This window comes from Colossoma macropomum, unplaced genomic scaffold, assembly GCF_904425465.1.
Source record: "Colossoma macropomum unplaced genomic scaffold, Colossoma_macropomum, whole genome shotgun sequence".
Classification (NCBI taxonomy): Eukaryota; Metazoa; Chordata; class Actinopteri; order Characiformes; family Serrasalmidae; genus Colossoma; species Colossoma macropomum.
In genome coordinates this window covers 4003120-4060153 of record NW_023494798.1, presented here as the reverse complement: position 1 = coordinate 4060153, position 57034 = coordinate 4003120, and the positions used below count along the sequence as shown (strand labels likewise).

Here is a 57034-nt window from a genome sequence, read left to right as displayed (position 1 = left end):
GGACCCCTTGAATGTCTTAAAATCTAAATTCTTAGTGGTCCCTGATAATAAACTTTTATGCTGTCCGTTAGTGGAAAAGAGATGCTCAAATACAAATTTAGGGAAAAGTCATTGTTTAGCTGCTCCATCCACAGTCAATGAACTTCTGTCTGGTAGTCTTAAATAACTAGAGATGAAGCACTGGTCTGCCTTAGGGTGGCGCTGTAGCAAATTGGTTCACCTAGTTGGTCCTTCACTGTCTAGCAACTATAGCTATGCCTGGGATACCTCTGAAAATCTTTACAAAGTGCTGCAGCATACATGTAAATCTGAAAATCTGTTTGGCGGAACGAGTGAATTGTTACTCATTTGTCAAACAAAAGAGGAGATGTGTTAGATCTCAGTTAATGTGTGAAAGAAAAAGCATTTCCAAAAGAAAAATTGTTAAACCAAACATTTTGTTGCCACTAAAACTAGCATCAGTGCTACTGCCACTATGGGGAGTGAGTTAGCGGCGAGCCAACACTGGATTGTCTGGCCTACATGGTATCCCCAAATGCCAGGGGGTATTTGGCACTCTGAAAACAAACCCGCTAACTAACCCCACTGACCAGTACTAAATGACACAATAAACACGTAATCACATCTTTCACTGATGAACAACAACATTTAACGCCTCTTCAAAGAGGGGTAAGAGGTACACACAGCGCAACTCTGCATACCATGCCTATAAAACCCCTTCTGTGAACCTGAGCAAGTGGCAGCTGCCGCAATAAAAACTTGTATAGACCTCTCTAAAACCTCTCTCAACAGTGGTTTTAATGATGGTCACTGGAACCAGCATTCTCCTAGAAAAATACAGCACCCCAAGCCAGACACTGTCCAGGGTGCTGATATCACAATATCTTTGCTTTACACATTCAGAATGGATGGAGGGTAATGTTTGCAGTTTGCTGGCTGTAGACTGTATGGATCTCACTGAAAAGATGGGTGAGGGCTTTACCCAATTTCAGTATAAGAGTGCTTCAGTGCACAATATCAGGCCCATGAAGTAATAATTTGCCAAGTTTAGTGTGGAAGACTGGCTGACTAGCACAACCTTGTAGCTTTGACCTCAACCCCATCAAGCACTTTAGGAATGAATTGGAATGCTGACTGTGAGCCAACGTCAGATACCAACCTCACTAATGCTCTTGTGGCTAAATAGAAGCAAATCAAAGCAGCCATGATTCAAAGATGAATGCAATTACTGCAGCAAACATCAAAGTTTAACATCACATAGTAATGCCAATGTTTTTGGAAGGAGATGTTCAACCAACGTATACAGATAATATGCTTGAGTGTCCACATACTAATGCCATCTAATGTAATTATGCCCATCATTCTTATATAACAAAAACATGCTACTGCCTGTTTTCCACAAACACAGCAGCCAGGGGTCAGTAAAGCTCTACATATCTAAGATAAGCCATAAAAAAACATATAAGCCTCATTTATATGTTCTTGTGAATAAATGTGATATATAGAAATACCTTTTAAGAGAAGAAAAATTACACAAAGAATAACGTGTTTTGGCTCCCTAGAAAACTGTTTTATAAATAGATTTGTGAATGTTAATGTAATATCAATATTTAGTACTAATTTAAGGGTTCTTCCTAGAACCTTTACACTATCTACAGGTTGTTTCCCCCAAGATATTGAACAATTCTTCTTACAAGTAATGCAGGAAACGACTCATAAGAACCGAAACAGAATTGGCTATAAATCTGCTGTTATTCATTGTGAAAATATGGGACAACTACCATAGATAGACCTGTAGTTATTAAATGGGCCAGTTTTCAGTGGGCAGAAGCTCTGTTTCTATTGATTGTTTTGATTATGTAGTATTTTAGTGTACTTGAACATTGATCTTAATAAACCTGTTAACAGAGGTGATGTTAGGGTAATAGTAAATAATCACATATTAAGAAATGTATTCTCAAAACGATCATAAGGATTTCATTTTGATATTGAAGTAATATCTAAAAGTGCTGAAAGGCAGATTTATTGACAATTCAGTGTGATTTGACATTATATATTATTACTTAGTTTCTGTTAAGTGATACATGCAAAAAGCTTATTTAAAGATGTTTACACATTACAACATAAAAATTTGTTTTATTAAAACATAGATTAAAGCAGTTTAATTAAAAAGATGTATTAGTGAAGTTATGTACATATAAAAAGCACATTTTATATAAGGTGCTAAGCCATAATGTGACATGTACAATTTGTGTAACGGTCTCAAAGAGACTTGGAGGGTACTTTACCCATAAGGTGTTTCTTGGTATTCTTCTCTGGCCTAAACATGATTATGAAACACTTGGGAACAAAAATACAAGTAATCAAACCAAAACTTGAGGCCAGAATAGCAAATATCTCTACAGCTACAGTGAACTTTCCAGGAGAGCTGACATAAGCTGGGATAAAGGTGATCCACACTGCACAGAATATGAGCATGCTGAATGTGATGAACTTGGCCTCATTAAATTTATCAGGCAGCTTCCGTGCTAGAAAAGCCAAAATAAAACACAAAAGAGCCAGAAATCCTATATAACCCAGCACAGCCCAGAAACCTATAGCTGAACCTAATTCACATTCTAAGATAATCTTTTCCTTGTAGTATTTTAGATTTTTGAAGGGAAAAGGAGGAGATATTGTCAACCAAAGCACACAAATAAGGACCTGTATGAGAGTGAAAGCAAGAACACTGAGTCTCTGCTGTGGAGGCCCAAACCATTTCATGACATCACTGCCTGGAAGTGTAGCTCTGAAGGCCATTAACACCACTATTGTTTTCCCAAGAACACAGGAGATGCAGAGGACGAAGGTGATCCCAAACGTTGTGTGGCGCAGCATACAGGACCACTCAGAGGGCTGACCAATGAAAGTGAGTGAACAGAGGAAACACAGAGCCAATGAGAAGAGCAGCAGGAAGCTCAGCTCAGAGTTGTTGGCTCGGACGATTGGAGAAGCTCTATGTTTGTAGAAGACAGCAGCCACACATACAGATATGAAAGCCCCAGTGATGGAGAACACTGTCAGGATGATGCTCAGAGTGTCGTCCCAGGACAGGAACTCCACAGGCTTGGGGAGGCATCTGTTTTGCTGGGCATTGGGCCAGAATTCAGGAGGACAGTGCGCACAGTTCAAAGAGTCTATGAGATTAGAAAAGTATATTCAGAACCATATGTTAAAAAAGAACCAGAAGGGAATAAAAAAAATAAAAAACAAACCATGACTGTCCCCTGCAAAAGTGCCCACAGTAAACTGATACACAACCTGTCTTGTTACTGATCTCTCCTTCTGTACATGGTATACAGTCATAGCAGCAGACTGGCTTTCCTTTCTGCACAGCCTTCCTGGTTCCTGGAGGACAGCTCTCACTGCACACAGACCTTGGCACCTGAAAGACAAAAGACAAAAGCAAATCATTCATAGTATGTGAAAAAAACATAAGGAAATGCATATATTAATGTTTTTCTTGCTCTAGTCAAACAATTCTGGAGGTGTTATACTGTACCTCGGTCTGTCCCCCCAGCCAGCTGATAGCCCTGCTCATACTGAATTCTTGACCTCTTGGTTTGGATGAGTCATAATGACCAACTGTGACAAAATCTATTGAGTCATCTAGGTTAACCTGCCAGTTTATGAGCTCATAGACGGCTATAGGATCACCGTTGGGGTCAAACATGACCTGAAAACCATTCTTTGTAGTGAAGTTCACTCTCTTGAGCTGGTCGAGTATCTGCAGTGGAACAATTTTCAAAACTGAACGGAACTATACATTTAGTAATGTTGAAATAAATTATTAAAACACTATTATTGAAAAAGAATTAAATATAGTGACTAATGATTCATATACATGATATAGACGTGTTAATACAACTTATCCAAAAATATCGTGCTTATTTTAAATAGAGGCTAGTGGTCTGTTTTTAAATGTATTAGTTTTATACCTGCCATGGTGTGAATTTAGCGCTCTTGTCACACTGCGTGTCATTACAGATAACACCGTGGATGGCATTCGCTATGGCATACGTAGCTTTGTACACCAGGTTAGTCATGCGCAGCTGGGAGGTGTCAACATATGGGTTCTGCAGCGCACGGATATCCTCGCTGCCGTCACATTCCCGCGCGCCCTCTGAGGAGCCTTTCAGGCTACAGATAAACGAGCTCTCCCAAAACTCCGTTAGCAGAGGCGATTTCAGTGCTTGTTCTGGAGAGAGATCCAGAAGAAACTCACGAAGACCTGGAATCACTGAGCGGGGGAACCCAAATCCTATCGCCCCAGCGCACATGTTATATTTTCGAAACTCTGGATCTATGATCCACGCTTCACTGCCGATCCACTGAAGGGGAGGCGGCGGCTGTCTTGCAAGTTCTTCTAAGAGAACTCTCATTTCGCCTGAGGCAAGAAACGCTACTATTACCCGGGCTGTTGATCTGCGGATGACGTTTGCCACTCTCTCCAGTTTACTGCGCGGATCTGTTCTGTAAAACACCTCGGAGTACTCCACACAGATGCCCTCCTCCTGCGCAGCCTTTAGAAACGACGCCATTCCATAATTTCCATAGTCTGTGTCGCTCCGCACTGCCCCAATCCATGTCCAGCCAAAATGCTTGACTATTTTTGCTAGTGCGGCCGCTTGGTGGTGGTCACTAGGCACGGTCCTGAGGAAGGCAGGATACTGCCGCTTATCGCTCAGACATGCGCAGGTTGCGTAGTAACTCACCTGTTATTCAGTATAAAAAAGGGGAAAACGTCATTTGAGAAGCGTGGCTTAATTCTGCCGCTTGTGTATGGGATTTGATACGGTTATTTAACTACTGAACGCATAAAACATAGAACATAACTTAGTATATTAAACTCTCTTTGGCAACATTTTAAAATCATTGATATATTACCAGCAGTAAGAAGCAGGATTTTTAATACTACACCATTCGGGATAGATTACAATCACCTGTGGAATTCCAAAAAGACCCAGCATTCTGGTCATGCTCATTGAGGGGGAGGAATTAGACTCTCCCACCACAGCAGGAACAGCGGCGGCTGCAGATTTTGAACAGGAATCAGTGTCGTTGAAAAATGGTTCCATGCCGTTTACAAACTGAAATGCAACTTTAACAGCCATCAGCACTGCAGCGCACGAGTCGTGGATCTGGTAGCCTAACGTGATTCCCGGCAGGAGATCTGTTCTGTTGTTGATCTCGTGGATGGTGAACTCCATGGCACGGGCGAAGTGCAGTTGGATGAAATCGATACTGTTTAGAAACATAAGATACACAAGACAAAATGAGAGTTTCTGTTTTTTAAGTTAGTATTTGCAACTGTCACTAACACAGTAAGTAGCGCATGACTGCAAAAAGTGACAATTGGTCATAAAGATCACTTTGTAATGGTCCCTACACTCACAGACAGACCTGCCAGAGCACTGTGGCTGTAGTGGCGGTTTGGTGTAGATGTTCTGCTCTGATCTCAGGTTGTAATGAATGGCGAAAATCCCCCCAGTCACAAAATCTCCATTCATATAAAGACCAGGCATCTGAGGCTCAGCCCACAGTCTACATCTGACTGGATTAGCTTTACATGCTGCTTGTCCAATTATCCACAGCAATAATACAAACATCATTAAAGTTGAAGCGAGCTGCATGGTATGCTCAGTAGTGCCCAGCCCTCTGAAGGCCAGGTATTCCTTTAAATAGCCACCTTGTTTTGATGCCCTGTGGGTGTGAGCGCAGACTCAGGAGGTGTTTTGAATGGTGTAATTGAGGCTGAGCTAACGTACCTACAGGCCTCATCATTTCCAGGAAATATGCCCTTAGGGTCATTAACGCAAAACAGGGGCATAATTAACCAGACTAGACTAAACAGACTTTGAATTTTTGTGCTTTTCTCTTTGTTTTATTCAGCTTTATTAAGTCTGGCACCACTGTTTAACCATGTGCTATTATCACAATATTTCAAAGTACACATTATATATGGCTAATGGACATTACACACAACAAACAAAGAAATACCTTTTTAAGATAACACCTAAACAGAAAAATATGAAATTATGAAGTAAGCAATTATGAGCCACTGATAATCATGAGGTAAAGTTTGTGCAAAACAACATGGCTCAGAACTTGTGCATTTTTTTTGCACAATATCCACTTACATGAAGAGCTGTATTAAGTCCAGCACCACTGTTTGATCATATCTTATGACCACACAATTTTACCCTTACTCTAATTTCAAACAAGGGTTAGGGTTAGTATTAGTACCAGGTTTAGGCTGAAGACCAAAGTGAAAGTAAATTTTAGGTTTTTAGTAGAGAGTAAGGAGAGGGTTATGAGTTAAGGTTATGGGTAAATTAATTGAATCATTTACAGCAAGCTGTTCCAATAACCTGTTACCCAGCTACCCCCCCCCCATTCAAATAGCCTATGCTTCTTTCAAGACACGTGACACATACAGCCATATCTTTTCTAACTGCTCCTGATGCAACATTCCTGGACAGTTCATTAATCACTACCTGTTAATTCTGTTATGTCAGACGCTTTTCAAGATGCTGGAGAGGGGACCAGTTCCGTTATAATGAAAAGGGATTCACAATGAGATGTTCTATCCAGGAGGCACTCTGACTAGATCTGGATCCAGGGGGTAGCCCTCCTGGTAACATGTACATTCCCATGGAGGTGAGAAAACAAGTTATGTCCTGGGGGCATGCCTCCCCTTTTCAGGGCACCTAGGGGTGACAAGGACCCTGGAATTTTTGCGCAGATGTTTTTGGTGGCCTAGTATGGAGAAGGACCTCTGTGCCTTCATTGCTTCATGTGAGGTATGAGCTCGCAACAAGGCACCCAGGTCATGGCCCCAAGGTCTCCTCCATCCTTTGCCTATCCCTGCACATCCATGTCTCATGGGGTCCCATGTCTCTCTGGACTTTATCACTGGCTTGCCCTGATCCAAGGGCAACACAGTCATCCTAGTCTTTGTTGACCACTTCTCCAAGGTGTGCAAGTTCATAGCACTGGCCAAGCTTCCGTCCACCATAGAGACAGCAGAACTCTTGTTACAATACATGGTCAGGGTACATGGGATGCCTAGAGATCTGGTGTCAGACCGGGGACCCCAGTTCACTAGTCGCTTCTGTAAGGTCTTCTGCCAGCTTATGACCAAACTGAGAGGGTCAATCAGGACCTTACCCGGACTCTGTGGACCATCTGCCTTTGGCAGAATATGCCTATAACACACTCTGGAATTTGTCTCTGGGAATGTCACCTTTTGAATGCCAGTTTGGGTTCCCTCCACCCATGTTTACTGAACAAGAGCTTGAGGTTGGGGTCCATCCCGCTGAACAATTTATAAAGTGTTGCCGGAGGGCATGGCACAAGGCCTGTGCATCGCTACTGACCACAACTGAGGCCAGGAAACATGTAGCTGACTGCAAGAGAACTAGCATCCCACGAGTCTGGCTGTCCACAAAGGACCTCCTTCTCCGGGTGAAATCCAAAAACATTGGCACCACGGCTGCCGTTTAAGGTAAAAGGCGTATTAACCTGGTCACCTACCAGTTGCGTCTCCCGCTTTCTGTTCGGATCCACCCCGATTTCAACGTCTCTCATCTCCGGCCATTCCTCTGTAGTATGGAAGCTCGTCCAGCCCAGCCCCCTGCACCTTGTCTTATTGATGGTTCCCTGCCATGCATGGGTCACTGCCTACTGGACTGCCGCCAGGTGCAGGGTGGCACCCAGTACCCGGTGGACTGGCAAGACTACGGAACCAAGGAGCAATCGTGGGTTCCTGCATGCCACATTTTGGACCAGAAACTCTTCTGGGAGTTCTGGCGAGCACGTGCTGTAGGCCTGGGGACTTCTGGGGCCATCACTAGGAGAAGAGATCCTGTAAAGGTTCAGCCTGTGCTGCCAGCTGCCAGCAGAAGGTAATGGTGGTGAGGCACTGCTAGTCCGGGAGATTCAAAATCCTAGAATACCAAGGGGTAATCAGTGCCAACCAGGCGTATCTGTTGGTACCAGCATCTAAGCCCGTGGCAGACAGCTCACCCTTGTCACACCTTTGCTGAAAGGTGACCGGTATGGTACTTAGCCCAGGTGGGTATAAAAACAAAAAGAAAGAAAAAAAGATGAGAAGGGTAAAAGAGAAAACAAACAAAGAGCAGATAACAAAGCACTGCTCTAAGCTACATGAATAAATAAGTCTATTTTTATATCGTTTTCATTTATCTGTTTTAAAACGCGTCCTCACTGCTCTTGGGTCCACTCCCTGACCATCCTGAGACAGTTTTTACATGATAATTTTAGGTTGTGTTTCCTTCTGAATTTATTCACTAGGTTTATTCTGCTATGGAATCCTATTCTGGAGGGTGGGGCTTGTATTCTACCCAGGGTATGTGTGTGAAGTAAGCAGAGTTAGTGAGCTAAGAGTAGAGAAGTGAGCTAAGCAGAGAGCTATTTTTTCCTCCTTGAACTTTGTGCCTAGTTTAGTTTAAATAAAGCTGCATCCGAGTTGTGTAAGCTCACTCTGAGAACCACACCACAGTATTAGTAACAGGTTTAGGCTTAGGACCAGAGTGAGGGAGAGGTATTTGAAGTTAAGGTGAGGGCTTGAGTAGACTGTAAATAAAATGTAAGATAAGCGTCTAAGAAGAATTTACAGTGGGACATCCAAATGAGTGTTATCTTAGGTATCCTCCCCTCCCCACCATCACCACAATCAAAAACCATCACACAAGCTTCTACTGAGAAATGTGAAGCCACATCTTATTTAACTGGGAATAAAAACTAAATCGAGGAAAGCATTCACAGATCACTAATTGTACATGTCTGGATCTCACTGGACAGATAGGTAAAGTCTTTCCCTGTTTACATATGACAATGCTCAAATGCACAAAATCAGGTCCATAAAGACTTTGATTGATCTGCATATAATATTTAATATTCCATGTAATTTGGAAAAAGATGAACAGGATTCCATTTGTTGTAGAAGAATTACCTAAAAGTGTGGAAAGACCACTGTTTAGATAATTCAGTTTAATTGGCTTAATACATGAATGTTTATTATCAATTAAGACATACATGTGAAAAGCTTACTTATACATATATACACATTACAACAATACAACATAAAAAGCAGTTAAGTTAAAAAGATGATAAGCAAAGCTGCAATGTACATATAAACCAATATACCAATATATAATCAGAAATCAGTACATTATATATATTAGATGCTTTGCCATAGTGCTATGTATAGAATTTGTCTCAGAGAGACTTGGAGGGTACTTTACCCATAAGGTGTTTCTTGGTATTCTGCTCTGGCCTAAACATGATTATGAAACACTTGGGAGCAAAAATACAAGTAATGAGACCAAAGCTTGAAGCCAAAATAGCAAATATCTCTACAGCTACAGTGAACTTTCCAGGAGAGCTGACATAAGCTGGGATAAAGGTAACCCAAACTGCACAGAATATGAGCATGCTGAATGTGATGAACTTGGCTTCATTAAAGTTATCAGGCAGCTTCCGTGCTAGAAAAGCCAAAATAAAACACAAAAGAGCCAGAAATCCTATATAACCAAGCACAGTCCAGAAACCTATAGCTGAACCTAATTCACATTCTAAGATAATCTTTTCCTTGTAGTGTTTTAGATTTTTGAAGGGAAAAGGCGGTGATATTGTCAACCAAAGCACACAGATAAGGACCTGTATGAGAGTGAAGGTGAGAACACTGAGTCTCTGCTGTGGAGGCCCAAACCATTTCATGACATCACTGCCTGGAAGTGTAGCTCTGAAGGCCATTAACACCACTATTGTTTTCCCCAGAACACAGGAGATGCAGAGGACGAAGGTGATCCCAAACGCTGTGTGGCGCAGCATACAGGACCAATCAGAGGGCTGACCAATGAAAGTAAGTGAGCAGAGGAAACACAGAGTCAATGAGAAGAGCAGCAGGAAGCTCAGCTCTGAGTTGTTGGCTCTGACAATAGGAGAACTTCTGTGTTTGTAGAAGACAGCAGCCACACATACAGATATGAAAGCCCCAGCGATGGAGAACACTGTCAGGGTAATGCTCAAAGTGTCGTCCCAGGACAGGAACTCCACAGGCTTGGGGAGGCATCTGTTTTGCTGGGCATTGGGCCAGAATTCAGGAGGACATTGTGCACAGTTCAAAGAGTCTATGAGATTAGAAAAGTATATTCAGAACCTTACATTAGAAAGAACCAGAAGGGAATGAAAAAAATAAAAAACAAACCATGACTGTCCCCTGCAAAAATGCCCACAGTAAACTGATACTGAACCCGTCTTGTTACTGATCTCTCCCTCTGCGCATGGTATACAGTCATAGCAGCAGACTGGCTTTCCTTTCTGCACAGCCTTCCTGGTCCCTGGAGGACAGCTCTCACTGCACACAGATCTTGGCACCTGAAAAACAAAAGACAGAAACAAATCATTCAGAATCTGTAAAAAATACAAAAAGAAATGCATATATTAATGTATTTCTTGCTCTAGTCAAACAGTTCTGGATGTGTTATAGTGTACCTCAGTCTGTCCTCCCAGCCAGCTGATAGCTCTGCTCATACTGAATTCTTGACCTCTTGGTTTGGAGGAGTCATAACGGCCGACTGTGACAAAATCTATAGAGCCATCTTTTTTAACCTGCCAGTTTATGAGCTCGTAGACGGCTACAGGATCACCGTTGGAGTCAAACGTGACCTGATAACCATTCTTTGTAGTAAAATTCACTCTTTTGAGCTGGTCGAGTATCTGGAGTGGAATAATTTTCAAAACTGTGAATGGAACTAGAGATTTAGTAATGTGCAAATGAATTATTAAAACACTGTTAATGAACACCAAGTAAATATAGTGAATACTTCATTCATATACATCATTTAAGTGTGTTAATACAACTACTACAAAAATATCGTGCTTATTTCAATAACAGGGAAAGTTAGTGGTCTGTTTTTAAATATATCAGTTTTATACCTGCCATGGTGTGGATTTAGCGCTCTTGTCGCACTGCGTGTCCTTACAGATAACACCGTGGATGGCATGCGCTATGGCATACGTAGCTTTGTACACCATGTTAGTGATGCGCAGCTGCGACGTGTCTGTATATGGGTTGTGCAGCGCGCGGATGTCTTCACTGCCGTCACATTCCCGCGCGCCCCCTGAGAAGTCTGTCTGACCTTTTAGGCTACAGCTAAAGGAGCGCTCCCAAAACTCCGTTAGCAGAGGCGTTTTTGATGCCTGTGCTGGAGAGAGATCCAGAAGAAACTCACGAAGACCTGGAATCACTGAGCGGGGGACCCCAAATCCTATCGCCCCCGCGCACATGTTAAAGCGCAGAAATTCTGGATCTATGATCCACGTTTCGCTGCCGATCCACTGAAGTGGAGGCGGCGGCTGTCTTGCAAGTTCTTCTAAGAGAACTCTCATTTCGCCTGAGGCAAGAAACGCTACTATTACCCGGGCTGTTGATCTGCGGATGACGTTTGCCACTCTCTCCAGTTTACTGCGCGGTTGTGTTCTGTAGTAGGACTCGGAGTACTCCACACAGATGCCCTCCTCTTGAGCAGCCTTTAGAAACGACGCCATTCCATAATTTCCATAGTCTGAGTCACTGCGCACTGCCCCAATCCAGGTCCAGCCAAAATGCTTGACCATTTTTGCTAGTGCGGCCGCTTGGTGGTGGTCACTAGGTACGGTCCTGAAGAAGGCAGGATACTGCCGCTTATCGCTCAGACATGCGCAGGTTGCGTAGTTGCTTATCTGTTTTTCGGTTTAAAAAAGGGGAGAAAACATTATTTCAAAAACCTCTAGAAATTCTAGCGCTCATTTATGGGTGATATTGTTGTTCCACTACTAAACGTATAAAGCTTAACTTAGTATATTAGACTGTTATTGACCTCATTTTAAAATCATTGCTCTATCACACCATTTTTCGGTGCAGCCTACATTCACCTGTGGAATTCCAAAAAGACCCAGTATTCTGGCCATGCTTATTGAGGGGGTGGAAGCAGATTCTCCCACGAGAGCAGGAACAGCGGCGGCTGCAGATTTTGAACAGGAATCAGTATCATTGATAAATGGTTCCATGCCGTTTGTAAACTGAAATGCAACTTTAATAGCCATCGGCACTGCAGCGCACGAGTCATATATCTGGTATCCTAACGTGATTCCCGGCAGGAGATCTGTTCTGTTGTTGATCTCTTGGATGGTGAACTCCATGGCACGAGCGTAGCGCAGTTCTCTGAAATCCATGCTGTTTAGAAACATAGGAAACAGAAAATACAGAAAAAATAGACAGAATGAAAGTTTCTGTTGTTTCCGTTAGTATTTGCATCTGTCACTAACACAGTAAGTAGCGCATGACTACAAAACGTTACAATTTGATTATAAAGATCACTTTGTAACTCTCTTCCACTGTTGACTACACGCTCACAGACAGACCTGCCAGAGCACTGTGGCTGTAGTGGCGGTCTGGTGTAGCTGTTCTGCTCTGATCTCGTGTAGTAATGAATAGAGAAAATCCCCCCAATCAAAAAATCTCCTTTCACATACAGACCAGGCATCTGAGGCTCAGCCCACAGTCTGCAGCTGATCTGGTCAGCTTCACATGGTCTGAGCCCATGTATCCACAGCATTGATATAAACATCACTGAAATCAAAGTGAGCTGCATGGTATGCTTAGTAGTGCCCAGCCCTCTGAGGCCCAGGTAGACTGCCTTTAAATAGCCACCTTGTTTTGATGCCCTGTGGGTGTGAGCTCAGACTCAGGAGGTGTGGTTATTTCTTGAACAGTAACTATAGTGATGGACATAAAGTTTGTATTTATTTGTTTTTGCTGTATTGAATGATGTAATTTTGGCTGAGCTAAAGAAACTGCAGGCCTTATAATTTCCAGAAAATATGCACTTAGGGCGTTTTTGTGCAAAACAGCTCAGACTTTGAATTTTTGCACATGTCTCTTGGTATTTTCTAACAGCTATATGACCATTTATTATGACCATAATTTTTCAAATTAAAGATTGTCCTTGGCCAGTGTAAAATACAAACAAAAACAACAAAATGCATTTAAAGATCAAACCTAAATATATAAATATGAAATAGAAAAGTAAACAATTAAGATCCATTGAGAATTATGAGGTTGAGTTTTATTAAGTCCGGCACCACTGTTTATTTACTTCTTGTGACCACACAATTTTACCTTTACTCTAATTTCAAACTAGGGTTAGTATTAACACCAGGTTTAGGCTAAAGACTAGAGTGAGAATTAGTTTTAGGTGTTTAGGTCATATTAAGGTTAGTGTATGGTAAATTAAGATGAATATAATAGATATTTAATAGAATATAAGTTAAATGCAAGATGATGATCTATGAACCACCAACAGCAAGCAGTTCAAATAACCCTGTTGCCCAGCTACCCCCTCAATTCAAATATCCTATGCTTCTTTCAAGACATGTGGCACATGAAGCCACGTCTTTTCTAACTGCTCCTGATGCAACACTATTAGACAGTTCATTAATCACTGACTGCTAATTCTGTTACGTCTGATGCTCTTCAAGGTGCTGGAGAGAGGACCAGTTCCATTATAATGAAGAGGGATTCACAATGGGATGTTCAACAAGCACTTAGGGAGGTAATGTATGAGTGTACCCAGCTTTTCTCCCCAGTTTGGTCAAGGCTGATTCCCATCCACTAGTTATGGAGTCACTTTATTGGGAAAGCACCCAAAAGATTTAGGTTGTGTTTTCTTCTGCATTAATTTACTGGGTTTATTCTGCTGTGGACACTCATATTCTGAAGGATGGGGCTTGTATTCCGCACAGGCTGTGTGTGTTAAGTTAAACAAAGTGAGCTAAGAGAAGAGAAGTGAGCTAAGCAGAGAGCTATTGTTTCCCTCCTTGTACTTTGTGCCTAGTTTAGTTTAGTTTAAATAAAGCTGCATTATGGGAACAAACTCCGAGTTATGCTCAAATGCATAAATTTAGGTCCATAAAGACTTTGACCTGCATATAGCTCTGATTTCAAGCCCATTAAACACCTCAGGAATAAATTGGAACACAAAGCCAGGCCTAATCATGCAACCTGTGCCCAACCTCACTAACACTCTTGTGACTGATAAGAACCAAATGCCCGCAATTTTCTAAAAACTATGGGAAAGTCTTCTTAGAATAGTAGATGTCTGTCACTGTAGAAAAGAGGGGGTCAATTTAACAATAGTGCCCAAGGATTCAAAATAAGATGCTCAAAATGCACATATAAAGTTTGGGTGTACCAAGTTTTTCACACCTTGTAAAAGACACGTCTATTCTAACTGTCACTAACACTGTGTCATTGGACAGATCAACATAGTTGAGAAGAACGCAAAATGCCAGTTCTGTTACCTTAATTATCAGATACTGCATAGAGTAGCATTGTGCTGAATGATGGGGAGAGAGATGGCCATTCTACTCACCAAGTCCTAATTCTATAGAAGCCCTTTTTTACTTAATTGTTCCCCTTACTCATTATTTTATTATTGCTTGTATTTCCAAAAAAAGGTCAACAGGATTCCATTTTGCTGTAGACGAATTACCTGAAAGTGTTGAAAGATCACTGTATAGATTAAATTTAATTTAGCTATGTATATTAGTATTTATTATCAGTTAACAAACACATGTGAAAAACTTATTTATACATATTTACACTTTACAACACAAAATACAGTTTAAAAAGATGTGTTAGTGAAGCTGCAATGTAAATATGAGACTGATCATTGTGCTACATATACAATTTGTGTGAGAAACTCTTTAGAGTCTCAAAGAGCCTTGGAGGGTACTTTACCCATAAGGTGTTTCTTGGTATTCTGTTCTGGCCTGAACATGATTATGAAACACTTGGGAACAAAAATACAAATAATCAAACCAAAGCTTGAGGCCAGAATAGCAAATATCTCTACAGCTACAGTGAACTTTCCAGGAGAGCTGACATAAGCTGGGATAAAGGTGATCCAAACTGCACAGAATATGAGCATGCTGAATGTGATGAACTTGGCTTCATTAAAATTATCAGGCAGCTTCCGTGCTAGAAAAGCCAAAATAAAACACAAAAGAGCCAGAAATCCTATATAACCCAGCACAGCCCAGAAACCTATAGCTGAACCTAATTCACATTCTAAGATAATCTTTTCCTTGTAGTGTTTTAGATTTTTAAAGGGGAAAGGAGGTGATATTGTCAACCAAAGTACACAAATAATGACCTGTATGAGAGTGAAAGCAAGAACACTGAGTCTCTGCTGTGGAGGCCCAAACCATTTCATGACATCACTGCCTGGAAGTGTAGCTCTGAAGGCCATTAACACCACTATTGTTTTCCCAAGAACACAGGAGATGCAGAGGACGAAGGTGATCCCAAACGCTGTGTGGCGCAGCATACAGGACCACTCAGAGGGCTGACCAATGAAAGTGAGTGAACAGAGGAAACACAGAGTCAGTGAGAAGAGCAGCAGGAAGGTCAGCTCTGAGTTGTTGGCTCGGACGATGGAGAACTTCTGTGTTTGTAGAAGACAGCAGCCACACATACAGCTATGAAGGCCCCAGAGATGGAGAATGCTGTCAGGATGATGCTCAGAGTGTCGTCCCAGGACAGAAACTCCACAGGCTTAGGAAGGCATCTGTCTCGCTGGGTGTTGGGCCAGAATTCAGGATGACATTGTGCACAGTTCAAAGAGTCTATGAGATTAGAAAAGCACATTTGGAACCTTATTAGATTTTAAGTAATATTAAATTACAAGGTAAGAAATAATAATAATAAAAAAAAACAGAATCACAAAGGAAAGAAAAAGGACAAAACATGACTTTCCCCAGTAAAGATGCCAGTAAACTGATACACAACCTGTATTGTTACTGATCTCTCCTTCTGCACATGGTATACAGTCATAGCAGCAGACTGGCTTTCCTTTCTGCACAGCCTTCCTGGTTCCTGGGGGACAGCTCTCACTGCACACAGATCTTGGCACCTGAAAGACATAGGTCATACTACCATGCACAGATTAATGTATTTCTTGCTCTAGTCAAACAGCTCTGGATGTGTTATAGTGTACCTCGGCTTTTCCTCCTAGCCAGCTGATAGCTCTGCTCATACTGAACTCTTGACCTCTTGGTTTCGATGAGTCATAATGGCCCACTGTAATGAAATCTATAGAGCCATCTTTCTTAAACTGCCAGTTTATGAGCTCGTAGACAGCTACAGGATCACCGTTGGAGTCAAACGTGACCCGAAAACCATTCTTTGTAGCAAAGTTAACTTTTTTGACTTGGTCCAGCATCTGTAGTTGAATCATTTAAAAAAATTGTTAAAGGAACTGTGAATTAATTTTCATATACTTTCCGGCTGAAGAAAATACTATTAGAAATCATTATGAATAAACATTTTGCTTTGTAATGGGAATTGACTTAATGGTTTCCAGTAGACACCACTAGTTTTCTGTAGAACACCTATATATCCCATTCGTCAGATGCATTTAGAATCAGCCATTGGTCACCAGTTAAACCATTCAGATCCTTTTCATTGTGATATGAACCTATTTATACAGCCAAAACACGTTACAAACCCTAAATTATACTATACAAAAATACTGCGCTTATTTCAATTACAAGGCAATTTATGGACACGTTTTTGAATAATGCAGTTTCATACCTGCCATGGTGCAAATTTAGCGCTCTTGTCGCACTGCGTGTCCTTACAGATAACACCGTGGATGGCATGCGCTATGGCATACGTAGCTTTGTACACCATGTTAGTGATGCGCAGCTGCGACGTGTCTGTATATGGGTTCTGCAGCGCGCGGATATCCTCACTGCCGTCACATTCTCTCGCGCCTTCTGAGGAGCCTTTCAGGCTACAGCTGAACGAGCGCTCCCAAAACTCCGTTAGCAGAGGCGATTTCAGTGCTTGTGCTGGAGAGAGATCCAGAAGAAACTCACGAAGACCTGGAATCACTGAGCGGGGGACCCCAAATCCTATCGCCCCAGCGCACATGTTAAAGCGCAGAAACTCTGGATCTATGATCCACGTTTCGCTGCCGATCCACTGAAGGGGAGGCGGCGGCTGTCTGGCAAGTTCCTCCAACAGAAACCTCATATCTCCTGAGTGCAGAAACGCTACTATTACCCGGGCTGTTGATCTGCGGATGACGTTTGCCACTCTCTCCAGTTTACTGCGCGGTTGTGTTCTGTAGTAGGACTCGGAGTACTCCACACAGATGCCCTCCTCTTGCGCAGCCTTTAGAAAAGACGCCATTCCATAATTTCCATAGTCTGAGTCACTGCGCACTGCCCCAATCCAGGTCCAGCCAAAATGCTTGACCATTTTTGCTAGTGCGGCCGCTTGGTGGAGGTCACTAGGCACAGTCCTGAGAAAAGCAGGATACTGCCGCTTATCGCTCAGACATGCGCAGGTTGAGTAGTAACTCACCTGTTAATCAGTACAGAAAAGGGGAAAACGTCATTTGAGAAACGTGGTTAAATTATATCACTTTTGCATGCTATTTGATACGGCTCTTGATCTACTTCACGCATAAAACCTTGGACATAACTTTTTATATTAAATTGTAAAATCACTTTTTTTTCGTCACAAACAGCAACAAGACAGATTTTGAATCCTTCACCGTTGTAGATTACAATCACCTGTGGAATTCCAAAAAGACCCAGCATTCTGGCTATGCTAATTGAAGGGGTGGAAGGAGAATCTCCCACGAGAGCAGGAACAGCGGCGGCTGCAGAATTTTGACAGAGGCTATTGTAATTGAAAAATGGTTCCATGCCGTTTGCCAACAGTGATGCAGCTTTAACAGCCATCGGCACTGCAGAGCACGAGTCGTATATCTGGTATCCTAACGTGATTCCCGGCAGGAGATCTGTTCTGTTGTTGATCTCGTGGATGGTGAACTCCATGGCACGGGCGAAGCGCAGCTGCCTGAAATCCATACTGTTTAGAAACATAAGATACACAATAATAAGACAAAATTAGATTTTCTGTTTTGCTTAATATTTGCATCTGTCACTAACACAATAAGTAGCACAAGACTGCAACAAGTGACAATTCAATTATAAATATCACTGTGTAATGTTCCCTACACTCACAGACAGACCTCCCAGAGCACTGTGGCTGTAGTGGCTGTCTGGTGTAGGTGTTCTGCTCTGATATCATATAATAATGAATGGAGAAAATCCCCCCGATCACAAAATCTCCTTTCATGTAAAGACCAGGCATCTGAGGCTCGGACCACAGTCTGCAGCTGACCGGATCAGCTTTACTTGCTGCTGGTCTGAGTCCATTTATCGATAGCATTGACACAAACATCAGTAAAGTCGAAGTGAGCTGCATGGTATGCTCTGTAGTGTTCTGCCCTCTGAAGGCCAGGGTGGCTTTATTTAAATAGTCATCTTGTTTTGATGCCCTGTGGATGTGAGCTTAGAATCAGGAGGCGTGGTTATGTCTTGAATAGTAAATGTAATGATGGATGTAGCATTTTTTTTTTTTTACTTTTTTGTCTCAGGTGTTTTGAACAATGTAATTGAGGCTGAGCCCCATCATTTCCAGGAAATATGCACTTAGGGCTGTATGTGCAAAACAGGGGTGTGTTTTACTCAACTGCGATTCAGATGTTGAATTTTTTGTGCATTCCTCTTGTTTATATTCAAGAGCTGTAAGTTCAGCACCACTGTTTGACCATTTATTATTAGCAAAATATTTCAAACTGAAGAAAGTCTTCTAACAAAAAGAATGAAGTGTCAATTGAGATGACTAAATATATAAACATGAAATTATGATCTAAGCAGCCATGAGCCATTGAAAATTATGAGGTCGAGTTTGTGCAAATCAATTTTACACCAACATTACACCAGTCCCAAGTTTAGGCTAAGCACCTGAGTGAGGTAAAGTTTTATTTTTTGAGTTGATATGAAGGATAGGCTTTGGGTAAACTAAATGATAACTAATACAATGATCTAAGAAGCATCTTTAAAGCATTTGCAAGTGCTGTCCAAGTGAAGTGTTGCCCTGGTTACCTCCCTCTTATCAAACGTACATCTTCCAATATACAGGAACCCTTTCTTTTCTTATTGTTCCTTATGCAAAAATATTGGAAAGCTCAGTCAAAACTATCTGCCAATTTTCTTATGTCAGGTGCTCTTCAAGGTGCTGGAGAGGGGAACAATTCCATAATAATGTCCTGGGATTAAAAAAGAGATGTTCAACAAACACGAATGTATGTAATGTTTGTCTGTACACAGCTTTCCTCCCCAGTCTGGTAAAAGCTGATTCCCATCTACTAGCTATGGGGTAACCTTATTTGAAAAGCCCCCAATAGAGTTTCTATTGATGGTTAATTCATTATTTAGCTATTTGTTGTAATGCAATTGATTCTCAGCAGGCTTAGAATTAGTACTTGTGGATTTAGGTTTGGACAAAAGTGATAGTTAGGTTTTTGGGCATATGTTTACGGTTACAGTTAGGTCAAGGTTGGTAAATTTAACTGATAAATATTAGAATATAAATCAAATGCAGGATAAGCATCTAAGAAAATGTATGATAGGCTATCCAAATAGGTGTTAGCTTTTAGGTATATAGTTATCCCCCCGCAACTACCACTAACCATTAAGCATGCTTCTATTGAGACACGTGAAGCCAAGGCTTGCTCAAGTCAATGAACTTAGACAATTAAATACTAACTAAATGAAGGAAAGTATTCACAGCGCACTAACTGTACACTTCTGCATCTCACTGACCAGAAAGTTAAGGCCCTTCCATCTTTACATATGAAAATGCTGAAGTATATAAAATTCAGTCCAGAAAGAATTAGTCTGACCTAAATATAGCTCTCACTACAACCCCAGCAAACAAATTAGGAATAAACTGGAACATTAAGGCAGTCCAAAACACCAAGTATGTGCCCAACCTCACTAATACCCATGTGAATAAACAAATGCAAAAACCTGCAACATTCCCAAATGTAATAGACAGCCTTCACAGAAGAGTAAATGACAGTTTTAGCAGAAAGAAGATGGTCAGCTTCATACTATTGCCCAAGAATTTACAATGAACAATTCAAACTTCACAGGTAAATGTGATGTTCAGGTGTATCAGGTTTTTCTTTCTTGTGAAAGATGCAACCATTTATACTAACTGACATCTATACATCTAAACTGCACCACCAATGGGTAACTCAACGCACTCAAGTAGAATGCAAACTTCCAATTTTGTCAGCTAACAGATGCTACATAGGATAGCATCACACTGACCGGTGTTGAGAGAGATGTCCATCCTACCTACCAAGTCCAAACTACATAGATGCCTCTTATTACTTGTTTAATGTGGAATGCAATAAGCAATATATTCTAAAACGATCATCAAGTTTCCATTTATCTTGAAGTGCTGAAAGACCATTTTAAAGACATATTATATACATTATTATTTATTAGCAATGAAGTGGTAACTGTGAAAAGCTTACTTATAAATATTTACACATCACAACGTAAGATATAGATTAATAAAAAAGACAGCGGCTCTATAGATATAAACATAATCATAAATCATGACATTTTAAATAAGGTGCTAAACTGTAGTTCCACTTTTACAATTTATGATAGATTCTCAAAGAGCTTTGGAGGGTACTTTACCCATAAGGTGTTTCTTAGTATTCTGCTCTGGTCTAAACATGATTATAAAACACTTGGGAGCAAAAATACAAATAATTAAACCAAAGCTTGAAGCCAGAATTGCAAATATCTCTACAGCTACAGTGAACTTTCCAGGAGAGCTGACATAAGCTGGGATAAAGGTGATCCAAACTGCACAGAATATGAGCATGCTGAATGTGATGAACTTGGCTTCATTAAAGTTATCAGGCAGCTTCCGAGCTAAAAAAGCCAAAATAAAACACACAAGTGCGAGAAATCCTATATAACCCAGCACAGCCCAGAAACCTATAGCTGAACCTAATTCACATTCTAAGATAATCTTTTCCTTGTAGTATTTTAGATTTTTGAAGGGGAGAGGAGGAGATATTGTCAACCAAAGAACACAAATAATGACCTGTATGAGAGTGAAGGCGAGAACACTGAGTCTCTGCTGTGGAGGCCCAAACCATTTCATGACATTACTGCCTGGAAGTGTAGCTCTGAAGGCCATTAACACCACTATTGTTTTCCCCAGAACACAGGAGATGCAGAGGACGAAGGTGATCCCAAACGCTGTGTGACGCAGCATACAGGACCACTCAGAGGGCTGACCAATGAAAGTGAGTGAGCAGAGGAAACACAGAGTCAGTGAGAAGAGCAGCAGGAAGCTCAGCTCTGAGTTGTTGGCTCGGACGATGGGAGAAGTTCTGTGTTTATAGAAAATAGCAGTCACGCATACAGCTATGAAGGCCCCAGTGATGGAGAATGCTGTCAAGATGATGCTCAGAGTGTCGTCCCAGGATAGGAACTCCAAAGGCTTGGGAAGGCAGCTGTCTCGCTGGGCATTGGGCCAGAAGTCATGAGGACATTGTGCACAGTTCAAAGAGTCTATGCAATTAGATGGCATATTCAGAACAGTATTAGATTTTAACTAATATTAGCATATTAGACAGAATAACAAGTAAATAAAAAAACAAAACATGACTGTCCTCAACAAAAGTACCTACTGTATAGCAATACAAAACCTGTCTTGTTGCTGATCTCTCCTTCTGCACATGGTATACAGTCATAGCAGCAGACTGGCTTTCCTTTCTGCACAGCCTTCCTGGTTCCTGGAGGACAGCTCTCACTGCACACAGATCTTGGCGCCTGAAAAGACATTAGACAAATGCAGGCTCTTCATAGTATGTAAAAAAGGTCCAAGTGTCTCAATGCACTGCTCAGATTAGTATTTTAAGTGTTGCAGTGTACCTTGGTCTGACCCCCCAGCCAGCTGATAGCTCTGTTCATACTGAATTCTTGACCTCTTGGTTTGGAGGAATCATAATGGCCAACTGTGACAAAATTTATTGAGCCATCTTTGTTAACCTGCCAGTTTATGAGCTCATAGACGGCTACAGGATCACCGTTGGAGTCAAACGTGACCTGATACCCATTCTTTGTAGTGAAGTTCACTCTCTTGAGTTGATTTAATATCTGTAGTGGTATGAAATGTAAAACTGTGAACAGAACTGTGATATAATGTTTAAATAAATCACTAAAACACTATTAATGAACAGCAAATCAATATGGAGACTAAAACTTATACTTCCCTGCTGAAAAACATCATAAGAAACAATCACGATTATGACCATTAGGAAACTGTCAAATGCATTTATAATCAGCCATCGGTCACCTCTTAAAACATTACAATCATTTACATTGTGATATTAGCCCATTAAAAAAGCCAAAACACTACGAAACCCACCACCTAATGGTTTTGCTTTCTAATGAGAATTGTCTTAATGGTATACAATAGAAACCACGAGTTTCCTGTAGAACACATTTAGATCCCATTCGGAAAAACTTTCAAATTCAATTGGAATCAGCCAGTGGTCACCGCACTTCCTTTGCATTGTGATACCAACCCAATATAAAGCCGAAGCAAACCACAAACCCATTAGCAACGAAAAGAAACACAATGTTTTTTTCAGCAGCGTTAATACAGGCGTTTTATCAAAATGTATACAAATACACTGCGCTTATTTCAATTACAAGGCAATGTTTGTGGTCTGTTTTTATCAGTATCAGTTTTATACCTGCCATGGTGCGAATTTAGCGCTCTTGTCACACTGCGTGTCAGTACAGATAACACCGTGGATGGCATGCGCTATGGCATACGTAGCTTTGTACACCATGTTAGTCACGCGCAGCTGCGACGTGTCTGTATATGGGTTCTGCAGCGCGCGGATATCCTCGCTGCCGTCACATTCCCGCGCGCTCGCTGAGAAGCCGGTCTTCCCTTTTAGGCTACAGCTGAACGAGCGCTCCCAAAACTCCGTTAGCAGAGGCGATTTCAGTGCTTGTTCTGGAGAGAGATCCAGAAGAAACTCACGAAGACCTGGAATCACTGAGCGTGGGACCCCAAATCCTATCGCCCCAACGCACATGTTAAAGCGCAGAAGTTCTGGATCTATGATCCAGAATGAACCGATCCACTGAAGGGGAGGCGGCGGCTGTCTCGTCAGTTCTTCCAACAGAAACTTCATGTCGCCTGTGTGAACAAACGCTACTATTACCCGGGCTGTTGATCTGCGGATGACATTTGCCACTCTCTCCAGTTTACTGCGCGGATCTGTTCTGTAGTAGGACTCGGAGTACTCCACACAGATGCCCTCCTCCTGCGCAGCCTTTAGAAACGACGCCATTCCAAAATTTCCATAGTCTGTGTCACTGCGCACTGCCCCAATCCATGTCCAGCCAAAATGCTTGACCATTTTTGCTAGTGCGGCCGCTTGGTGGTGGTCACTAGGCACGGTCCTGAGGAAGGCAGGATACTGATGCTTATCGCTCAGACATGCGCAGGTTGCGTAGTAACTCACCTGTTATTCAGTACAGAAAAGGGGAAAACGTCATTTGAGAAGCGTGGTTGAACTCTTATATGTGGCATTTGATACGGTTCTTTAACTACTTAACGCATATAACATATAACATAACTTAGTACATTAAACTCTCTTCGCAACATTTTAAAATCATCGCTATATAACGAACAATAATAAGCTAGATTTTTGATGCTCCACCGATGTAACTGAGATTCACCTGTGGAATTCCAAAAAGACCCAGTATTCTGGCCATGCTAATAGATGGGGAGGAGTTAGACTCTCCCACCACAGCAGGAACAGCGGCAGCTGCAGATTTTGAACAGGAATCAGTATCATTGTAAAATGGTTCTATGCCGTTTGCAAACTGAAATGCAACTTTAACAGCCATCGGCACTGCAGCACACGCGTCGTGTATCTGGTATCCTAACGTGATTCCCGGCAGGAGATCCGTTCTGTTGTTGATTTCGTGGATGGTGAACTCCATGGCACGGGCGAAGCGCAGTTGCCTGAAATCCATGCTGTTTAGAAACACAAGATACACAAGACAAAATGAGATTTTCTGTTGTTTAGTTATTATTTGTCACTAACACAATAAGTAGCGCGTGACTGCAAAAAATTACAATATAATTATTACGATCACTTAATGTAATGTTCCCTACACTCACAGACAGACCTCCCAGAGCACTGTGGTTGTAGTGGCTGTCTGGTGTAGGTGTTCTGCTCTGATCTCAGGTTGTAATGAATGGAGAAAAGCCCCCCAATCACAAAATCTCCATTCATATAAAAACCAAGCATCTGCGGCTCGGACCACAGTCTGCAGCTGACCGGATCAGCTTTACATGCTGTTGGTCCGTTTATCCACAGCACTGATACAAATATCAGTAAAGTCGAAGTGAGCTGCATGATGTGCTCTGCAGCCTACCTCTCTGAAGGCCAGGCAGACTGCATTTAAATAGTCACCTTGTTGTGATGCCCTGTGGGTGTGAGCTTAGAATCAGGGGGCGTGGTTATGTGTTGAATAGTAAATGTAATGATGGATATAGCTTTTTTCTCTCTGGTGTTTTGAATAGTGTAATTGAGGCTGAGCTGAGGTAACTGCAGGCCCCATCATTTCTAGGAAATATGCATTTAGGCCATTTGCACAAAATAGGGGCGTCTTTTGCTAAGCCACAATTCAGACTTTGAATTTTGTGTATTTCTCTTGTTAATATCATTAACATCATATATAAGAGCCGTATTAAGTTCAGAGCCACCACCACTCACCATCACACATGCTTCAGTTGAGACACCTGAAGCCAAGGCTTGCATTAATGTTTATATCTCAATGTTCTTAGACAGTTAAACAGTAATTAAATTAAGGAAAGTATTCACATCGCACACTTCTGCATCTCACTGAACAGAGAGTTAAGGCATTTCCATCTTTACATATGACAATGCTCAAGTACACCGATCAGGCATAACATTATGACCACTTCCGTGTTTCTATGCTCATTGTCCACTTCTATCAGCTCCACTATGTATGTGCATTTTGTAGTTCTACAGTTACAGACTGTAGTCCATCTGTTTTTGTGCACACTTTGTTAGCCCCCTTTTATCCTGTTCTTCAGTGGTCAGGACCCCCATGGACCCTCACAGAGCAGGTACCATTTGGCTGGTGGATCATTCTCAGCACTGCATTAACACTGATGTGGTGGTGGTGTGTTAGTGTGTGTTGCGCTGGTCTGAGTGGATCAGACACAACAGTGCTGCTGGAGTTTTTAACCAACCAAAAATATCCAGCCAACTGCATCCTGTGGATAGTGTCCTGTGACCACTGATGAAGGACTAGAGGATGACCAACACAAAATATGCAGCAGCAGTTGAGCTATCGTCTTTGATTTTACATCTACAAGGTGGACCGACAAGGTATGAGTGTCTAATAGAATGGAGAGTGAGTGGACAGTGTTTAAAAACTCCAGCTGATCCACTCTGTGTCTGATCCACTCGTACCAGCACAACACACACTACCACAACCCCAACCACCACATCAGTGTTACTGCAGTGCTGAGAACAATCCACCACCCAAATAGTACCTGCTCTGTGAGGGTCCATGGGGGTCCTGATCACTGAAGAACAGGGTTAAAGGGGGCTAATAAAGTATGCAGAGAAACAGATGGACTACAGTCTGTAACTGTAGAACTACAAAGTGCACCTGTATAGTAAGTGGAGCTGATAAAATGGACAATAAGCGTAGAAACAAGCAGGTCATCATGTTATGCCTGATCGGTGTGTATAGTATTTGGTCCAGAAAGAATTAGTCTGACATAAATATAGCTCTCACTACAACCCCATCAAACAAATTAGGAATAAACTAGAACACTAAGCCAGCTCTAATCATGTAGCATGTGCCCAACCTTACTAAATACTCTTTTGGCTAAACAGAAGCAAAAACCTGCAATGTACCCAAATTTAGTGGAAGCCATCCCAGTAGAGTAGATGACTATCACAGCAGAAAAGAGATTAATTTCACATTATGTTCCAAGAATTTACAATGAACTGCTCAAAATGCACATGTAACTGTGATGTTCAGGTGTATCAAGTTTTTCTTTCCCTGTAAAACAAGTGTCTGCCTATTCTAACTGTCGCTAATGCACCATCATTGGAAAGTTGAACACTCTCAAGGATAATGCAAACTTCCAATTGCATTACATCAGCTAAAAGATGCTGCATAGGACAGAATCACTCTAAGTGATAATGAGAGAGATGGCCATCCTACCCTTCAAGTATTAATTAGATAGAAACCTCTCATTACTTGTTTAATGTTGCATGTTATAAGCAATACGTTCTAAAACAATCAGCATGATTCCATTTTGCTATAGAATTATTATCTAAAAGTTTTGCTGTATAGATAATTCAGTTCAATTTGGTATTATACGTTATTATTTATTATCAATTAAGCAGTAAATGTGAGCAGATTATTTATAAATATTTACATTTAACAAAAAGAAATACAGTTTAATTAAAAATATGTAAATAGCTGTGTAGACATATACATAAAAATAAATCAGGATATTTTAAATAAAGCGCTAAACCACAGATGTACGTTTTTTTACTTATGTGAAATAGAGTTTCAAAGTGATTTGGAGGGAACTTTACCCATTATGTGTTTCTTGGTATTCTGTTCTGGCCTAAACATGATTATAAAACACTTGGGAGCAAAAATACATGTGATCAAACCAAAACTTGAAGCCAGAATTGCAAATATCTCTACAGCTACAGTGAACTTTCCAGGAGAGCTGACATAAGCTGGGATAAAGGTGATCCAGACAGCACAGAATATGAGCATGCTGAATGTGATGAACTTGGCTTCATTAAAGTTATCAGGCAGCTTCCGTGCTAGAAAAGCCAAAGTAAAACACAAAAGAGCCAGAAATCCTATATAACCCAGCACAGCCCAGAAACCTATAGCTGAACCTAATTCACATTCTAAGATAATCTTTTCCTTGTAATATTTTAGATTTTTAAATGGAAAAGGCGGTGAAATTGTTAACCAAAGTACACAAATAAGGACCTGTATGAGAGTGAAAGCAAGAACACTGAGTCTCTGCTGTAAAGGCCCAAACCATTTCATGGCATTACTGCCTGGAAGTGTAGCTCTGAAGGCCATTAACACCACCATTGTTTTCCCCAGAACACAGGAGATGCAGAGGACGAAGGTGATCCCAAATGCTGTGTGACGCAGCATACAGGACCACTCAGAGGGCTGACCAATGAAAGTAAGTGAGCAGAGGAAACACAGAGTCAGTGAGAAGAGCAACAGGAAGCTCAGCTCTGAGTTGTTGGCTCGAACGATTGGAGAAGTTCTGTGTTTGTAGAAAATAGCAGCCACACATACAGCTATGAAGGCCCCAGCGATGGAGAATGCTGTCAGGATGATGCTCAGAGTGTCGTCCCAGGAAGAAACTCCACAGGCTTGGGGAAGCAGCTGTCTCTGTGGATGTTCGGCCAGAACTCAGGAGGGCACTGCGCACAGTTCAAAGAGTCTACGCAATTAAAAAAAAGTAGATTTAGAACCATATTAAATTTTACCTAATATTAGCATATTAGACAGAATAACAAGAGAGTAAAAAGACTGTCCCCAAGAAAACTGCCTTATTTATCGTGATATACAACCTGTCTTGTTGCTGATCTCTCCCTCTGCGCATGGTATACAGTCATAGCAGCAGACTGGCTTTCCTTTCTGCACAGCCTTCCTGGTCCCTGGAGGACAGCTCTCACTGCACACAGAAACTGGCACCTGAAAAAAACAAGAGAAAAACACAAATTCTTCATAGTGTGTATAAAAAAAACACCCAGGTGTCATAATCCTAAGCACAGATTAATGTTTTTCTTACTCTCTACTTTTAGTGTTGTACTGTACCTCAGTTTGTTCCCCCAGCCATCTGATAGCTCTGCTTATACTGAATTCTTGACCTCTTGGTTTGGATGAGTCATAACGGCCGACTGTGACAAATTCCAGAGAGCCATCTTGCTTAAATTGCCAGTTTACCAGCTCAAAGTCAGTTACAGGGCCACTGTTAGAGTCAAATGTGACCTGATAGCCATTCTTTGTAGTGAAGTTCACTTTCTTGAGCTGGTTGAGTATCTGTAGTAGTATGAAATGAATAAGTGTGAATGGACCTGTGATCTGATGTTTAAATACATTACTAAAACACTATTAATGAACACTGAATCAATATGTAGACTAATTTATTTATATACTTCCGTTTTGAAAAGGGACCATTAAAAACACTTTGGATTAAAACATAACGTTTTTGCTTTCTAATAGAGGAACTGAAACACTATTTTTCTGTGGGTTTTTTCAACAGCGTTAATAAAGGCGTTTTACCACCGTGTATACAAATACACTGCTCTTGTTTTATACCTGCCATGGTGCAAATTTAGCGCTCTTGTCACACTGCGTGTCATTACAGATAACACCGTGGATGGCATGCGCTACAGCATACGTAGATTTGTAAACCAGGTTAGTGATGCGCAGCTGCGACGTGTCTGTATATGGGTTCTGCAGCGCGCGGATATCCTCGCTGCCGTCACATTCCCGCGCGCCCCCTGAGGAGCCAGTCTTTCCTTTTAGGCTACAGCTGAACGAGCTCTCCCAAAACTTCGTTAGCAGAGGTGATTTCAGTGCTTGTTCTGGAGAGAGATCCAGAAGAAACTCACGAAGACCTGGAATCACTGAGCGGGGGATCCCAAAACCTATCGCCCCAGCGCACATGTTAAAGCGCAGAAGTTCTGGATTTGTGATCCAGTATGATCCAACCCACTGAAGGGGAGGCAGTTGGTGTTTTGACAGTTCCTCCAACAGATACCTCATGTCGCCTGAGTTAATAAACGTTACTATTACCCGGGCTGTTGATCTGCGGATGATGTCTGTCACTCTTTCCAGTTTACTGCGCGGTTGTGTTCTGTAGTAGGACTCGGAGTACTCCACACAGATGCCCTCCTCCTGCGCAGCCTTTAGAAATGACGCCATTCCATAATTTCCATAGTCATTGTCGCTGCGCACTGCCCCAATCCATGTCCAGCCAAAATACTTCATCATTTTTGCTACTGCGACCGCTTGGAGGTCGTCACTGGGTATGGTCCTGAAGAAGGCAGGATACTGACTCTTATCGCTCAGACATGCGCAGGTTGAGTAGGGACTCACCTGTTATTCAGCATAGAAAAGGAAAAAAAAACGAAACGTTATTTGAGAAGCGTGGTTAACTTCTAGCGTGTATGTGTGCCATTCGATGTGGTTATTTAACTATTTACCGCATAAAACCTTGGACATAACATATTAACCTCTTATGTCACAAACAGCAACAAGACAGATTTTTAATACTACACCTTTTGGTGTAGCTTACATTTACCTGTAGAATTCTAAAAAGCCCCAGTATTCTGGCTAAAGCAATAGATGGCGAGGAAGTGGTCTCTCCCACCACAGCAGATACAGCGGCGGCTGCAGATTTTGAACAGGAATCAGTATCATTGAAAAACGAATCCATGCCGTTAGTCAGCAGAAATGCAATTTTAACAGCCATCGGCGCTTCAGAGCACGAGTCGTATATCTGGTATCCTAACGTGATTCCCGGCAGGAGATCTGTTCTGTTGTTTATCTCCTGGATGGTGAACTCCATGGCACGAGCGAAGCGCAGCTGCCTGAAATCCATACTGTTTAGAAACATAAGATACACAATATAAGACAAATTGAGATTTTCTGTTGTTTCAGTTTGTAAGTGTAACTGTCACTAACACAAGTAGTAGCGCATGACTGCAAAAAGTGACAATTTGATTATAATAATAATCACTTTATAATGCTTCCTACAATATTCACTCCACACTCACAGACAGACCTCCCTGTGCACTGTAGCTGTAGTGGCGGTCTGGTGTAAGTGTTTTTCTCTGATCTCATGTAGAAATGAATGGAGAAACTCCCCCCAATCACGAAGTCTCCATTCATATAAAGATCAGGCTTCTGAGGCTCAGTCCACAGTCTGCAGCGGACTGGATCAGCTTTACTTGCTGCTGGTCTGAGTTCAGTTATCCACAACATTGACACAAACATCATTAAAGTCAAAGTGAGCTGCATGGTCTGCTCGGTAGTGTCCAGCCCTCTGAAGGCCAGGTAGGCTGCATTTAAATAGTTATCTTGATATGATGCACTGTGGGTGTGATCTCAGAATCAGGAGGCGTGGTTATGTCATGAATAGTAAATGTAATGATGAACAAAAGCTTTTTTCTCTCTCTGGTGTTTTGAATGGTGTAATTTAGGCTGAGCTGAAATCACTGCAGCTCCCATCATTTCTAGGAAATGTGCACTTGGGGCCGTTTGCGCAAAACACGGGGATGTTTTACTCAGTCGCAATTCAGACTTTGAATTTTGCGCATTTCTCTTGTTAATATCCAAGAGCCGTATTAAGTTCAGCGTCCACTACACACTAATTCCACACTAGGCTCAGTATTAGTACCAAGTTTGGACTAAACACTGGAATTGATATTATGTTTTATGTTTTGAGGATAGTTTAGGATATTTAACATCATGATCTATGAAACGTCTTTGAAGCATTTGCAGAGTGCTGTCCAAGTAATGTGTTACTCTGTTTACCTCTTGTCAAAAGTACTTCTTCCACTACACGTGAAACCATTTACTTGTTTAATGTTCTTTATACAAAGTTATTGGACACCTCAATACTTTTTGCCAATTCTTTTATGTCAGATGCTTTTCAAGGAGCTGGAGAGCAGAGCAATTCTATAATAATGTCCAGGAATTAAAAATGAAATGTTCATCAAGCACATATGTATGTAACATTTGTGTGTCCCCAGCTTTCCTCCCCAGTCTGGTAAAGGCTGATTCCCATCTACTAGCTATGGGGTAACTATCTATTGATGGTTAATTAATTATTTAACTATTCAGAAAGTCAGTTGATTCTCAGTATGCTTAGAATTAGTACTAGTGGATTTAGGTTTGGACTAGAGTGATAGGTTTGGGGTTACAGTCAGGTCAAGGTTGATGCACAGTGGGCTATTCAAATAGGTTTTTTTGGATCTCATGTAAAAATGAAAGAAAAAATATCCCTATTGTTATAAAGTCTCCATTCACATAAAGACTCAGCAACTGAGGCTCAGCCCACAGCCTGCAGTTGACTTGGTCAACTTTACATGCTGATGGACTGACCCCAGTTATCTACAACATTGATACAAATATCTTTAAAGTTGAAGTGAGCTGCATGGCATGCTCTGTACTACCCAGCCCTCTGAAGTCCAGCGTGGCTGCCTTTAAATAGCCACATGTGGATATGAGGTCAGGCTCAGGAGGCCTTGTAAGAAAGTCTCTGTAGTCAGTGTCTTAAAAGCTACTGTTTCTGGAAAATCCAATAGATGGCGCCAGACTCAATATAATGAACACTTACTGTCTTTTTACGTCGCGCTTCGTGTTTTACCATCGTTCTCTTGGGCAGTACACAGAAACTGTGCCCTATTCACTTTAAAGTGCACAATTTTGTAGTGGTGTCGAAAACAGTGCAGAACTACAGAGTGCAGTGCCCTCAAACAATCCCACATTGCACCTCAATAGGTAGTGTATTTTGATGTGAGCAGTCGTGGGCCGTTGAGAGTCATGAGGTCGAGTTTGTGCAAAACGAGAGCGTGACTCTATTATCTGCAATTCAGATTGGGCGATATTCACTCACATGAAGTGCTGAATTGAGTCCATTCCACCGTTTAATCACTTCTCGTGACCAAACAATTTTACACCAACACTAATTTCACACTAGGTTTTGCATTAGTACCAAGTTTAGGCTAATCACCAGAGCGAGGTCAATCCAGCAAGCACCGGGCGTCAATCTGACTTCAGAAAGACGTTGGACTGGAAGTTTAAATTTAGGTTGGAAATAAAAATCGAACTGATGTCAAAACCCAACGTTGGCTTGACCTCAAACTCCAATGTCAGGCAGATGTTGAATTTTAGCTGAAAATGAAAAACGGGCTGACGTCAAAACCCAACGTTGACATCAATCCCAAACGTCGGACAGACGTTGAATTTTAGCACCTGAATACAGCAAGCAGAATGTAAAAAGAAATGTTTGGTGAATTATAATTAACATGTTAATTACAAAAAAAATAATAATAAAAAAATCAATAGCTCTTTTACTGAAGGGCCCAAAATTGTTAAACCAAATGCATTAAAGGGTGCTGTTTTTTTAACAAAGTAAAGTTAAGTAAAGTGCAGGTTTAAATTATAAGTAAAATTTTAAATACTAAAAGATAGCTTCTTTACTGAAGGGCCCAAATTTATCAAAGCATTGCAGAGCAACCTATTATTGCAACTAACTACAGAATTCAAATCAAGTGTTGTTTTGAATTTAATTCATAATGCATAGACCAAAAATTCAATAGTTTTGTTGCTGAAGGGCCCAAATTTTTCAAGCCAAATTAATTGAAGAGTACTCTGTTATTGCGACTACAACTGACAGAGCTCAAATTAAGTATTGAAGTTTTTTATTGTATAGACAAACCCATCAATAGCTTCTCTACTGTATGAGTTGAAACTGTAAAACCAAATGCATTAAAGAGTGCCCTGTTTTTGCAGATTAATACAGCAAGCAGAATTTAAATAGGTTGCCAAGTGTTTGCTTGAATTATAATTAACATTTTACATGCAACAAAATCAGTAGCTTTCAAAATTCAGTGCCCAAAATTATAAAACCAAATGCATTAAAGATGGCCTTATTATTGCAAGTAAACCAAGCCAAATGTGAATAAATTAGTTTTAATGTGTGAAACATCAAAAATTACATAATGCATTTATAGCCTAACATTTTAAATCTAAGTGCGATAAAAAGTGCCATAGTAATTCATCTTACATCAACATGTCGAATTTGAATTAAATTCTTTTGAATTTTAATGAACTTTTTACACACAATAATCACTAGCTTCTTCACTGTTGGGCCTACAATCATTAAACCAAATGGATCACAGAGCTTATAGTTATTGCAACTTAATACAACAAGTAAAATCTGAGTAAAGGCTTGTGTTAAATTATAATAAACTTTTCATAAATATAAAAAAATGCAGTAGTTTCTTTACTGTAGGGCCCAAATTTGTAAGACCAAATGCAATGAAAATAACTCTAGTATTGGAACTAACTATAGCAAGCAAAATGTAAATTAAATGTTCTGAATTTGAAGTCTTGTGTTGAACTTTAATGTTTTAAAATTCCATTTCATTTCAAGACTTACAAATACAAACCAAAGAGCTTCATATATTTTTTTTCTATTATTATAACATGCTACAGCCAGAAAAATATGAAAAATATTTTGTCTTGAACTTTATCATTCAGCCAAAATACAATATTCAAAATCTGCTTGCTATAGTATATTTTAATAATATGATTATCTTTAATTTATTTGGTTTCATAATTTTAGGCTTTACAGTACAGAAGCTATTAAAAATGTGTTTGAAAAATTGGTTAAAATTAATTACAATGCTTTATTCAAATTCTACTTGCTGTATTATGTAGCAATAGTACGATGGACTATAATGCATGTGGTTTCATAAGTGTAGCGCCCTTCGAGAAAGAAGCTATTGAATTTCTTGTGGTTGGATTATTGATTGCTGTAGATAAAAAAAAATAATCTAAATTTAACAGCTCTTTATTCCAATTTTATGTTCTTTTGGAAGTTGCATTATTATTTGATAGACTTTGATGCATTTTGATTTAAAATGCTATGCCTTACTGCAAATAAGTTACTGAGTTTTTAATGTTTAAAATATTCATTAATATTCAACACTAGGATGTCTTCAAATTCTACTTCAGGTAGTAAGTTGCAGTAATAGGGCAATAGCGCTAATACATTTCTTGCACAAAATATTAATGAATTCACTACAACACAGTTCTCAATTAAATTCTGCATGCTATAGTTAGCTACAGTAATAGGCTACTCTTCAAGTCGTTTGGTTTGACCAATTTTAGACTTTTCAGTAAAGAAGCTATTTTTCATTAATGAATATTTTACTGTAATTTAACATTAGACTTTTTTTTCCAAATTAATGTGCTGTAGTAAATTAAAATAAGGATAGGCTCTACAATGTATTTAGATTTAAAATGTTAAGCCCTACAGTGAACAAGTTATTTAATTTACAATGTTTAAAAATGCATTAAAATTAAACCCTAGAATTAGTTAAAATTCCACTTGCTGTAGTTACCTGCAACCAGCCCCCTGGCTCCTTTCAATGTGGAGGGGTAGCGGTTCTACTCTGAGCTCCTAGTAGATAGTAGAGTGTAGCCCACCACCCTGCAAAGAAAGCATATTTCTGCTGCTTGTATTTGTGATCTCATTCTTTCGGTGCTTGCGCATAGCTCATGACCATAGGTGAGGATTGGGATGTAGACTGACCGGTATACAGAGAGCTTCGCCTTATGGCCCTCTTCACCACTACAGTCCAGAACAGTGACCACATTACTGTTGCCTCCTGATTCCAACACTCACACTAAATGAGCTAGACTTAATGCCAAGTATTCGAACACAACTCTCACTCAGGGAATACAGAGATTGAACGGCCCAGAATAGTGGCCCCAGCACCCCATACTCCTGGAGGATCTCCCACAGGATATCTTGGGGAACACGGTTGTAAGCCTTCTCCAAGTCCATGAAACACATGTAGACTGAGTTGGCAAATGCCCACGCCCCCTCAAGAATCTGCGTGAGGGGGAAAAGCTGGTCCGTTGTTCCATGGCCGGGATGCTGAGGTTTGACTATCGGAGTCTCCTTTCCAGCACTTTGGCATAAACTTTCCCAGGAAGGCTGAGCAATGTGATACCCTGCTTCGGTCCCCTTTCTTAAAAATAGGGACAACCACCCTGGTCTGCCAGTGCAAGGGTACTCTTCTCAAGGTCCATGCAGCATTGCAGAGGCATGTCAGCCATGACAGCCTCACAACATCCACAACATGTACCACAACAATGTAACATATTAATTATAATTTAACCAAACACTTAAAATACGTGAATTCTGCTTTCTGTTCAGTTTTGGGTCCTACATTAAAATCTAATAAATTTTTAAGTTTTAAAACATTAATTAATATTCAGTACAAGAATTTATTTAAATTCTGCTTGCTATAGAAAGTTGTAGTAATAAGACACTGTTTCATGCATTTAGGTTTACAACTTTGGATCCTACATTAAACAAGCTATTACATTTTTGGTCTACACAATATTATTTAAAATTTAACAGCATTTAATTAAAATTCTGCTTGCTGTAGTTACTTAAAATAGTAAAATATGCTTAAATTCATTTGGTTTGACAAATTTAGCTCCCTCAATAAAGAAGCTATTGAATCTTTTGCTTATGCAAAATGTATTATAATTTAACACTGAATTTACTGCAATTTTACTTGCTGTAGTAAGTTGGCATAACAGCATGCTCTATAATGTTTTTGGATTTAAAATATTATGCCCTACAGTAAAGACGTTGTTGCATTTTTAATGTTTAAAACAAGAATTCAAATTGAACTCAAGAGTTCATTTCAAATTTGGCTCACTGTAGTATCGGATTTGCTATTACGGTGTTTGGCCCTAAAGTTTAGGTAAGGTACTGAATTTATTATGTATAAAGTATCGATTATAATTAGAGCAAACAATTAATTCAAATTGCTGCTTGCTGTAATAAGCTGAAAAAACATGGCCTTGTTGAATGCATTTGGAGTTACAGTTTTGGGCCCTACATTAAAGAAATTTTAATTTTTAATTATTAAAACATCATTAAATAATATTCAATACAAGACTTTCTTTAGACACACTTTAATGCATTTAATTTCACAATGTTGGCCCCCACAGGACAGAATCTATAAAATATTTGTTCTATACAATATTTATTCAAATTCACCACAACACTTCTGCTTTGCTGAGGTCAGTTATAATAATAGAGTACACTTCAATCCATTTGGTTTGATAAATTTAGGCCCTTCAGTAAAGAAGCTATTGAAATTTTTGTTCATGAATAATTTAGTATAGTGTAACACTAGAATTTATTTGAATTTTACTTGATGTAGTAAGTTGTAACAAGTATAAGAACTATAATATGTTTATATGGATTTAAAATGTTATGGCCTACAGTAAAGAAATTATTGAATTTTTGATGTGTAAAGTATTCATTAAAATAAACACTAGAGTTTCTTCAACTTCGGCTTGCTGCAGCTAGGTGAAATAATAACACACTCTGAAATGGTATAACAATTTTCTCATTCTCATTTTGTATAACAATTTTCAGCCCTACAGTTTATAAGCTATTGAATTGTTTGTATACAAAATATCACTTGACTTACATGTGCTTGCTGCAGAGAGCTGCAAATACAGGGAACTCTTTAATGCATTTAGTTTTACAGTTTTGGGCCCTATAATAATTAGTTATTAAAATGTTAATTTTTAAAACATTAATTAATATTCTATACACTCTTTCATGTATTTGGTTTGACAAATATTCAGCACAAGGCTTTCTTCAAATTCTGCTTGAAGCCAGAATAGCAAAACAAAACAAAACAAAACAAAAAAACAAAACAACAACAACAAAAAAGCCAAACCTTTTCCCTGAGACATAAATGTGCCCTGCATACATTCTCCAAAAATACTGAAGAAAGAGTTGAAGCGCGGGAAGCTCTCTGGTAAATGGAGGCTGAATGAACAGCTGCTGTCCATAGAACAACTAGGTCAGACGGTGGAGGCACACCAGTGACTTTTAGAAACAGAGCAAAAGTCAAAACTATCTGCCAATTCATGTTTCATATGGTCCTGAAGGTTCTGTAGAGGAGACCATTTCTATAATAATAGAAAGCACATGTAGATGTAATGTTTGGGTGAACCCAGATTTCCTCCCCAGGCTGATAAAGGTTGATTCCCACCTGCTATGGGGTAACTTTATTTGTAAAGCCCCTAATAGATTTTGTATGGGGTTAGGGTTAGTACTAGCAGATTTAGGTTTGGTGCAGAGTGATAGTTGTGTATTTTTCTGATTAAGCTTTCCCCCTCGCAACCACCTCTAACCATCACACATGCCTCTACTGAGACATGTGAAGACAAGACTTGCATAAATGCTTATAAATGAATGTTCTTAGACAGTTATACACAAATGAAATGAAGGAACGTATTCAGATTTCACTAAATGTACACTTCTGCATCTCACTGAAGAGATAGGTAAGTCCTTTCCCTGTTCACATAAGCCAATGTTCAAGTATACAATATTAGGTTCATAAAGAATTTGTCTGACCTGAATATAGCTCTGACCACAACCCCTAGCAAACAAATTAGGAATAAACTGGAACATTAAGCCAGCCCTAAATACCTAGCATGGAAAGCTTTCACAGAAAAGTAGATGACTGTCATAGCAGAAAAGAAGAGATTAGTTTCACAAAACTTTCCAAGAATTTACCACGAAATTCTCAAAATGCACATGTAACTGTCATGATCGGGTGTATTACCTTGTCCTCCTGGGCTGGAGGTTAGAGAACCAGCCTTGTGACCGGGAAGTCAGTGGTTCGATCCCCTGAGCCAACAGTATGTAATTGAAGTGCCCTTGAGCAAGGCACCTAACCTCCGACTGCTCCCTGGGCACTGTGGAAAGGGCTGCCCACTGCTCTGGGCAAGTATGCTCACTGACCCCTAGAATGTGTGTTCACTAGTGTATGTGGTGTTTCACTGCATGGATGGGTTAGATTGTGGAGGTGAAATTTCCTGATTGTGGGACTAATAAGAGTCACATCATTTAATTGAATTCTCTACTTGCAAAACAAGCATCTGTCTAAAATGATCTTCATGTTTCAAATTTGCTGTAGAAGTATTAGCTAAACGTGCCACTTCATTGATAATTCTGGTCAATTTGGCAGGACACATTATTATTTATTATCAATTAAGCAGTAAATATGGAAAGATTACTAATACATATTTACAGATAACAACATAAAATACACTTTCATTTAGAAGATGTCAACAACTGGGCAGACATAAGGATAATGATCCATCAGGACATTTTAATTAAAGTGCTAAACCATAGTTCTACATTTATAATTTATGATAGATTCTTAAAGTGACTTGGAGGGTGTTTTACCCATAAGGTGTTTCTTGGTATTCTGCTCTGGTCTAAACATGATTATGAAACACTTGGGAGCAAAAAAACAAGTAATCAAACCAAAGCTTGAAGCCAGAATAGCAAATATCTCTACAGCTACAGTGAACTTTCCAGGAGAGCTGACATAAGCTGGGATAAAGGTAACCCAGACTGCACAGAATATGAGCATGCTGAATGTGATGAACTTGGCTTCATTAAAGTTATCAGGCAGCTTCCGTGCTAGAAAAGCCAAAATAAAACACAAAAGAGCCAGAAATCCTATATAACCCAGCACAGCCCAGAATCCTATAGCTGAACCTAATTCACATTCTAAGATAATCTTTTCCTTGTAGTACTTTAGATTTTTAAAGGGAAAAGGGGGTGAAATTGTTAACCAAAGAACACAAATTAGCACCTGTATGAGAGTGAAAGCAAGAACACTGAGTCTCTGCTGTGGAGGCCCAAACCATTTCATGGCATTACTGCCTGGAAGTGTAGCTCTGAAGGCCATTAACACCACTATTGTTTTCCCCAGAACACAGGAGATGCAGAGGACGAAGGTGATCCCAAATGCTGTGTGACGCAGCATACAGGACCACTCAGAGGGCCGACCAATGAAAGTAAGTGAGCAGAGGAAACACAGAATTAGTGCCAAGAGCAGCAGGAAGCTCAGCTCTGAGTTGTTGGCTCGGACAATGGGAGAAGTTCTGTGTTTGTAGAAGACAGCAGCCACACATACAGCTATGAAGGCCCCAGAGATGGAGAATGCTGTCAGGATGATGCTCAGAGTGTCGTCCCAGGACAGAAACTCCACAGGCTTGGGGAAGCAGCTGTCTCGCTGGGTGTTGGGCCAGAATTCAGGAGGACATTGTGCACAGTTCAAAGAGTCTATGAGATTAGAAAAGCATATTCAGAGCCATATTAGATTTTACCTAATATTTGTATATTAGACAGAATAACAAGAAAAAAAAAACTGTCACTCATGTATTGTGCTACACAACCTGTCTTGTTACTGATCTCTGCTTCCGCACATGGTATACAGTCATAGCAGCAGACTGGCTTTCCTTTCTGCACAGCCTTCCTGGTCCCTGGAGGGCAGCTCTCACTGCACACAGACACTGGTACCTGAAAGACATTAGACAAATGCAAATTCTACAGAGTATGTAAAAAATCTCCAGGTGTCTCAAGGCAATGCACACTTTTCTTGCGTTAGGAAAACACTACTACTTTACTGTACCTCAGTCTGTCCCCCCAGCCAGCTGATAGCTCTGGTCACACTGAATTCTTGACCGCTTGGTTTGGATGATTCATAACGGCCGACTGTGACAAATTCTAGAGAGCCATCTTTCTTAAACTGCCAGTTTACCAGTTCAAAGTCGGCTACAGGATCACCGTTGGAGTCAAATGTGACCTGATAACCATTCTTTGTAGTGAAGTTCACAGTCTTGAGCTGGTTGAGTATCTGTAGTGGTATGAAATGAATAAGTGTGAATGGAATTGTGATCTGATGTTTAAATAAATTACTAAAACATTATTAATGAACACTGAATCAATATGTAGACTAATTTATTCATATACCTCCCTGCTGAAAAACGGACATTAAATACTATTGGGATTAAAACGTAAAGGTTTTGTTATCTAAAGGGAACTGGCTTAATGGTTTCTACTTTGGAACACTAGTTTTTTGTCGAATTTCTTGAGATCACATTATGAAACCATCCATCCATCCATCATCTAAACCGCTTATCCTTCTAGGTTGCGGTGGGGTGCTGGAGCCTATCCCAGCTGTCATTGGGCGGAAGACAGGATAACATTATGAAACCATAAAATGAATTCAGAATCAGCTATTGGTCAGCTTTTCAACCATTAAGGTCCTTTACATTGTGATATCAACCCATTAAAAAGACAAAAACACAATAGAAACCCATCAGGAACCAAAAGACAGACGATGTTTTCAGTTTTTTTTTTCCCCAGCAGCGTTGATAAAGGCGTTTTACTACAACTTATACAAAATACTGCGCTTATTTTAATTACAAGGGGCGTTTTTGAATAATGCAGTTTTATACCTGCCATGGTGCGAATTTAGCACTCTTGTCGCACTGAGTGTCATTACAGATAACACCGTGGATGGCATGCGCTATGGCATACGTAGCTTTGTACACCATGTTAGTCACGCGCAGCTGCGACGTGTCTGTATATGGGTTCTGCAGCGCGCGGATATCCTCGCTGCCGTCACATTCCCGCGCGCCATCTGAGAAACCAGCCTTCCCTTTTAGACTACAGCTGAACGAGCGCTCCCAAAACTCCGTCAGCAGAGGTGATTTCAGTGCTTGTGCTGGAGAGAGATCCAGAAGAAACTCACGAAGACCTGGAATCACTGAGCGGGGGAACCCAAAACCTATCGCCCCAGCGCACATGTTAAAGCGCAGAATATCTGGATCTGTGATCCAATATGCTCCAACCCACTGAAGGGGAGGCAGCGGCTGTTTTGTCAGTTCCGCCAACAGAAACTTCATGTCGCCTACGTGAAGAAACGCTACTATTACCCGGGCTGTTGATCTGCGGATGACGTTTGCCACTCTCTCCAGTTTACTGCGCGGTTGTGTTCTGTAGTAGGACTCGGAGTACTCCACACAGATGCCCTCCTCCTGCGCAGCCTTTAGAAACGACGCCATTCCATAATTTCCATAATCTGTGTCGCTGCGCACTGCCCCAATCCATGTCCAGCCAAAATACTTGACTAGTTTTGCCAGTGCGGCCGCTTGATGGTCGCCACTAGGTACGGTCCTGAAGAAGGCAGGATACTGACGCTTATCGCTCAGACATGCGCAGGTTGCGTAGGGACCGACCTGTATTTTTTTAGGTTAGAAAAGAGAAAAGCGTTATTTGAGAAGCGTGATTCAATACTATCGCTTTGACTATTTAATGCATAAATCCTTTAACTTAACTCATCATACCAAACTCTCATGTCACAAACAATACCGAGCTTTTAATACTACACCGTTCGGTCCAGCTTACATTTACCTGTGGAATTCTAAAAAGCCCCAGCATTCTGGCTAATGCAACAGATGGGGGGGAATTAGAATCTCCCACCACAGCAGGAACAGCGGCAGCTGCAGATTTTGAACAGGAATCAGTATCATTGAAAAACGGTTCCATGCCGTTAGTTAACTGAAATGCAATTTTAACAGCCATCGGCTCTTCAGAGCACGAGTCATGTATCTGGTATCCTAACGTGATTCCCGGCAGGAGATCTGTTCTGTTGTTTATCTCCTGGATGGTGAACTCCATGGCACGAGCGAAGCGCAGCTGCCTGAAATCCATACTGTTTAGAAACACAAGGCACAAAATAATAAGACAAATTGAGATTTCCTGTTGTTTTAGTTAGTAATTAGAAGTATGACCACATGCTCCCTACAACGTTCACTCCACACTCACAGACAGACCTCCCAGCGCACTGTAGCTGGAGTGGCGGTCTGGTGTAGGTGTTCTGCTCTGATCTGATATAGTAATGAATGGAGAAACTCCCCCCAATCACAAAGTCTCCATTCATATAAAGACCAGACAACAGAGGCTCAGTCCACAGTCTGCAGCTGAACAGATCAGCTTTACATGCTGCTGGTCTGAGTCTGTTTATCCACAGCATTGATACAAACATCATTAAAGTCCAAGTAAGCTGCATGGTATGCTGGGTAGTGTCCAGCACTCTGATGGCCAGGTAGGCTGCATTTAAATAGTCACCTTGATAAGATGCACGGTGGGTGTGAGCTCAGAATCAGGGGGCGTGGTTAAATCTTAAATAGTAAATGTATTAAGGGAATAGCTTTTTTTCTCTTTTGTGTCTTGAATGGGTAGAACTAGTAACTGATAACTAGTAGAATGTAAGTAAAATAAAATATACACATCTATTAATGGTGTACAGTGGGCTATCCAAATATGTGTTACACTATAAGCATCCCCCTCACAACCACCACTAACCATCACACATGTTTCTAATGAGACATCTGAAGCCAAGGCTTGCATACCTGCTCATAACTCGATGTTTGTAGACAGTTAAACACTAACTAAATTAATGAAACTGTTCATGGTTCATTAATTGTACACTTCTGGATCTTATTGATCAGATAGGTAAAGCCTTGCCCTGTTTAAGTATGACAGTTCTTAAGTATACAAAATTAGGTCAATAAAGAATTTGACTGAATGGATATTCCTCTGACTACAGCCCAACAAACTAATTAGGAATCAGTTGGAACAGCCTAATCAGCCCAAACTCACTAATACTCTCGTGGCTGAAATAAACCACAGCATTCATTATAATTATATGCACTTTATGTATGAATACTGTTCTGGCCTAAACATGATTATGGAACATGAAACAAAAGAAATGAAAAAAGACATGTGCTCCTGGGGCATGGGTAAAAAAATCCATCCGCATCCACAAGGCATGTGCAAAATAAATCCCAGGACTAAGAAATTCCCGGGCACACTGTCTTAAGAAAAGTATAAAAAGCATTAATTAAAATATGGCAATATGTATAAAAATGCACTGACGCATTGCAGCCTTCTCCGGCCTTCATCAGGACCTGATGCCTGAGCATTTCTTTGTTCTGGGGTTTATTTTGCACATGCCTTGTGGATTTTTTTGGTTTTTGCCTCTCCCAGCATGGATCTGTTTTTTATAAAAAAAAAGAAAAAAAATGTTTTTTATTTATAAATGAATACGACCTTAGACTGAATACAAATACTTATTTAGAATGCAGAAATTAGGTATTCACAATACTTGTATTTCATGTTTCACTTGTATTACCCTGCCATTGTGATAGTGACAACTTTGTTAGAGTCTCATTTGTTCAATATGCTCAAATATTTGTTAAACAGAACTAGAATTAATGCTTCATGATAATAACTCACCCCACTGTGCATCAGAACTGTTGTTTATCCAAACCTGTAATGTTACAAATGAAAATAAATACAGCTGATAATACTGATGATCACAGCTTTTGGAGGTCGGTTCCACGGCTCGCTTGTAAACTAATCCAAAGTCTAACTGAACGGACGTTAAGAAAGCACAAAGATGGTCCGGTTAGAGAAACAGTTAAGCCCAGTGGGTGATGGATCATGAAGAGGGGAAAACCAGCACCATAACATCATACCACACACAGGGAAAAGACAAACCTTTTCCCTGAGACAACAACACACCCAGCCTACACTCTCCAAAAATACTGAAGAAAGAGTGGAAGCACAGGAGGCTCTCTGGTAAATGGAGGCTGAATGAACAGCTGCTGCCAACCAGTCAGTAGAATATCTAGGTCAGCCGGTGCAGACACACAAGTGACTTTTAAAAACGGAGCAAAAGTCAAAACTATCTGCCAAATCTGTGATGTTATTTGCTGCTGAAGGTTCTGGAGAGGGGACCATTTCTATAATAATGTGCTGGGATTAAGAATTAGATGCTCAACAAGCACATGTCTCACTTCTGAGATTGAGTTTGGTAAAAAAAACGCGCACCACGCAATTGTTCCACGGCTACAGGCATTAAAGGCAGAGGATAAGGAAATGTCTTGGTTACCTCAATAAGCCCTTGATAATCAATGCAGGGATGAAGACCCCCATTCTTCTTTTTCATGAAAAAGAACACTGAAGCAACAGGAGAAGTAGAATGCCTAATGAATCCCTGCTCTAAAGCCTTCTCTATGTAGTTTTCCACAGCCCTCTTCCTGTGTGAGTGGATAGATACGTGCTTTGGGGAGATTAGCTCCCTCTATCAGATCAATAGCACAATCACAACTACGATGTGGTGGTAACTGAATGGCCTTCTTCTTGCTAAACACCTCAAGTCAGAGTATTCTGTGGGAATTTGTACCTGGATATCACTGTTGGGGCTCTCAACGGATGTAGAACAAAGGCTAGTAGTAGGAAATTGAAGACAATGTGTAATCTGACCAAGATGTAATGCTCTTCTCTGACCAGGATATTTGTGGATTGTGTTTTTCCTAACCAAGGTAGCCTGAGAAAACTCTGAAGAATCTAAGAGGAAAAACTGTATATGTTCAGAATGAATGGAACTAACATCTACTCTGACAGGTAGTGTAATGTGAGAAATAGATTCAAGTCCAACAGCTCCCCATCCAGAGTGGCAATCTTGAGTGGCTTGTCCAGGGGCTCTAGTGGAATCCTCATCTCAACAAGCTCCGCAAGGATAAAGTTGCCCTCTGCTCCAGAGTCGATTAACGCTGAAAAAACAGAAGAAATACCTTGGCAGTATATGGTTATAGGCATTACGAAAGACTTCTTAACCAGCCCCTCTGTGGGAACACTCACCACATTAGCCACGCGCTTTCCCGGGGTCTGTGCCTGAAGTTTGTGCGGGCGAGCCTGACAGTCATGTATAAAGTGACCAGCAGTGCCACAATACATGCACAAACCCTTACGTCTTCAAAGTCTTTCCTCAGAAATCACACTGCATGGGTTCCGAAGAGTAATCGCTCCTTGAGGTTCTAGCTGGATCTCCGGAAACGGGTGGGTTTTCTCGCTGAACAGGCGTGCTGAGGCTAGGAGATGATATCTTACATGGATTTCATTTAGTCAGGAGTTGGTCCAGACGTAAGCTTGTCTAAAGTCAGTTCATCATCTCTGCAAGCTAATTCTGTAACAATGTCCAAATTAAGTCCATTACGAAACGCCACTATGAGAGCTGGCTCATTTCAACCACTGCCGACTGCAGGAGTCTGAAATTCTAATGCATAAGCAGCCACTGAACGATTTCCCTTACGTATCTTGGCTACAGACTCCCCACATGCTCTCCCCTCACGTGGATGATCAAAAACAGTTTGGAATTCAGTTACAAACTGTTGGTATGTGAGATTTTGTATGTCTTGCCAAACCGCCGTGGCCCAATCAAGAGCTTTATCAGTGAGACTAGAAACAATGAATGCTATTTGAGCCTTATCGGAGTTTGGCTGTGAATTACTAAAGAAAACCGAGCACTGCAGTAAAAACCCACTACACTTATCCGGTGAGCCGTCAAACCTGTCTGGTTACGGAAAAATGGGTTGTAGGATTAACAATTTCAGTGGAGGCAGCAGTAGGTTGCGTGGGTTGTGTAGCAGGCTGAATGTTACAAAGTGACTGCAGCTATATAGATAGGTCTTTCACGCCCATCAAGAGTTGTGACAGCTGGACTTGTTGTTCAGTTCGTCTACGTGCCAAATCATCCACAGACTGATTAAGCCCAAAGAATAGCTGCTGATGCTGACCAAGAAGCTGGCCCTGGCTAGTAAGGGCCTTTTGCATAGCCTCCAACTCTGCTGTCCACATGGTGGCGAAGTATTATATAACGGTTGGTGAATAGTCAGACGCGCGCAGAGCAGGCTATAGTAAAAAGGGTTTAATGAAAGGAGAATCCGAAATCAAAGTACAATTCAGGCGAAGGTCGGTACACAAGGGAGCAAACAGAGTCCAAAGGGATAAGGCTAAAGTCGTAAACAAAAGACAGGCAGAATCATAAACCGGAAAGTCAATACATACAATCAAGTCTCAGTAATGCTCAGGAACTGCAACAATACTTCACAAAGACACAGCCCTTGTAGACAAACATATATAGTCCTCAAAACAGTTGTAACAAATCAATACTCAGGTGATCTAGAGCATTGACAGGTGGATGACAGAGCGTTCATGATCATGTGACCTCCCAGTGGATTCTGGGAGTGGGAGTGCTGAACAGAGTAAGGGATGTCAATAGGAAGGCGTGACACATGTTGATGTAATGTTTGGGTGTACCCAGCTATCCTCCCCAGTCTGATGAAGGTTGATTCCCATCTGCTTTGGGGTAACTTTATTTGTAAAGCCCTCAATAGATTTTATATGGGAGTAGGGTTAGTACTAGTGGATTTAGGTTTGAAGCAGAGTGATAGTTTTGTTTTTTTCTGATTAAGATTTGTGTTACAGTTAGGTCAAGGTTCGTGAACTTAACTGATAGTAAGTAGAATATAAGTAAAATGCAAGATAAGCATCTAAAAAAATGGACAGTGAGCTATCTAAAGAGGTGTTACTGTAACAGAGCTAAAACAAAAAGAAAGGGATTAATAATAATAATAATTGTAGTCCTTAGTTGTGTGAATTCTTCCAAAATTATTGTTCGTAAGAAATCATTTTTGTTATATATTTCTTGTTACTTTGAGCTAAATTGTTGTTTTATATTTCATTTTTCAAAAAAAACAAAAAAACATACTGATTCTTGCTATGTTAATACTACATACAAGTTCAATGTGCTAATTTGGACTACAATTCCCTGCTTACATGTGCGCAACTGCCAAAGCTCACGTTTTCTGTTAATTTTGTCCCTTCGCGCTTCCCTTACCCCCAGCAGCGCTTTGCGCTATGCTGGAGGTAAGTTGTATAGAAAAAGCTCTGTGAATAATCTCATATTTTATGAAGCTATATGTACTTCTGAGATAAATGTTTGCAAGCATCATCTGTAATAACAGTCATAGCGTTTATGTGCTGCGTTTTGGACAAGTTAGCGCATATTTAACCGAATTTAATACTTTAATTCCCGATGGAAGTACCGGCGGTGTTCTATGCAGACGGCATCGGTTTTTGGCGCCATTTGGGGAATGAGCTAGACAATGTGTTTAAACTTCTGTTTTCCTTTCCTTTTCTCTATGGGCAGTTGCAGCAAACATAATGTTGAAACGGATTGTGTGTGTGTGTATGCAGGTATGTTGTAGTCATTTTATCTTGGAATTGGTTGTAAAAATGTATTGTGTGTTCTGTGAAGCTTCGGAAAACTCCCTCTCTGTGCTAGCTACAGTTCGTCCACTATACGATCACATAACTAAATGTACTAGCTAAGCTGTATATTGTTTTTACTTTATTTTATTTTCATGAGCAAATGTGTACTAGTAGTTACCCCAGCAGCGCTTTGCACTATGCTGGAGAGCTATGGGCAGTTGCAGCAAACATAATGTTGAAACGGATTGTGTATGTGTGTATGCAGGAACAATAAAGACACAGGCAGAGAGGGAAGCCATTGAGTCAGCCGTTTTCTGTGCGTCCATCCTTTTAATGCGAGCTCTCCGGTAACACATACCGTTACATTACCCTATAGGCTTCCCCCTTGCAACCACCTCTAACCATCACACATGCCTCTATTGAGACACGTGAAGCCAAGGCTTGCATAAACGCTTATAACTTAATGTTCTTAGACAGTTATACACAAATGAAATAAAGAAACGTATTCAGATTTCACTAACTGTACACTTCTGCATCTCACTGAAGAGATAGGTAAGTCCTTTCCCTGTTCACATATGACAACGTTCAAGTATACAATATTAGGTCCATAAAGAATTTGTCTGACCTGAATATAGCTCTGACTACAACCCTAGCAAACAAATTAGGAATAAACTGGAACACTAAGCCAGCCCTAAACACCTAGCATGGAAAGCCTTTGCAAAAGAGTAGATGACTGTCATAGCAGAAAAGAAGAGTTCAGTTTCACACTACGTTCCACGAATTTACCATGAAATTCTCAAAATGCACATGTAACTGTCATGATTGGGTGTATCAACTTGTTCTCCTGGGCTGGAGGCTGCCCACTGTTCTGGTCAAGTATGCTCACTGCCCCTAGTGTGTGTGTTCACTAGTGTGTATGTGGTGTTTCACTGCATGGATGGATTAGATTGTGTAGGTGAAATTTCCCCATTGTGGAACTAATAAGGGTCACATCATTTAATTGAATCTTCTTCTTGTAAAGCAAGAGTTTGTCTAAAACCATCTTCATGCTTCAAATTTGCTGTAGAAGTATTAGCTAAAAGTGCCACTTCATTGATAATTCTGTTCAATTTGGCAGGACACATTATAATTTATTAATCAAGCAGTAAATGTGTAAAGATTACTAATACATATTTACAGATAACAACATAAAATACAATTTCATTTAAAAGATGTCAACATTTGTGCAGAAATAAGCATAACGATCCATCAGGACATTTTAATTAAAGTGCTCTGCATAGTTCTGAATTTATAATTTATGATAGATTCTTAAAGTGACTTGGAGGGTGCTTTACCCATAAGGTGTTTCTTAGTATTCTGCTCTGGTCTAAACATGATTATGAAACACTTGGGAGCAAAAATACAAATAATCAAACCAAAGCTTGAGGACAGAATAGCAAATATCTCTACAGCTACAGTGAACTTTCCAGGAGAGCTGACATAAGCTGGGATAAAGGCAACCCAAACTGCACAGAATATGAGCATGCTGAATGTGATGAACTTGGCTTCATTAAAGTTATCGGGCAGCTTCCGTGCTAGAAAAGCCAAAATGAAACACAAAAGAGCCAGAAATCCTATATAACCCAGCACGGCCCAGAAACCTATAGCTGAACCTAATTCACATTCTAAGACAATCTTTTCCTTGTAGTATTTTAGATTTTTAAAGGGAAAAGGGGGTGAAATTGTTAACCAAAGCACACAAATTAGGACCTGTATTAGAGTGAAAGCAAGAACACTGAGTCTCTGCTGTGGAGGCCCAAACCATTTCATGGCATTACTGCCTGGAAGTGTAGTTCTGAAGGCCATTAACACCACTATTGTTTTCCCCAGAACACAGGACAGGCAGAGGACGAAGGTGATCCCAAACGTTGTGTGGCGCAACATACAGGACCACTCAGAGGGCTGACCAATGAAAGTAAGTGAGCAGAGGAAACACAGGGTCAGTGCCAAGAGCAGCAGGAAGCTCAGCTCTGAGTTGTTTGCTCGGACAATGGGAGAGGTTCTGTGTTTGTAGAAGACAGCAGCCACACATACAGCTATGAAGGCCCCAGCGATGGAGAACACTGTCAGGGTGATGCTCAGAGTGTCGTCCCAGGACAGAAACTCCACAGGCTTGGGGAGGCATCTGTCTCGCTGGGTGTTGGGCCAGAAGTCAGAAGGACATTGTGCACAGTTCAAAGAGTCTGTGTGATTAGAAAAGCATATTCAAAACCATATTAGATTTTACCTAGTATTTGTATATTAGACAGAATAACAAGAAAAAGAAAAAAAACTGTCACTCATGTATTGTGATACACAACCTGTCTTGTTACTGATCTCTGCTTCTGCACATGGTATACAGTCATAGCAGCAGACTGGCTTTCCTTTCTGCACAGCCTTCCTGGTCCCTGGAGGACAGCTCTCACTGCACACAGACACTGGTACCTGAAAGACATAAACAAATGCAAATTCTACAGAGTATGTAACAAATCTCCACGTGTCTCAAGGCAATGCACACTTTAATGGTTTTCTTGCGTTAGGAAAACACTACTACTTTACTGTACCTCAGTCTGTACTCCCCAGCCAGCTGATAGCTTTGCTCACACTGAATTCTTGACCTTTTGGCTTGGATGAGTCATAACGGCCGACTGTGACAAATTCTAGAGAGCCATCTTTCTTAAACTGCCAGTTTATAAGTTCAAAGTCGGCTACAGGATCACCCTTGGAGTCAAATGTGACCTGATAACCATTCTTTGTAGTGAAGTTCACAGTCTTGAGCTGGTTGAGTATCTGTAGTGTAATGAAATGAATGTGTGAATGGAACTGTGATGTGATGTTTAAATAAATTACTAAAACACTATTAATGAACACCGAATCAATATGTAGACTAATGTATTCATATACTTCCCTGCTGAAAAGGGGATATGAAATACTGTTGGGATTGAAACGTAATGGTTTTGTTTTCTAAAGGGAACTGGCTTAATGATTTCTACTTGAGAACACTAGTTTTTGTCGAATTTCTTGAGATCACATTATGAAACCATAAAATGAATTTAGAATCAGCTATTGGTCAGCTTTTCAACCATTAAGGTCTTTTACATTGTGATATCAACCCATTAAAAAGACAAAACACAATAGAAACCCATCAGGAACCAAAAGAAACACAATGTTTTCAGTTTTTTGCTTTTTTTTCCCAGCAGCGTTGATAAAGACGTTTTACTACAACTTATACAAAAACACTGCGCTTATTAAAATTACAAGGGGCGTTTTTGAATAATGCAGTTTTATACCTGCCATGGTGCGAATTTTGCGCTCTTGTCGCACTGCGTGTCATTACAGATAACACCGTGGATGGCATGCGCTATGGCATACGTAGCTTTGTACACCATATTAGTCACGCGCAGCTGCGACGTGTCTGTATATGGGTTCTGCAGCGCGCGGATATCCTCGCTGCCGTCACATTCCCGCGCGCCCTCTGAGGAGCCAGTCTTTCCTTTTAGGCTACAGCTGAACGAGCTCTCCCAAAACTCCGTCAGCAGAGGTGATTTCGATGCTTGTGCTGGAGAGAGATCCAGAAGAAACTCACGAAGACCTGGAATCACTGAGCGGGGGAACCCAAAACCTATCGCCCCAGCGCACATGTTAAAGCGCAGAATATCTGGATCTGTGATCCAAAATGCTCCAACCCACTGAAGTGGAGGCGGCGGCTGTTTTGACAATTCCTCCAACAGAAACTTCATGTCGCCTACGTGAAGAAACGCTACTATTACCCGGGCTGTTGATCTGCGGATGACGTTTGCCACTCTCTCCAGTTTACTGCGCGGTTGTGTTCTGTAGTAGGACTCGGAGTACTCCACACAGATGCCCTCCTCCTGCGCAGCCTTTAGAAACGACGCCATTCCATAATTTCCATAATCTGTGTCGCTGCGCACTGCCCCAATCCATGTCCAGCCAAAATGCTTGACTAGTTTTGCTAGTGCGGCCGCATGATGGTCGCCACTAGGTACGGTCCTGAAGAAGGCAGGATACTGACTCTTATCGCTCAGACATGCGCAGGTTGCGTAGGGACTCACCTGTATTTTTTTAGGTTAGAAAAGAGAAAAGCGTTATTTGAGAAGCGTGATTCAATACTATCGCTTTGACTATTTAATGCATAAATCCTTTAACTTAACTCATCATACCAAACTCTCATGTCACAAACAATACCAATATTTTAATACTACACCGTTCGGTCTAGCTTACATTTACCTGTAGAATTCTAAAAAGCCCCAGCATTCTGGCTAATGTAACAGATGGGGGGGTAGTGGATTCTCCCACCACAGCAGGAACAGCGGCAGCTGCAGATTTTGAACAGGAATCAGTATCATTGAAAAACGGTTCCATGCCGTTAGTTAACTGAAATGCAATTTTAACAGCCATCGGCTCTTCAGAGCACGAGTCATGTATCTGGTATCCTAACGTGATTCCCGGCAGGAGATCTGTTCTGTTGTTTATCTCTTGGATGGTGAACTCCATGGCACGAGCGAAGCGTAGATGCCTGAAATCCATACTGTTTAGAAACATAAGGTACAAAATAATAAGACAAAGTGAGATTTTCTGTTGTTTTAGTTAGTAATTAGAAGTATGACCACATGCTCCCTACAACGTTCACTCCACACTCACAGACAGACCTCCCAGCGCACTGTAGCTGGAGTGGCGGTCTGGTGTAGGTGTTCTGCTCTGATCTGATATAGTAATGAATGGAGAAACTCCCCCCAATCACAAAGTCTCCATTCATATAAAGGCCAGGCAACAGAGGCTCAGTCCACAGTCTGCAGCTGAACGGATCAGCTTTACTTGCTGCTGGTCTGAGTCTATTTATCCACAGCATTGATACAAACATCATTAAAGTCCAAGTAAGCTGCATGGTACGCTCGGTAGTGTCCAGCCTTCTGATGGCCAGGTAGGCTGCATTTAAATAGTCACCTTGATATGATGCACGGTGGGTGTGAGCTCAGAATCAGGAGGCGGGGTTAAATCTTGAATAGTAAATGTAATGAGGACATAGCTTTTTTTTTTCTCTCTTGTGTCTTGAATGGTTAGAAATAGTGACTGATAATTAGTAGAATGTAAGTAAAATAAAATATAAACATCTAACAATGGTGTACAGTGGGCTATCCAAATATGTGTTACACTATAAACATCCCCCTCACAACCACCACCAACCATCACAATTGCTTCTAATGAGACATCTGAAGCCAAGGTTTGCATAACTGCTCATAACTGGATGTCCATAGACAGTTAAACACTAACCAAATTAATGAAACTGTTCATGGTTTATTAATTGTACAGTTCTGATTCTTAATGATCACATAGGTAAGGTCTTGCCCTGTTTAAGCATGACAGTTCTTAAGCATACAAAATTAGGTCAATAAAGAATTTGACTGAATGGATATAGCTCTGACTACAGCCCAATAAACTAATTAGGAATCAATTGGAACACTAAGCCAGCCCTAATCAGTCCAAACTCACTAATACTCTTGTGGCTGTGGACAGAAACCACAGCATTCATTATAATTATGTACATTTTATATATTAATACTGTTTTGGCCTAAACATGATTATGGAACATGGAATAACAGAAATGAAGAAGTGCTGCAGAGGTCACAAAAATGAAACAAAAAACAAATGTGTTCCTGGGGCATGGGTAAAAAAATCCATCCGCATCTACAAGGCATGTGCAAAATAAGTCCTAGGACAAAAAAATTCCCGGGCACACTGTCTTAAGAAAAGTATAAAAGGCCTTTATTAAAACATAGCAATATGTATAAAAATGCACCGATGCATTGCAGCCTTCTCCGGCCTTAATCAGGACCTGATGCCTGGGGATTTCTTTGTTCTGGGGTTTATTTTGCACATGCCTTGTGGAATTTTTGGTTTTTGCCTCTCCCAGCATGGATCTGTTTTTATTACACAAAATGCATACTACCTAAGACTGAATACAAATACTCGATTTCTGCATTCTAAATAGGTATTCACAATACTTGTATTTCATGTTTCACTTGTATTACCCTGCCAGTGTGATAGTGACCACTTTGTTAGAGTCTCATTTATTCCATATGCTCAAATATTTGTTAAATAGAACTAGAATTAATGCTTCCTGACAATAAGCCACCCCACTGTGCATCAAAACTGTATTATCCAAACCTAACGAATGAAAATAAATACAGCTGATAATACTGATGATCACAGCTTTTGGAGGTCGGTTCCACGGCTCGCTTCTAAACTAATCCAAAGTCTAACTGAACGGACGTTAAGAAAGCACAAAGATGGTCCGGTTAGAGGAACAGTTAAGCCCAGCTGGTGATGGATCATGAAGAGGGGAAAATCAGCACCATCACATCACACCCCTCCGGCCACACACATGGGCGTGCCCAAATGGGATGCATTACCCCAGACAAACCTTTTCCCTGAGGCATAAACGTGCCCTGCCTAAATTCTCCAAAAATACTGAAGGAAGAGTGGAAGCGGCTGGTAAATGGAGGCTGAATGAACAGCTGCTGTTGACCAGTTGGTAGAATAATTAGGTTAGATGGTGGAGGCACAACAGTGACTTTTAAAAGCAGAGTAAAAGTCAAAACTATCTGCCAATTCCGTTGTCATATGGTCCTGAAGGTTCTGTAGAGGAGACCATTTCCATAATAATGTGCTGGGATTAAGAATTAGATGCTCAACAAGCACATGTAGATGTAATGTTTGGGTGAACCCAGCTTTCCTCCCCAGGCTGATAAAGGTTGATTCCCACCTGCTATGGGGTAACTTTATTTGTAAAGCCCCCTTATAGATTTTGTATGGGGTTAGGGTTAGTACTAGCAGATTTAGATTAGGACCAGAGTGACAGTTTTGTTTTTTTCTGATTAAATTTTGTGTCACAGTTAGGTTGGTAAGGTTGGTAAATTTAACTGATAATTAGGAGAAAATAATCAAAATACAAGACAAGAACATAAAATAAAATGGACAGTGAGCTATCTAAATAGGTGTTACCCTATAGGCATCCACCTCGCAACCACCTCTAACCATCACGCATGCCTCTATTGAGACATGTGAAGCCAAGGCTTGCATAAATGCTTATAACTTAATGTTCTTAGACAGTTATACACAAATGAAATGAAGGAACATATTCAGATTTCACTAAATGTACACTTCTGCATCTCACTGAAGAGATAGGTAAGTCCTTTCCCTGTTCACATATGACAACGTTCAAGTATACAATATTAGGTCTATAAAGAATTTGTCTGACCTGAATATAGCTCTGATTAAAACTCCAGCAAACAAATTAGGAATAAACTGGAACACTAAGCCAGCCCTAAATACGTAGCATGTACCCAGCCTCACTTAAACTCCTGTGGCCAAACAGAAGCAAAAGCCTGCAAGATTTCCAAATGTATTGGAAAGCCTTCAAAGAAGAGTAGATGACTGTCATAGCAGAAGAGAAGAGGTCAGTTTCAGACCACTTTCCAAAAATTTACCATGAAATGAATTTTACCAAAATGCACATGTAACTATCAAGTTTGGGTGTATCAAGTTGTGCTTGTTGGCTGGAGGTTAAGGAACTTGTGACCAGAAGTTTGTTGGTTCGATCCCCTGAGCCAACAGTATGTAACTGCTCTTCAGCAAGACACCTCCAACTGCTCCCTGGGCACTGCGGATAGGGCTGCCCACCGCTCCGGGCAAGTATGCTCACTGCCCCTAGGGTGTGTGTTCACTAGTGTGTATGTGGCATTTCACTACACGGATTGGTTAGCTTGCGGAGGTGAAATTTCCGCATTGTGGGAATAATAAGGGTCAAATAATTTAATTGAATTCTCTCCTTGTAAAACAAGCATCTGTCTAAAATGATCTTCATGCTTCCATTTTGCTGTAGAAGTATTAGCTAAAAGTGCCACTTCATTGATAATTCTGTTCAATTTGGCAGGACACATTATTATTTATTATCAATTAAGCAGTAAATATGGAAAGATTACTCATACATATTTACAGATAACAACATAAAATACAATTTCATTTAAAAGATGTCAACATTTGTGCAGACATAAGGATAATGATCCATCAGGACATTTGAATTAAAGTGCTAAACCATAGTTCTACTTTTACAATTTATGATAGATTCTTAAAGAGACTTGGAGGGCACTTTACCCATAAGGTGTTTCTTGGTATTCTGCTCTGGTCTAAACATGATTATGAAACACTTGGGAGCAAAAATACAAGTAATGAGACCAAAGCTTGAAGCCAAAATAGCAAATATCTCTACAGCTACAGTGAACTTTCCAGGAGAGCTGACATAAGCTGGGATAAAGGTAACCCAAACTGCACAGAATATGAGCATGCTGAATGTGATTAACTTGGCTTCATTAAAGTTATCAGGCAGCTTCCGTGCTAGAAAAGCCAAAATAAAACACAAAAGAGCCAGAAATCCTATATAAACAAGCACAGCCCAGAATCCTATAGCTGAACCTAATCCACATTCTAAGATAATCTTTTCCTTATAGTACTTTAGATTTTTAAAGGGAAAAGGGGGTGAAATTGTTAACCAAAGCACACAAATTAGGACCTGTATGAGAGTGAAAGCAAGAACACTGAGTCTCTGCTGTGGAGGCCCAAACCATTTCATAGCATTACTGCCTGGAAGTGTAGCTCTGAAGGCCATTAACACCACTATTGTTTTCCCCAGAACACAGGAGAGGCAGAGGACGAAGGTGATCCCAAACGCTGTGTGGCGCAGCATACAGGACAAGTCAGAGGGCCGACCAATGAAAGTAAGTGAAGAGAGGAAACACAGTGTCAGTGAGAAGAGCAGCAGGAAGCTCAGCTCTGAGTTGTTGGCTCGGACAATGGGAGAAGTTCTGTGTTTGTAGAAAATGGTAGCTACACATACAGCTATGAAGGCCCCAGTGATGGAGAATGCTGTCAGGATGATGCTCAGAGTGTCGTCCCAGGACAGAAACTCCACAGGCTTGGAGAAGCAGCTGTCTCGCTGGGTGTTGGGCCAGAATTCAGGAGGGCATTGTGCACAGTTCAAAGAGTCTGTGTGATTAGAAAAGCATATTCAAAACCATATTAGATTTTACCTAATATTTGCATATTAGACAGAATAACAAAGAAAAAAAAAACTGTCACCTCATGTATTGTGATACACAACCTGTCTTGTTACTGATCTCTGCTTCTGCACATGGTATACAGTCATAGCAGCAGACTGGCTTTCCTTTCTGCACAGCCTTCCTGGTCCCTGGAGGACAGCTCTCACTGCACACAGAAACTGGAACCTGAAAGACAAAAAAGCAAGTTCTACAGAGTATGTAAAAAAATCTCCCGTTGTCTTAATGCAATGCACACTTTAATGGTTTTCTTGCGTTAGGAAAACACCACTACTTTACTGTACCTCGGTCTGTCCCCCCAGCCAGCTGATAGCTCTGGTCACACTGAATTCTTGACCTTTTGGCTTGGATGAGTCATAACGGCCGACTGTGACAAATTCTAGAGAGCCATCTTTCTTAAACTGCCAGTTTATAAGTTCAAAGTCGGCTACAGGATCACCCTTGGAGTCAAATGTGACCTGATAACCATTCTTTGTAGTGAAGTTCACAGTCTTGAGCTGGTTGAGTATCTGTAGTGTAATGAAATGAATGTGTGAATGGAATTGTGATCTGATGTTTAAATAAATTACTAAAACATTATTAATGAACACTGAATCAATATGTAGACTAATTTATTCATATACCTCCCTGCTGAAAAACGGACATTAAATACTATTTCTAATTTCTAATAGAGAACACTAGTTTTCCGTAGAACTCCTTTACATCCCATAATGAAACAATAAAATGAATTTAGAATCAGCTATTGGTCAGCTTTTCAACCATTAAGGTACTTTACATTGTGATATCAACCCATTTAAACCACAACAGAAACCCATCAGGAACTAAAAGAAAAACAGTGTTTTAGTTGGGTTTTTCGAGTAGAGCTGATAAAGGCGTTTTACTACAACGTATACAAAAATACTGCGCTTATTTCAATTACACGGGACGTTTTCGGATAATGTAGTTTTATACCTTCCATGGTGCGAATTTTGCGCTCTTGTCGCAC

The 57034-nt window shown here is 40.7% G+C and overlaps 4 protein-coding genes and 1 pseudogene across 4 annotated transcripts; all 5 read right to left on the bottom strand.

Moving 5' to 3' along the window:
• Window positions 1–2182: 2182 nt before the first annotated feature.
• Window positions 2183–6141, bottom strand: LOC118818334 (extracellular calcium-sensing receptor-like). The gene is made up of 6 exons (XM_036585565.1): window positions 5443–6141; window positions 4983–5283; window positions 3978–4754; window positions 3542–3766; window positions 3301–3424; window positions 2183–3176 (listed from the first exon to the last, which is right to left on the bottom strand). Exons 1-6 carry the CDS (start codon window positions 5670–5672, stop codon window positions 2263–2265), a joined length of 2571 nt encoding a protein of 856 aa, XP_036441458.1. The 5' UTR covers window positions 5673–6141; the 3' UTR covers window positions 2183–2262.
• A 3141-nt stretch (window positions 6142–9282) lies between these two features.
• Window positions 9283–17958, bottom strand: LOC118818465 (vomeronasal type-2 receptor 1-like). Its single transcript, XM_036585725.1, is given in 12 exon segments — window positions 9283–10196; window positions 10320–10443; window positions 10561–10785; window positions 11005–11790; window positions 11983–12283; window positions 12472–12623; window positions 14832–15544; window positions 15547–15735; window positions 15899–16022; window positions 16107–16331; window positions 16703–17479; window positions 17692–17958. Coding segments are annotated over 12 exon segments (4797 nt in total).
• Window positions 17959–20659: 2701 nt separating this feature from the next.
• LOC118818332 (extracellular calcium-sensing receptor-like) lies at window positions 20660–24449 on the bottom strand. Its single transcript, XM_036585564.1, has 6 exons — window positions 24220–24449; window positions 23764–24064; window positions 22764–23546; window positions 21937–22161; window positions 21711–21834; window positions 20660–21573 (listed from the first exon to the last, which is right to left on the bottom strand). Exons 1-6 carry the CDS (start codon window positions 24447–24449, stop codon window positions 20660–20662), a joined length of 2577 nt encoding a protein of 858 aa, XP_036441457.1.
• A 2206-nt stretch (window positions 24450–26655) lies between these two features.
• Window positions 26656–29704, bottom strand: LOC118818306 (annotated as a pseudogene).
• Window positions 29705–38138: 8434 nt separating this feature from the next.
• LOC118818464 (extracellular calcium-sensing receptor-like) lies at window positions 38139–41717 on the bottom strand. The gene is made up of 6 exons (XM_036585724.1): window positions 41611–41717; window positions 41189–41489; window positions 40231–41013; window positions 39402–39626; window positions 39166–39289; window positions 38139–39052 (listed from the first exon to the last, which is right to left on the bottom strand). The coding sequence occupies exons 1-6, from the start codon at window positions 41715–41717 to the stop codon at window positions 38139–38141; spliced, it is 2454 nt and encodes an 817-aa protein (XP_036441617.1).
• Between the last annotated feature and the right edge of the window lie 15317 nt (window positions 41718–57034).

Excerpts from the sequence above, each read along its gene's own strand:
- LOC118818334 (XM_036585565.1), bottom strand. The coding sequence starts at position 5,672 with ATGCAGCTCGCTTCAACTTTAATGATGTTTGTATTATTGCTGTGGATA. Across the intron at positions 5,284-5,442 it reads CAGCCACAGTGCTCTGGCAG|TATCGATTTCATCCAACTGC; the intron begins GTCTGTCTGTGA and ends GTTTCTAAACAG. Across the intron at positions 3,177-3,300 it reads AGAGATCAGTAACAAGACAG|ACTCTTTGAACTGTGCGCAC; the intron begins GTTGTGTATCAG and ends CTAATCTCATAG.
- LOC118818332 (XM_036585564.1), bottom strand. The coding sequence starts at position 24,449 with ATGCAGCTCACTTCGACTTTACTGATATTTGTATCAGTGCTGTGGATA. Across the intron at positions 24,065-24,219 it reads CAACCACAGTGCTCTGGGAG|CATGGATTTCAGGCAACTGC; the intron begins GTCTGTCTGTGA and ends GTTTCTAAACAG. Across the intron at positions 22,162-22,763 it reads CTAAATTCGCACCATGGCAG|ATATTAAATCAACTCAAGAG; the intron begins GTATAAAACTGA and ends ATACCACTACAG.
- LOC118818464 (XM_036585724.1), bottom strand. The coding sequence starts at position 41,717 with ATGAATGGAGACTTTGTGATTGGGGGGAGTTTCTCCATTCATTACTAT. Across the intron at positions 41,490-41,610 it reads CAGCTACAGTGCGCTGGGAG|TATGGATTTCAGGCAGCTGC; the intron begins GTCTGTCTGTGA and ends GTTTCTAAACAG. Across the intron at positions 41,014-41,188 it reads GGCTTTTTAGAATTCCACAG|GTCGGTCCCTACGCAACCTG; the intron begins GTAAATGTAAGC and ends AAAAAAATACAG.